The sequence below is a fragment of the Schistocerca gregaria genome, chromosome 1 (genome assembly GCF_023897955.1).
Source record: "Schistocerca gregaria isolate iqSchGreg1 chromosome 1, iqSchGreg1.2, whole genome shotgun sequence".
NCBI classification, from domain to species: Eukaryota; Metazoa; Arthropoda; class Insecta; order Orthoptera; family Acrididae; genus Schistocerca; species Schistocerca gregaria.
Genome location: NC_064920.1, coordinates 61,335,291 through 61,407,379, shown reverse-complemented (window position 1 = coordinate 61,407,379; position 72,089 = coordinate 61,335,291). Strand labels below are relative to the sequence as shown.

Below are 72,089 nucleotides of genomic sequence, written 5' to 3'. Positions count from 1 at the left end.
ACGAAATATTTGTTTTCGTACGACATTAAGTCCGTGAGGGATTATTGGATGTATTTACAAGAACAGCACGAGCTCATACGGAGTCATACGAAATAAAGGACTTACTTTTCCAATTTTTTAGGAAGTGTTTTTCAAAATCCTCCCGATAGCTGGGGTGTCCGCCCGTGACTAGGATTGTCATTTACTTTATTGCTGTTACAAGGAGAACAAAAAAAGAAAAGGGGGCGGCCTTTGTGTTGATTTTTTGGTTTCCAAATTGTTTTTGCTGTCTTGATACTTTTCTTATCCCTAGGACAGCACAATTGTACGAATAAAGATTGTTTGTTTACCCTGCTTTCCTGTAAAAAAAATAAAAATAAAAAAATAAGTTGATTTTTTGGTTTCCAAATTGTTTTTGCTGTCTCTGCTGTCTCGATACTTTTCTTATCCCTAGGACAGCACAATTGTACGAATAAAAATTGTTTGTCTACCCTGCCTTCCTGTTAAAAAAAAAGGTAGCGCCTAAAAAAAAAAGTGGTAGAGCACTGGTCTAGTCAACCAGAGGACGTGAGTTCCATCCTCAGAGGACGAAGACGAATTTTGGAAATCAGTTGCGCGTCGTGGCCGTAGAGCAAACAGTATCTGTGATGACGAACAACTAGCGACAGGCGTTTTATTAAGAATTACTCTCAGATGTGATTAAGGCGAATGGCGCAGATAAGGCATTTGCCAAAGCGGTACAGCATAAGGCGGGACGAGGCAGTCTGAAATACATAATATAGATGAATTTCTCACATATCTGAGAGCCTGTCGTCGTCGTCGTCGTCGTCGTCGTCGTCGCCGCCGCCGCCGCCGCCGCCGCTTCTGCAGAAGTAGCAAATGGCCATCGTAGCAAATGCACAAAGTGTGTGGTCTTGTTTCCCAGTCTATATTTGGTCGGTCTCGTAAGAGGTTGAATGTAACGAATGGGTGGGAAAGAGCAAGGGGCAGCGGCTGTGTAGAACGAAAACACAATTCCTCAGGGGTGTGAGCGTTTCGAGGTGAGTCGTATACAAGTTACACTTGCTCGTCAGTGACCGTGTGTCCTAATGGATAGGGCGTCGGACTTCGGATCTGAAGATTACAGGTTCGAATGCTGTCGCGCTCGGTTTCTTTCCAGTTCTGAAGAAGAAACATACCGTTTTAATGTAGCAATTAAGTAGCACGAAACCGTCTGAATGTTGCTGTTGGCCATTTTCTGCTTGGAGATGCTCTTGAGCTTGAAACACACACAACAAGACCGGTGTTAACTAGCGAAATGGTCGGCAGAGTGCCGTCACCGCGAGTTTTGACTGGCACTTGCACATCTAAAACAACGTCGGAAAGTAACTCGTTCGGATTTTGAGTCACATCAAGTATGTGTGTTAATTTTGACGCCACTAGCTCTGCAGGTTGTCATGCAATTCCTTTACCTCTCAGAAATGATTATGAAATAAAAGTGAAGTACGTGACGAGTGTGAAATTAGGAAACATTAGGCAGCATGGAGAGATTCTGTATGGGACCACCCAACCCAAACGACTACTGTGTGACCTGCTACCCGGCAGGTATTCCCCGAGGCAGCCGGCTAGCTCAGTCGGCAGTCGGCTCTCAGCCGTGGCAGCGTGCGGACGGCCCCGCGCGCCGGCCCCGTGCTCCGAAGCAGGTTTGTTTTCTTCCGCGTCGTAGCTTTAAGGCTTGTGTCCGTCCACCGCGAGCAACATGTCGAGTGCTTACCGCCGTGCGACCCTTAAAGTTTCCTTCCCAGCTGAACATGCGCGACCTCGTGCACATGAAGTTGAAACGTTCCTACGTGAAGAAGTTTGTTTAGATCCTAACCACGTTATCGGAATCCATTTTTCGATCACGAGTAGTGTCGTTCATATTAAAATGACAAACACCGAGGTGTGTGAAGATGTTATTCGTCGCCATACCAATGGACTTAAGTTCAAATACTCTGATGGTCACGTCGGAGCAGTAACACTTGAACTCGCAGAGTACGGTCAACGCACGATTAGGGTGTTTGAACTACCATTTGAAGTGCCGAAGGACGCAGTTGTCTCTGCGTTACAACCATACGGTAACGTCATCGGTTACGTAGAGGAAAAATGGCAAACCTTCACGACCTACCATGTCCTTAATGGTGTGCGTCAGGTAAAAATTGAACTGAAAAAACATATACCATCATACCTGACAATTGGCGGTGTGCGAGCCATTGTCATGTACGACGGCCAACCCCGAACATGTGCGGGTTGTGGACAAGAAGGACACGTCAGATCCGCCTGCATGCTACGCCGCCTGATCCAAACGCCGGTCGGCGAGGAAGCGTCCCCAGCGGTGATCACTCAGATCCCGGTCACATATGCCAAGGCTGCCCAGGAAGGTAGCACCACTACACAGGGTCTTCCTGCTCTGTTGACGTCGTCTGATCAGGCAGATGCAACCGCTACTGAGATTCCTTCTGAGGTGCCACAGACGCCAGATCCTGACCTTCCACATCATCGCAGCACTGTGACTGAAAATGCTGCTGAGATGGACGTTGATCCGGGAGTGGTACCTACTTCTGCTTTCCTTCAGACTGGTCCGGAGTTAGACGAAGGCCACCCGCAATCAGACTCGGAACGACCTGTTCTAAAACAAGGGTCGACACGAAAGATAAAGAAACGTAGCCATACACCCCCTGATGAATCCATTCTACGGATGGATGCTAGAGATGCAGAACCGAAGATGGACGATAAACTCGCTCTATGATGTCCAAACGTCTGATGCGAATGACCCGCCACAGGCGACCACTGGCAACGACCACCCCTCCTTACTGGCGCCGTCGCCCCCACAAGTCGACGTTGAAGAAAGTCTATATGCTCAGCCGAAAAATACGTCTCCTCTCCATATGGATGATGTACACAGTCGGTACCCTACCGCAGTATCAGTCTCCTGGGAAGATGACGTGGAGATCGAAGGGACTGGGGTGGACGGTGCTAATGATGGGACGCCCCCATCGGTTGCGCCCGCGCCCGCAAACTCTCCACAATAGCAACCTCTTCAGCGGACCGGCAAGATCGACGACCTCTCGCTCTTGAAGAAGCAGCCCCACCTGTGCCTGTGGTACTCCAACACCAGCATTATCGTGTCGCAACGATTAACCTCGCGACCATTCGTGCGCCCCAAAAACTAGCGCTGCTCCGCGATATGATTTATGATGCGGACATTGATATTGCGCTTTTTCAGGAAGTGCATGTCGCCGATTTCTCGCCACCACATGGCTTCACGGCGCATCTTTCTCCCGCTTCGGACACCGGTAGTGGTGTTGCCATCATCTTACGAGAAGGTCTTCCTGCCAAAGATGTCCTATACCTCCCCAACGGCAGAGGTATGGCCCTTACTCTCTTCGCTGTACGCATCGTCAACATTTATGCGCCGTCGGGCTCCAGCTACCGTCATGAACGCAATGCCTTCTTTGCAGATGATGTTACACCCCTTTTTATGGGACCACACGATGACTGGGTCATGGGTGGAGACTTCAACTGCACCCAGCGACCTCAGGATCAATTGCCGCGTCATTCACCATGCGCAGCTCTGGAAACAGTCGTGACGCGGCTACAATTTGTCGATACGTGGAGACATGTTCACGGTGATCATTTGGGCTTTACGTACTACACTGCGCACTCCTCTAGCCGACTGGATCGCATCTACATCTCACGATCCCTAATGCAACACACACGACAGGCTGAAATCTGGCCTGTTGCTTTCTCAGATCATGAGGCTTACTTCTGTGACGTTGTTCTCACAAGACAGGCAGTATGGCACGGACGTGGTTTATGGAAACTGAACACGGCACTTCTTAATTCACCTGACTGTCGACTTCTAATAGAAGACACTTGGATCACATGTAATAGACGCCGTCTCACGTATCCGTCTACCATATCCTGGTGGATCCAGTGTGCAAAACCTGCTCTTCGAAAAACTTTGATCCGATATGGCAAAGATGTTGTCACCTGGAGGAAGAGCACTATGGACTTTTACTACAGGATCCTACGAGAATGCTCCACGATGCCAGCCTCCCCTGAGCGCCATACAAGGATAAACCATGCTAAGGCCCAAATCTCCAATCTCATGCAAAGGCATTTGGAAGGAGCGATAGTACGATCTCGTACTGCTGATCGCATGCCTCATGAACATCCATCTATGTATCATATCATCCAAGAACGCCAACATCGTCGCCGAAAATTTATTCCCATCCTAACAGACCAAGATGGGCGTCGCTACGTAACCCAATCTTTAATAGGGAATGTGCTTCACGCCCACTACCAGCAGCTCTATGCCGCAATTCCACACTCCCCAGAGTTGATCGAGGAAGTCTCACAGCTCAACTTCGGTGGTCTCCTAGGAGATGCGGCGATTGACTTGGTGTCAGAGGTGACTGATGATGAAGTCCGCGATGCGATCCGAGCAGGAACCATCAATCGCTCCCCAGGACCCGACGGTCTTCCCCTCGAATTTTATCGCACCTTCCGTGATTTGTTAGAGTCCACCTTCACCTCCATATGTCGGGAACTGATGTCTCCAGAAGTACCTGTGCCGGACTCTTTCATGGAAGGAATTATTATTCCTGTACATAAACCACATGGTGGCAACAATATCAGTGATTATCGTCCCCTCACCCTCCTTAACAGTGATATGAAAATCTGCACTCGCCTTTTGGCGGCACGACTTAAAACCGTTGCCTGATATGTTGTGTCGCCAGACCAAGCATCTTTGGGAGGGGATAATAATATCCGCACGGCTTTATGCCGCTACAGGGATATGATCGCCGTTACCCAGGCACAACGCCTCTCTGGGGCACTTGCGTCTTTGGACTTTAGTCAAGCTTTTGATAGGGTTGACCATTCGTTCCTTATGGCCGTTCTCCACCATATGGGTTTCCCAGTCGCCGTTATCACGGTAGTGATGCGCCTTCTGCGGGGTGCCTCTTCCAGGATTATGTACAATGGCAGACTCACTCCCCCGATAAAAATAGGTCGATCCGTACGTCAAGCGTGCCCTCTATCAGCGATTTTGTACGCCTTTTCCTTGGAATCCTTGCTATGTGGGCTCAGACAACGTTTGGTAGGGTTGTCCATAGATCGATACCGATTCTGTTGCACGGATTATGCTGACGATGTAGTCATCTGTTTACGTAATGCCGACGAAGTTCGAGCTGTTTTGACGTGGGTAGCGACTTATGGTGAGGCGTCGGGTAGCTCTTTAAACGTACGTAAGTCACAAGTTATGTTCATTGGCACGGGACTCCCTGTCGAGTGTATTACACCTCTCACCACCGTTGATACCATTCGCTGTTTAGGAATAGACTTTTCATCTGATCTCCGGCGTTCAGCCGCCATCAACTGCAGACGCCTCCTTTTAATGATCAGAGCTGGTCTTATGGACCATCGCCTTCGATCCCTAGATATTCTCCAACGAGCTCGATATGTCAATATATATATCGCATCCCGAGTTCCCCATGTAGCACAAGTTCTACCTTTCCCGCTTACTGTGGCACGTCGCATGTTGGCAGCGATGGCATCTTTCGTCAGCTCTGGGCTGTTATTCAAAGTTAACTATGCAACCCTTACTCTTCCCCGTGAACGAGGTGGGATAGGTCTTTTTCACGTGCCGGATAGAGCTCGCGCCCTATTTGTCAGCTCCGAGATGACGGTATGGACACGATGCCCAACGAGCCTCACTGGTCTCCTCCTGACGGCATATACGCCAGTCTCACTGTCAGCCCCAGTGATGATCTCGGACGTTCCGGTCCAGTTACATTATATACGATACTTCTTTCTTGAACTCAGTTATCTACGCCTCACCTTACCAAGACAGCTTTTACTCAAGACAAAGGCAGTAAACAATGTCCTCCAATTAGGTCGTCCACCTAACCCGATTGAACAAAAGTTCCCCCAGGTAGACTGGCGTCATGTATGGCGCGCGGTTTTCGCCCGTTACCTTGACACGAATGTTCAATCTGTCCGGTACCTAACTGTCAATGGTAAGCAAATCAACCAATCTCGCCTTCATCGTATCCACCTCGCCCAATCACCTCTCTGTTCCACGTGTGGAGTCCCAGACAATGATGAACATCGTTTTGTTTGTGGACCGGCGGAGGAGGTTTGGCACTTGATTCGTCTTATTGTCGCTTTTCTAACGCGGGACATTCCGGATCGGATTACTCCCCTTTCATTATTATTTCCGGATCGTGAATATTTTCCTCGGACAAAGACCAATGCTGTGAATTGGATTCGCGGACATGCCATTCACTACCTATTTGGACAAACTGTAGACTCTGTACTCGATTTTTGGACATACCTCAATGACCGTCATTATATCGTTGTCCGTCACCAAAAATACAGACAATTTTTCTCGAACTTCCTTGGGAGTGCTTTCCACGACCCGCCTCGCAGCTGCAATGTGTTAAGCCAAGAGAGAAGAACGTTTCCTGCTTGAACCAATGAACATTTCTGAACAATTGAACAGAACGCATCAATTTCGAGAAGACGTGACTCAACATATTACCAGCGGGGCGCAGAAGGCCTCTGATCAATGACACAACAAAACTAAGCAAAAACAAAAAAAAATAATAACATAACAACAATAAAAATAAAAATAAAATTCAGAAAAAAGAAGATTTTGTTTTGTTTGTAAGGATAGCCCTAACCTTGATTTCCTATATTTACCCTGGTAGATAGGCAGCTCTCTGGGATAGGTTTAGTCAGGAGCCAACGCCTGAAGAGGAACAGATTTTTTTTTTTTTTTTTGGATGAAAATTGGCGGTGGCACTTCGTTCTTTTTCTTAGTTCCATCCTATAATAGGGTTATCTAAAGTAAAAAAAGAAATAAAAATAAAAAAGATAAAAAAGAAATAAAAAAATAAAAAAAGTGGTAGAGCGCTGGTCTAGAAAACCAGGCGTCGTGAGTTCCATCCTCAGAGGAGGAAGACGAATTTAGGAAATCAGTTGCGCGTAGTGGCCGTATAGCAAACAGTTTCTGTGATGACGAACAACTAGCGACAGGCGTTTTATTAAGAATTACTCTCAGATGTGATTAAGGCGAATTGCGCAGATAAGGCATTTGCCAAAGCGGTACAGCTCAAGGTGGGACGAGGCAGTCGGAATTACATTTTATAGATGAATTTCTCACATATCTCAGAGCCTCTCGCGGTCGCCGTCGTCGTCGTCGTCGTCGCCGCCGCTTCTGCAGAAGTAGCAAATGGCCGTCGTAGCAAATGCGGCGAGGGACGCCCTGCCTTTCCGAATGCACATAGTGTGTAGTCTTGTTTCCCAGTCTATATTTGGTCGGTCTCGTAGGAGGTTTAATGTAACGGTTGGGTGGGAAAGAGCAAGGGGCAGCGGCTGTGTAGAACGAAAACACAATTCCTCAGGGGTGTGAGCGTTTCGAGATGAGTCGTATACAAGTTACACTTGCTCGTCAGTGACCGTGTGGCCTAATGGATAAGGCGTCAGACTTCGGATCTGAAGATTACAGGTTCGAATGCTGTCACGCTCAGTTTCTTTCTAGTTCTGAAGAAGAAACATACCGTTTTAATGTAGCAATTGAGCAGTACGAAACCGTCTGAATGTTGCTGTTGACCATTTTCAGCTTGGAGTTGCTCTTGAGCTTCAAACACACACTGCAAGACCGGTGTTAAGTAGCGAAATGGTCGGCAGAGTGCCGTGACCGCGAGTTCTGACTGGCACTTGCACACCTAAAACAACGTCGGAAAGTAACTCGTTCGGCTTTTGAGTCACATCAAGTATGTGTGTTAACTTTGACGCCTCTAGCTCTGCAGGTTGTCATGCAATTCCTTTACCTCTCAGAAATGATTATGAAATAAAAGTGAAGTACGTGACGACTGTGACGTTAGGAACACATTAGGCAGCATGGAGAGATTCTTCATGGGACCACCCAACCCGAACGAGTACTGTGTGACGTGCTACTCGGCAGGTATTCACCGAAGCAGCCGGCTACCTCAGTCGGTAGAGCATGAGACTCTTAAATCCAGGGTCGTGGGTTCGAGCCCCACGCTGGGCGGAACGGAACTTTGTTCTGCTGCAGATATAAATTACCGTTTTTCTGATTAACGTGATGTAATGGAAATAGCAACTTTAAACTTTTCCTACGTCTCTGTCAGTCGCAAGAAAACTGTATTTGAAGGTGAAGGTAATTTTGTTGACATGTGTGAAAGACATGTTCTGAAATGCAAGTGTTGTTGTTTGGAGAGCACATCGGTTACGTGTCAGATGTGTAGCCAAGCAGTAATGGGTCGCCATAGCTGCAAATATTAGTCGGTAATATGAAGTGTTGTTAGCTCAAGTCGGATGATCCAGACGACCGTAAGGACGAAGTACGCAAGAGTACCGCTAGGCCGCGCCTCTTTAGCTCAGTGGTAGAGCACTGGTCTAGTAAACCAGTGGTCGTGAGTTCAGTCGGCTTTCGGCCGTGGTCGCGTGCGGACCGGCTCCGCGCGCCGGACAGCGCACCGTAGTTTGTTTACTTCCGCGTCGCGGTATTTCGTGTTGTGTAGCGTCCATTTCTATTGCACCTCATGGCGCACTGCTACCGCCGAGCGACAGTTAAAGTAACATTCCAAGCCGAACATGCTAGACCACGCGCTTTTGAAATTGAGCAATTCATTCGCGAAGAGCTACGTCTGGACCCTCAGGAAGTGATAGGTATTCATTTCTCTATCACTAGCAGCATCGTCTATATTAAGATGACGACGGAGGAAGCGTGTGCTAACGTAGTTCGACAACACGCACGCGGACTCAAGTTCAAACATTCTGACGGGCATATTGGAGAGGTGACGGTCGATCACGCTGGTTTCGGACTTCGAACAATCCGGGTTTTTGAGCTCCCTTTCGAAGTGCCGCAAGATGTGGTCGTCGAAGCTTTCCGACCCTATGGCAATGTTGTGGGGCACATCGCGGAGAAATGGCAGACATTCACGACATACAACGTGTTGAATGGTGTCCGCCAAATCAAAATCGAACTCTCCAAACATGTACCATCCTATCTGCTGATAGGTGGCGTGCGAGCCATCATTATGTATGATGGCCAGCCGCGGACGTGTGCCGGTTGCGGACAGGAGGGCCATGTTCGGTCAGAATGTCTCCGCCGACGTTTGCTCCAGGTCCCGACCAGTGACTCAGCTCCCAAAGTGACGGCCGCTTCTTTACCAGATAGCTACGCCACAGCCGTACGCAGCCCCGATGCGTCACTTCAGGAAGCACCTCTTCTCCACCCGGCACTCCCCACTGGAAATGACGGTGCTGCCATGGCCTCACCGGCACCATATCCTCTGACGGCTACGACACCACCAACTCTCCAGAGCTCGATGGACATCGACGCGAATGCGGTACCTACCTCTGCCTTTCTTCAGACTGGCGCGACCTCGGACATCGAACATCCACATTCTGATTCAGAACAGCACCTCCGAAAGCAACGGTCGCCCAGAAAACGGAAGAAGAGGAGTCAAACGCCATCTGACGACACACTTCTTCATGTGGCATCACAGGCAGTGGAGCTGATACACGACAGTGATCTCCCTTCGAGCGTTCTGACGACAGGAGAGGCTGCTCCTGATGTCCCATCTGAAGAACGATCTCACACGAATATGACGGATTCCAAGGAGGGTGCCTCCCTGGACCCCACTACAGCAGCGTCGCTACAACTCGCCCCCGAGGAGTGTGACAGTCGCTCACCGTCTGTTCCAGCCTCCTGGGCTGATGATATCGACGAAGGAGCAGTTCGAGATGGTGGTCCTCCCATCAGGCAGTGCCCCATGGAGGTGCCTGACCCACCTTCCAGCCAGTGATTACGACAACGGTGACTACGTCAGATGTTACACGCCAGCCAGACATCTCTGCCAGAACATCTGTGCCAATGGTGGGAGCACGCCCCCAACATTACCGCATAGCGACGATGAATCTGGCCACCATTCGGGCCCCCCATAAACTGGCAATGTTCCGTGAGACCATTTATGTTGCTGATGTCGACATTGCCCTCCTCCAAGAAGTGTTTGTCGCCGATTTCCATGCCCCAACTGGCTACGTGGCACACATCTCCCATGCTTCTGACAACGGTAGTGGAGTTGCCATCCTCCTCCGTTCTGGGCTCCCTGCTGAAGATGTAGTGTACCTTGCTAATGCTAGGGGTATGGCTCTCACGCTGTTCGGCGTCCGTATCCTCAATGTATATGCGCCGTCCGGCTCCAGTCGGCGTCGTGATCGACACACTTTCTTTGCTGACGAGGTAACGCCGCTGTTTGAGGGTCCCCTAGATGATATGGTCCTCGGTGGCGATTTCAACTCCACGCAAAGGCCTGAAGATCAATTACCTCATCATTCCCCTTGTGCGGCCCTCTCCGTCATCATCGACAGACTCCAGCTTGTTGACACATGGACAAAGGTGCATGGCACCCGTGCAGGTTTCACATATTATACGGCGCATTCATCTAGTCGTCTCGATCATATATACCTCACACGTTCCCTTGCTGCCGACACTCGACATGCCGAAGTATGGCCTCTGGCTTTCTCTGACCATGACGCCTACATCTGCGATGTCGTCCTCGCCCGCCAACAAGTGTGGCACAGCCGCGGCTTGTGGAAATTCAACGTTTCCCACCTGACTGTCCCTGACTGCCGACGAATCGTTGAGGATGCGTGGGCCCTCTGTCATCGTCGTCGCCCCGCCTACGCATCCACCTTATCGTGGTGGGTATCATGCGCGAAACCAGCTCTGCGCAGGGCGCTGATAGGATATGGCAAAGACTTCAAAGCCTGGCAAGCGAGCACCATGGACTTTTATTATGCAGTCCTTCGTGACTGCACTTCGATGGCCTTCTCTCCTGATCGTCAGATGATGGTGCAGCGTGCTAAAGCGCAGATCACTTCCCTCACGCGACGGCGCTTAGAAGGGACTCTTGTCAGATCCTGCACCCGTGACCATATGCCTCATGAAACGCCATCGATGTACCACCTTCTCAGGGAACGCCGACGTCGTCGTCGAACCCTCATCCACGATCTCACAGATGCGGAAGGACGACGACACACTACGCAATGCGACATTGGTCACGCTTTCTATTCTCATTTCCGTCAACTGTTCGCTGCTGTCCCTCATCCCCCGACCTTAATTGAGGAGGTGGCAGCAATGACTGTCAACACCATGCCAGAGGATGTGGCTCAAGAACTTCAGGAACAAGTGACCTCTGATGAAGTCCTAAATGCAATCAAGGTGGGGGCTGCCAACAAGTCCCCTGGACCTGACGGCCTCCCCCTCGGCTTTTACAAGTATTTTAGCTACCTTTTGTTACCTGCTTGGACGTCCATCTGTCGTGAATTGATGTCACCCACAACGATGATCCCAGCCACCTTCCTTGATGGGGTCATCATCCTGGTCCCTAAGCCACATGGGCGATCACGGGTCTGTGATTACCGGCCCATCACTCTACTCAACAGTGACATGAAAATTTTCACCCGTTTGTTGGGCTGACGCCTCAAGAAGGCAGCAAGATCCGTCACCTCCCTTGATCAGACTTCGTTGGGCGGTGACAACAACATCCATACGGCCCTTTGCCGTTATAGGGACATGATTGCGCTCGCGCGCTCGCGACATTTACCTGGCGCATTGGCATTGCTTGACTTCCGTCAAGCTTTCGACCGTGTCGACCATACTTTTCTGAAATCGGTCCTCCAACACATGGGTTTTCCGGTTCGTACAATCACCGTGGTAATGCGGCTCTTGAGCGGCGCAACTTCAAGAATACTCTGTAATGGTCGCCTCACCGCGCCTCTAGCGATCGAGCGCTCTGTCCGACAGGGATGCCCACTTTCCACGATACTGTATGCTTTGGCATTAGAGCCCCTCCTACAGGGGCTTCGCCAACGCCTGGTGGGCCTGACATTGCATGGGCACCGCTTCTGTTGTACAGCCTATGCTGACGATCTAGTCCTCTACCTCCGCAATGAAGACGATGTTCGCGCTGCTCTGACTTGGGTGACGACTTATGGGGAGGCATCGGGCAGTTCTCTTAACATTTCCAAATCGAAGGTTCTGCTCATTGGTGAGGGTCTACCAGAAAGATCTGTCGCTCCTCTAAGTGTGGCCACCAGTGTCCACTGTTTGGGCAGTGATTTTATGAATGACCTCCGTCGCTCAGCGGCAACCAACGGTCGACGTCTCCTACAAACGATCAGGGCTGGCCTTGTGGACCACCGGCTTCGATCCCTCGACATTATACAGCGCGCGCAATACGTGAATGTTTATCACGCCTCACGCATCCCCCATGTGGCACAAGTGTTCCCGGTTCCGATTACCCTCGCACGTCGTATGTTGATGGCGATGGGATCCTTTGTCTGTGCCGGGATGTTATTTAAAGTTCAATATTCCTCCCTTGCCCTCCCGCGGGAGCGTGGTGGAGTGGGCTTATTCCATGTGCCAGACAGAGTTACCGCACTTTTTGTTAGCTCCCAACTGAAAGTCTGGCGTCGCTGCCCGACGAGCCTGACCGGACTGCTTTTGCGTGAATACGCACCAGTCTCCATGTCAGCCCCGGTCATGTTATCCGAAATTCCACCCCCCTTTTATCACTTTCGGTACTTCTTCTTTGAAATCAGTTACATTCTGCACTCCTTACCTCTTCTCCGTATACTCCAGACAAAGACTGTATACGACACCTTACAAATGTGTCAAACCCCCAACCCCATTGAACACAAGTTTCCCCAGATCATATGGCGCCGTGTGTGGAAAGCAGTGCATGCTGGTTACCTCGACACCAGCGTTCAGTCCACCTGGTATATCACCGTCAATGGCAAACAGGTCAACCAGTCTCGTTTGCACCGCATCCGCCTTGCTGACACACCACTCTGTGTTCACTGTGGTGTAGAGGACACGGACGCTCATCGGTTCTCATGTGGTCCGTCTGCTGACGTCTGGAGGCTCGCGCAGCGTATCCTGGCTTTCCTCACCCGACAGCCGCCTGCTCAGATTATTTTCCTGACGCTTTTATTCCCGGATGTGATTCATTACCCCACAACAAAAACTAATGCCGTGAATTGGATACGCGGTCATACAGTCCGCTACCTTTTTGGGCCCGATGAGAAATCAGAACTAGGTTATTGGACGTACCTTAACGATCGACATTGTGCACTTGTTCGCAACCCCAGATACAAGCAGTTCTTTTCCAATTTTCTACGGAGCGCCTTTCATGACCCGCCTTCCAGCTGGAACGTCCAAGCCATGAGATGCTGATGCTTTTTTGCCGATATGATGTTCTGAACGTACTACACACGGAATCCCCACTAAAATTTCGAGAAGACACGTTTGGATGTTCCGCCAATCAGACGGCGCAAGCGACTCCTAGAATTCTGGTGCAACGACTGCCATAATACAAAAAAATGAATAAATAAAAACATACATACAAAAAAACAAAGAAAAATAAAGAAAACAAAAATGCAATACAATAAACTAAAAAAAAAGTTCCTGTTCACAACAAATTTCATTTTTTTATCGCTACTCTCTATGTTTCTTCCGCCCTACTTTCTTCCTTTCCTACACCTTTGCAGTAATAGGTTAGTTGTTTTGGAATAGGTGTAGATAGGTGCCAACGCCTGAAGAGGTGCATTTAAAAAAAAAAAAAAAAGTGGTAGAGCGCTGGTCTAGTAAACCAGACGTCGTGAGTTCAATCCTCAGAGGAGGAAGACGAATTTTGGAAATCAGTTGCGCGTCGTGGCCGCATAGCAAACAGTATCTGTGATGACGAACAACTAGCGACAGGCGTTTTATTAAGAATTACTCTCAGATGTGATTAAGGCGAATTGCGCAGATAAGGCATTTGCCAAAGCGGTACAGCATAAGGTGGGACGAGGCAGTGTGAATTACATTTTATAGATGAATTTCTCACATATCTCAGAGCCTCTCGCGGTCATCGTCCTCGTCGTCGTCGTCGTCGTCGTCGCCGCCACCGCCGCCGCTTGTGCAGAAGTAGCAAATGGCCGTCGTAGCAAATGCGGCGAGGGACGCCCTGCCTTCTATTCCGAATGCACAAAGTGTGTGGTCTTGTTTCCCAGTCTATATTTGGTCGGTCTCGTCAGAGGTTGAATGTAACGAATGGGTGGGAAAGAGCAAGGGGCAGCGGCTGTGTAGAACGAAAACACAATTCCTCAGGGGTGTGAGCGTTTCGAGGTGAGTCGTATACAAGTTACACTTGCTCCTCAGTGACCGTGTGGCCTAATGGATAAGGCGTCGGACTTCGGATCTGCAGATTACAGGTTCGAATGCTGTCACGCTCGGGTTTTTTCCAGTTCTGAAGAAGAAACATACCGCTTTAATGTAGCAATTGAGCAGTACGAAACCGTCTGAATGTTTCTGTTGACCATTTTGTGCTTGGAGATGCTCTTGAGCTTGAAACACACACAACAAGACCGGTGTTAACTAGCGAAATGGTCGGCAGAGTGCCGTCACCGCGAGTTTTGACCGGCACTTGCATATCTAAAACAATGTTGGAAATTAACTCGTTCGTCTTTTGTGTCACATCAAGTATGTGTGTTAATTTTGACGCCACTAGCTCTGCAGGTTGTCATGCAAATTCCTTTACCTCTCAGAAATGATTATGAAATAAAAGTGAAGTACGTGACGAGTGTGAATTTAGGAAAACATTAGGCAACATGGAGAGATTCTGTATGGGACCACCCAACCCGAACGAGTACTGTGTGACGTGCTACCCGGCAGGCATTCACCGAGGCAACCGGCTAGTTCATTCGGTAGAGCATTAGATTCTTAATCCCAGGGTCATGGGTTCGAGCCCCACAGTGCGCGGAACGGAATTTTGTTCCGCTGCAGATGTAAATTACCGTTTTTCTGATTAACGTGATGTAATGGAAATAGCAACTTTAAACCTTGCCTACGTCTCTGTCAGTCGCAAGAAAACTGTATTTGAAGGTGAAGGTGATTTTGTTGACATGTTTGAAAGACGTGTTCTGAAATGCAAGTGTTGTTGTTTGGAGAGCACATCGGTTACGTGTCAGATGTGTAGCCAAGCAGTAATGGGTTGCCATAGCTGCAAACATTAGTCGGTAATATGAAGTGCTGTCAGCTCAAGTCTGATGATCCAGACGACCGTAAGGACGAAGTACGCAAGAGTACCGCTAGGGCGCGCCTCTTTAGCTCAGTGGTTTTACAGTTCCGCTTCAGACGCCGTGCAGTGTGGACGTACCTAGTCTTCCGCTCCGCCGTAGCGTTACGTGTAGTGGGATATCTTTTTTTTTTACGTGTAGTGTTGTACCTTCTGTAAGTTTTTCTCCGTCGTTTCGTTCCTTGTGTTACTTTCTGTGTGTATTTCAGTGTTTTTTGTGTAGCGGTTTAGACCGCGTAGTTTTTGAAAATGTTGTCTCTGGTTATTCCTCGTCAGGCTACAGTTAGTTTTGCTTTCGACAAGTCCACCCGCCATGTGCAACCTAGTTCCCTTGAGATTCATGATTGGTTAGTGAGTACCTTTGGCATTAATTCGGATCAGGTGCACACTGCATATTTTGATACAGAGCTCTATGTTTTCTTTGTTAAATTTATGGACCCCCTTCAGGTTGATAAAATTATTTCCAAATTTGGTCATCAGGTTCTCTTTTGGCATCGGGATGATTATGACAGTACCGTACTGCTTTCAAATGCCTCCATTACGTACACCAGTGTTCGTGTTTACAACCTTCCGCCGGAGGTGGATAATGTGTATCTTAAGGAGGGTTTACTCAAGTATGGTGATGTTAAGAGTATTCGCCTTGAACGCTGGTCCAGCCATCATCGTCTGCAGTGTTACAGAGGTATTCGTTCCGTCGAAATGCACGTGAAGCAGAATATTCCCTCGCATCTGCAGATCGGTGGATATCGTGTCCATGTAACATATAGTGGTCAGGTTGGCACCTTTTTTTTGTGTAATGAGAGTGGCCACGTGCGTACCAACTGTCCGCGGAGGGTTTTTGTGTTAAAAAATTCTCCCGAACAGCGTCGCAGGTTAACGGTCGCTGACCTCGTTGCAGGTGGTTCTGCTCTTGGTGTCGAACAGTCCAGTGGTAGTAGCACCCAGCCGTAGGTTGTGCACGCCCCTGACACAGAATTTCCTCCTTTACGTGCCAAAGATGATGTTGTTTCGTCTGTTCCTCAGGTGGGTGTGCCGCTTTTGAATTATAAACGGCGTCGCGCACAAGATGGAAATAGTACGGATGAGGATCTCCCCGAGATGCCCCAATCCGAGAGACCGACATCCTCCGAGCCACAGAGTAGAGTAGATGCTCCCTGTACCCCTGAAGTAGCTGTTCCGGTAGCGGCTGCTGACGCCCCTCCGGCTTCCGACACGGCTTCTCTCGAGTCGGCTCGTCGGTCGGGCCTGTTGGCGCCGCCTTCCGAACCGACTTCGTTGTCACAACATGTTGAGTCGCAACAACTTCCTGCTCCGCTGCCCCACACCTCTGCCAGCGGAGCTGCTCCGCTTCCTTCCAACTTGGCAGCTTCGGAGCTTCCTGCTCACGTTTCGCCTCCGTGTAGTACATGTTTGCCTGAAGCTAGTATTGGTGTAGACCAGTCCGTTTCGTCGGATGTTTCCCCCGCGACCCCGGACCCTGACTGTGGACCGGCGCGGGTGGTGCCGGATACTGAACTTGACCCTCCTACGTCACCGGCGGCTGCCGCTTCCTTGCCCGTCAGCCGACGCAAGTTGCGCGTTCAGCCGAACGTCAATGCTGTTCGTAAAAAACCGAAACGTAAGGGATCCGCGGAAGGGGGTAGCAGTCCCCCTCCCTCGGATGCCTCCGTCTCCCCTGCTATGGACTGTGATGTTGATGCGTCGGTGTAGGTGATTTCTTCCCTCGCTTTTCTCTCCATGGTTCAAGCATACACCTTTCTTACCTTAAATGTTAACCTATTGAGTCCGACGTTCGCATTGCCTCTTTGCGGCAGTTTCTTTACGACTCCTGTGCGGACGTAGTATTTTTGCAGGAAGTATTGTTTTCTGATCTCTCTCTACCTGGATTTCAAACTGTTTTTAATGTCGCACCCGAAAATTCAACAGGAACTGCTCTTTTCTTTCGAGAAGGTATTCCTATTACTGACATTGAATTCCTTGACTCTGGCCGTGGTAATGGTTGTCGTCTTTTTGATCTATACCTAGTTGTTTTGTATGCCCCCTCTGGTTCGGGTCGCACTGTGGCTCGATCGCGCTTTTATAAGGAAGAGCTTATTTATCTTTTGAGCAAGAGTCCTCGGAGTCTCCTGCTCGGAGGCGACTTTAATTGTGTTTTACGCCCTGAAGACCAGTCCCCCAATTTTAATTATTGCCGAGATTTACATGACTTGGTTCGTACGATGCACCTGCGTGATGTTTGGGAACACAAATATCCCACACTGGTGAAATTTACGTTTTTTACCGCGTCCTCATGCAGTAGACTCGACAGATTCTACTTCTCTGAATTTTTATGTGATAACATTCGTTCTGTCGATGTTATTCCTTCTAGTTTTTCTGACCATTGTGCTTTTACTGCAACTGTAAATCTTAGTCACCAACAAGCAAAACTTTATCGTTCCCAGTGGATGTTAAATGTTTCCCACCTTGCCGACAGTGCCATTGATGAAGTTGTAAGTGCCGTGTGGGAGCGATGTCTTCGCTCTGTCCCGCGTTACCCCTCCTTGCTCGTTTGGTGGACTGCGTTTGCCAAGCCCAAGATTCGTCAGACTTTGATTTTTTACTGTGCCGCAAGGGCGCGTGATTTTAAGAACACGTATGAATTTTACTACTCTGTCCTGCGTGAACTGTATGACGCGGCGGGTCCTTCTCCTCTGCGGATCCATGATGTTCGTCGTATTAAAGCCAAGCTCTTGACCCTCAAACGACGACAGTTGGATGGTCTGCGAGTAAAGTCGAAACGCCACTCTCTTGTTGAAGGTGAACTGACTTCTTTGTACCACCTGCTGCGGCATCAGACTCGACGTCGTCGCTCCTTCATCTCTTCTCTTATGGTGGATGATGGACGACAGCTTATTGTACAGGAGGAAATGACTCGTGCTCTTCATCAGTATTACAAAAGAAAAAAAAGTGGTAGAGCACTGGTCTAGTAAACCAGGGATCTTGAGCTCTATCCTCAGAGGAGGGAGACGAATTTTGGAAATCAGTTGCGCGTCGTGGCCGTATAGCAAACAGTATCTGTGATGACAAACAACTAGCGACAAGCGTTTTATTAAGAATTACTCTCAGATGTGATTAAGGCGAATGGCGCAGATTAGGCATTTTCCAAAACGGTACAGCATAAGGTGGGACGAGGCAGTCTGAATAACATTTTATAGATAAATATCTCACATATCTCAGAGCCTCTCGCGGTCATCGTCGTCGTCGTCGTCGCCGCCGCCGTTTCTGCAGAAGTAGCAAATGGACATCGTAGCAAATGCGGTGAGGGACGCCCTGCCTTCTATTCCGAATGCACAAAGTGTGTGGTCTTGTTTCCCAGTCTATATTTGGTCGGTCTCGTAAGAGGTTGAATGTAACAAATGGGTGGGAAAGAGCAAGGGGTAGCGGCTGTGTAGAACGAAAACACAATTCCTCAGGAGTGTGAGCGTTTCGATATGAGTCGTATACAAGTTACACTTGCTCATCAGTGACCGTGTGGCCTATTGGATAAGGCGTCGGACTTCGGATCTGAAGATTACAGGTTCGAATGCTGTCACGCTCAGTTTCTTTCCAGTTCTGAAAAAGAAACATACCGTTTTAATGTAGCAATTGAGCAGTACGAAACCGTTTGAAGGTTGCGGTTGACCATTTTCTGCTTGGAGATGCTCTTGAGCTTGAAACACACACAACAAGACCGGTGTTAACTAGCGAAATGGTCGGCAGAGTGCCGTCACCGCGAGTTTTGACTGGCGCTTGCACATCTAAAACAACGTCGGAAAGTAACTCGTTCGACTTTTGAGTCACATCAAGTACGTGTGTTAATTTTGACGCCACTAGCTCTGCAGGTTGTCATGCAATTCCTTTACCTCTCAGAAATGATTATGAAATAAAAGTGAAGTACGTGACGAGTGTGACGTTAGGAAAACTTTAGGCATCATGGAAAGATTCTGTATGGGACCACCCAACCCATACGAGTACTGTGTGACGTGCTAACCGGCAGGTATTCGCTGAGGCAGCCGACTAGCTTAGTCGGTGGAGCATGATACCCTTAATCCCAGGGTCGTGGGTTCGAGCCCCACGCTGGGCGGAACGGAATTTTGTTCCGCTGCAGATGTAAATTACCGTTTTTCTGATTAACGTGATGTAATGGAAATAGCAACTTTTAACTTTGCCTACGTCTCTGTCAGTCGCAAGAAAACTGTATTTGAAGGTAAATGTGATTTTGTAGACATGTGTGAAAGACATGTTCTGAAATGCAAGTGTTGTTGTCTGGAGAGCACATCGTTTACGTGTCAGATGTGTAGCCAAGCAGTAATGGGTTGCCATAGCTGCAAATATTAGTCGGTAATATGAAGTGTTGTCAGCTCAAGTCTGATGATCCAGACGACCGTAAGGACGAAGTACGCAAGAGTACCATTAGGGAGCGCCTCTTTAGCTCAGTGGACAGTCTGCCTGCAGCGGCCGTGGCGTGCGGTTGTCTGTGCTCAGCGCTGTGGCTGGCTTGTCTACTTCTGCGGGGTAAGTCGCTCGCTAGCAGCGGTTATTCTTGCGTGTGAGGAATGATGTTGATGAATCAGTGATGACACAAGCTATGAGGTTAGATACTTTGAAGTTAACTTTCGATAATTCATTTGCTCGACTAACCTCTTTCTAAATCGAGGATTTCATCGAAGACGTTATGAAAATTGGAATCGATCAGATTATTGGTATACATTTGTCGATTTTGTGTAGCATAGTTTATATCAAGGTGAGAGATGCCGATTTTTGTGACAAAATAGTTGACTCCTTCAGTTCCGGTTTGAAGTTTAAGCATAGTGATGGCAATGTGTGTGTAGTTACTGTTTCCCACGCAGGGCTTGGACTTCGAACAATTCGCATTTTTGAACTACCCTTTGAGGTACCAGCCGATCAGATAAATGTTGCGATATCGCCATATGGCAAAGTTTTGAGTAACTTTGCTGAACGTTGGTCTCCGGCTCATAAATATCCGGTGTTGAATGGCGTCAGGCAGCTTAAAGTAGACTTGCAACGACGCATTCCGTCGTACGTCACGGTTTGTGGGTACCGTGCAGTCGTAATGTATGATGGCCAACCTAGGACATGTGCTAGATGTAACTCGACGGGACATGTGCGTGCGGAATGTTTACAGCGTCGTGTAGTTCAACTTCCAACCGGAGAGAGTGTTCGCCCTCCCGCAATGTCAACATTACCGGCATCGTACGTGTCGGTTGCTCGCGGTGAGCCGGCAATACAACCGATTCGTGATCCACCTGCCGGACCCAGTCTCGCAGTTAATGTAGCATCACCGGACACTCCAGTCACGTCCGGGATGGCTGTTTCTGAAACCCATGACACTAACAGGACCAGTGATATGGTGGTAGAACAACCCATACAGGGTGCTGAGTTAACGGAGGTGTCCCTGGCTCCTGCTACCATGTCCGAACAGGTGACTGAAACGATGCCGAACTCTGACGCAGTAATACGCGGTAATAGATCTCCGAAGAAAACTAAAAACGGAGGATGGCTCATCAAAGTGCGGAAGATACAGCACCGAGCTTGCGGGGAAAGGCAAAATTAATCGGCCAGAATTTAAAAGAAGGACCAGCTGACGCTGTCGCCTCGACTTCGCGCTCACGTAACACACCACGATCTGACAACACCGTGTCGGAGTCGCCAGCGACGTCCGACAGCAGACAAGATGAGTTGCCGATTTAGCACACTGAGCCACCGGATACGAATCCACCAGTTCCTGAACCAGTAGCCACCCTTTCCTCTCCTAATTGGGCAGACGAGTGTGAAACGAATGAAGATGATGTAGAGATGCAGGAGGATTCAACACCCGCGACTGGCTCCTTGCCCCCTCTCTCAGCAGTTGATGGAAGCAAAGTCCACGTGGCCATGGCTACTCAAACGACCGAAACTGTCAGCGCCTCCAATTGACAGCTAGCTGACGTATCCTAACGTCTACTCCTTTCGTACGGAACATCAATGACCACCTTGCAGGCCTACAAGATCCTGACTCTCAATATCAATAAGATACGTAGCGATTTGAATCTGAAAAACTTACAAGACTTGTTATACGCAGCTGACATAGATATAGCAAGGCTTCAGGAAGTGAGTGATATCGAGTTAGACCACATAGCCGGGTATAACGCGTTCATAAACCCTGGCAACGGTTTCGAACTTGGAACAACATTACTCTTAAAAGAAGGGATCATTGCCAATTGTGAGGCAAAACTTGTGACCGGCAGAGGGATAGCAGTAACTGTCAATAACATCAGACTGATTAATATTTACGCACCTTCTGGGTCCAGTAATAGGCAACGCCGTGCAGAATTTTTCCGCCACGAGATCCTTCCCCTCTTCGGGACCAACTACACTGATGTCATTTTTGGCGGAGATTTCAATTGTGTGCTTAGTCAAATAGATCAAACTCCGCACTTCAATCGGTGTGTTGAATTAGAACAGATCATTCAAGAACTCCGCTTAACTGACACCTGGACGTCCACGCACGGAATGGCAGTGGGTTTTACACATTTTACCAGTCATTCGGCAAGTAGGTTAGATAGAATTTAAATATCGTGTAATTTAAAGCAACACCTGCTACAGACCGAAATATGGCCTACTGTATTTTCCGACCATGCTGCCTATATCTGTACCGTCAACATGAAACAACAGGAAACCTACCGGAGTCGAGGGTTATGGAAGTTCAACATTGCACATTTGCAAGATACAGCATGTCGAGAAGCCTTCCTGTCCACTTGGACGGTCTGTGAACGTAAATTCAATTCCTACAACTCCGCGATCGAGTGGTGGCTCCAATGCGCCAAACCTCAAATTAGGAAAACTTTAATGATTTACTCCCGTCAGAAAAATCAGTGGCACAAACGGACGATGGAATTTTACTTTCAGTGTCTTCGGGAGTTATATAAATTTGACGCGACCGATATCGGCAATTTTGCACAGATCAAAAGAATTCAGGCAAAAATTTTAACGCTGCAACGGAAACAGTTGGAAGGTTTTCAAGTTCGGGCGCGAGTTCCTACGACGGTGCAAGAAGAAGAGGCTGCCATGTATCACATGTTACGTGAAAGTCGACGAGGCCGTCGGAAAATCCTTACACAGATCCGAACCAGCATCGGTGCCATAGTTACTAAACAAAGTGCAATCTTGAGTGCGATTGAAGAGTACTATCGAGACCTGATGTCCAATAAACTAACAGATGATACCGTGTTTGCGGATTTTACGACAAATTTATCACGGAGACTCGGCCCCACAGAGGCAAATCAGCTTATTACAGAGGTGACAGAAGATGAATTAACAGACATTGTCCTACGAGTCCCAAAAATAAATCTCCAGGTTCGGACGGCCTACCTGCAGAAGTATATCAAACCTTCTGGCCGCAGATGAAATCGAAGCTCCTTGCAATATGTAACGAACTCATGAACCCATGTAACGTTATTCCGCAGGAATTTCGACAGGGAATTGTTGTTTTACTGCCCAAGACCCCGTGCAGTGACAACCCAACAAACTTGAGACCTCTCACGTTGTTAAATAGTGATTATAAACTATTCGCCCGTGTCCTCAGCCAACGGCTCAAAAATGTCATGTCCACAATCACAGGACAATATCAAACAAGTGTTGGTAGAAATAGATCTATTTACCACACGCTCACGGATTACAGAGATGTGATAGCCGTAGCGGAGGCCTGCAAATTAAAATGCGCCCTCTTAATGATAGACTTTGAAAAAGCATTCGACAGAGTGAGCCACCGATTTCTTTTCCACGTCATGCGAGAATTGGGATTTCCGCACCAGTTCACCCAAGTAATCGACAATATGATCCGTAATAGTACTTCGCGAATCCAAATTAATGGTCGCCTCAGTGGTGCGATTGATATCGCGTGTTCGGTGAGGCAAGGCTGTCCGATGTCGATGGCTCTCTTTGCCATCGCCATAGAACCTCTGCTTGCTACGCTAACTGAACGTTTGCAGGGATTAGAAATCAATAGACAGAAGATTGTGTGCCGTGCGTACGCAGATGATGTCGGCTTTCTTGTCGTGAACGCGCAAGAAGTGAGGTCCTCACTTGAAATACTTCAACGATATGCGGCGGCATCAGGGGCGAAGGTGAACTGGCAAAAATCTGGAATCATGAATGTCGGACGGGGAATACGTTTCCCCAACCATGCCCGATTACGGGAACTTACCAGTATAAGGTGCTTAGAACTTGAGTTTCGCCGGAAGATACAGAATACCATTGCTGTAAATTATAGAGATTTACTTCACAAGGTTAGGGCATGTGTACAACAGCATTGCATGAGGCAACTGAATGCTCTCCGAAAAGTTGAACTGGTCAACACCTATATCGTCTCGAAGATCAACTATGTAGCCAAAGTGTTGCCTCTTCCCAGTGGCATTGCGCATAGAATGCTGTCCGCTCTTGGCCATTTCGTGACCAGAGGCAATATCTTCAAAGTTAAATTTGTTACGTTGACGCTCCCTACTCGGAAGGGCGGATTAAACCTCACTGATGTTTATAAGAAGGCACAGGCGCTCTATCTAAGCAGTATGTATAAGTTGTGGACAAAATCTCCACATTGTCTCACTGCTCACCTGCTCAACGAAATCTCACCGGCGGACCTCAACCCCCCGATTGATGTACATCATATTCCACGCGACCTTTACCATTTAAAATACTTGCTTTTGGACATTGTTATGCTCGACAAAGAATTCCGGAGAAGGAAATAACGGTGGTGAAGCAATTGTATAAGACTTTGATCGAGTCCACATCCCGGAATAACATCGAAGAGAAATATCCAGCTCACAATTGGCGGGTCATTTGGGATAATATTCATTCAGGACATTTACCGTCTCACGTGCGAGCGTCTTGGTATCTAACGGTGAACCGTAAAATAGCAACCAATGCCAGGCTCCATTCCATTCATCTGGCCGATTCACCCTTATGCAACATATGCCGGGTACAAGATAGCGAGGAACACAGATTTGTCTGCGAAACAGTGCGAGATGTTTGGACGGTCATAAGACAGTTGTTGGCAAGCATCACTAGAACATGCCCTGCCACCATAACGCCAGCCGACTTCCTCACTCCGGAGGTGGTGCCTTACCCGCAGACCAAACGAAATTCAGTAAACTGGCTTAAAGGCCACAAGGTTTACTATCTTTTCAATGTGAACGAAACGAGTAAAGAAGACTTTCTTCTGTATTTAATGATACAGCACCACCGACTGCAGACGACTAACAGCTATAAAGCTAATTTTGCAAACTTTTTAAGCCACACAATCATTTCACAGCCAATATAGGATGGAGTGCTTACAGCCCCTTTTCGACATGGTGGATTCCACTCTCCTATCGGCCGCCCAAAGTGAAGACAAAAGACGTTAGTGCGGGGACGACTTTACGAGTGTGTCATCTTGATAATTCGTGGGATTCAGAAAATAACAGCTCGTTTGATGTAGCGCGTTACGTCTCATTGGCGGATGCCTTCCACGAAACTGCATTTCCTAGTTTTTTTTTATTATAACAGAAGATACGATAGAGAGAACAACGGTAGAAGAATTTTAATTTATTTTGTTCATCAATTATTAACATTGATTGAGGAGCGAGATGCAATCATGCGGTGCAAAATGCATGGATTTCCCTATTCTCCTGCATAAATATGAAATGGACGTAATTAATTTACACTGCGTTTGGAAGGACCATTTCGTCTTCGGATTATTTTCTGTTTTTCTGTTACCGGCGGCGGAGTCATGCCGCAGTTTTTTCTTTATTTCGCAGAAGAGGTAGGGTGACATGGTGACAGTTACGGTGGGAGACATTGTGGCCAGGCCTCGGACTGCACGACCCCTGCCCACTTTGCCTCTCCCTGATTGTTTACCGCATTTTACAAAACAGAAGAAAAAAATGGATCAGAAAAAAATAAAAAAAATAAAAAAAGTGGCTAGGATACCTGGCTCTCACCCAGGAGGCCCGGGTTCGATTCCCGGTACCGGAAGTGCGCGTTTAAAAAAAAATAAAAAATAAAACTTATACTTTGCCTACGTCTCTGTCAGTCACAAGAAAACTTTATTTGAAGGTGAAGGTAATTTTGTAGACATGTGTGAAAGACATGTTCTGAAATGCAAGTTTTGTTGTTTGGAGAGCACATCGGTTACGTGTCAGATGTGTAGCCAAGCAGTAATGGGTCGCCATAGGTGCAAATATTAGTCGGTAATATGAAGTGACAGTCTGCCGCGTGCAGTGCTGCGAGGCGGTCACGCGCCAGAGCGCTGCTGGCGAGGCGCGCACGATGTGTTTGTGTTTACTTCGGCCGCTGTAAGTGCCGTTTTCCCTTCTAGACCACCATGGTGCACAACTATCGGAAGAAGACATTACGTTTAAACTTTTGTTCCGACTTCGCCCGACCCAAGGCCCTGGAGGTAGAACGATTTATTCGCGATGAAGTTAAGATACCACCAACGGATCTAATTGGTATCCACTTGTCGATAGTTAGCAGTACCGTCTACGTCAAAATGATCAACGATGCGGCGTGCGACAAGGTGCTTCAAGAGGCAAAACGTGGACTGCGCTTCTGCCATTCCGACAGCAACGTCGGACCCGTTACCGTCGATCACGCAGGTCTCGGCACACGGACGATAAGGATATTCGAACTGCCGTTCGAACTACCTGCAGACGTCGTCATCGAGGCGTTCCGTCCCTATGGCAACGTTCTGGAACATGTTGCCGAACGATGGGTACAATTTCAGACCTATCCCGTTTTAAACGGTGTTAGACAGGTCCGCATTGAGTTACAGAATCACGTGCCTTCCTATCTACGTATCGGAGGCTGCCGTGCCATTATAATGTACGACGGCCAACCTCGAACCTGTTCCGGTTGCGGGAAAGGAGGTCACCTACGGTCTGAATGCATTCAACGACGTGTCGCGCAGCTCCCGTTGTCGGAAGCGTCCGTCACACCCACTATGACCGCCCTACCGGTCACTTACGCAGCGGCTCTTGCCACGTCTATAGTTTCGTCCAGTCCGTCGCCCGTTCCTTCCGATCGGCACGTCCCATCGTCCCAGCCACCTATGAACGGTGCGGACGTCCCACCTGACAACCTTGCCGCCGAACAGGCTCCCGCACCGGACGCTGAGGAGAACAGTACTTCTTCACAACACCTGTTTGACAATTTCATTGTACCCACCGACGCATTCGAACCAGGTCGACGCTCTTCCTTGCCGTCGTCCGACACTGAGGAACACGTGCGCAAACAACGCTCGCCACGTAGGCGCAAACGCCGTCGCCGTTCACCCACGGGCTCTCAAAGCGTCGCCACCCGCGACGACGAAGACGACACCCAACCAACCGACATTTCCATGCAGAGGTCGGCGGACAACTTTCACGATGATCAAGACATTTCGCAGAACGGGACCTCTATGGAGGTCGCCCCGCACAATGTAACGATCGGTGCGCCGGTTGAGACGCCTGTCTCCCCGCCGACAACTCCAGATCTCTCTCACCACGACGCAATTGCCATGGACATTGGACGGACCCATGGCATAGGAGCATGGGCCGACGAGATTGAGGACGATACGCCCCCTCCTCCGGATGAGTTGCCTCCGCCGGACAAGGCTGCCTGTTAACATCAAAAGCGAGGCCCTGCACCTGATGGGACGGGACTTCCTGTCGGTGCCCTCCTCTTACTTGCCTTGGTGATGGTAGATGCGCGTCCTTCACCACTGAAACAAACGTATCGGTTTGCCAAGCTGAACATCAACATGATCGGAACTGTACCCAAGCTGCAACTCCTATGTGACATGCTTCGGGCCTCTGACGTCGACGTCGCCCTTCTTCAGGAAGTACGCGTTGCCATACTACCACCAGTCTACGGCTACGACTCATACACGTCCACATGTGATCAATCAGGGCGTGGAGTGGCTTTCTACATACGCGAAGGAATCCCACTCAAGGACACGACAATCCTTCCCTGTGGAAGAGGCATGGCTGTTACCATCTTCGACACGCGCGTCATCAATACCTACGCTCCGTCTGGCTCCACGAACCGTCGGCAGCGGTCCACTTTCTTCGGACAGGACGTGGCGCCCCTGTTTTCTGGAAGCTATGATCGCCTTATCATGGGAGGCCATTTCAACTGTGTCCTCCATCCGCAGGACCAAATGCCTGGTTATTCGCCATGCCCGGCGCTTCTCACCTTAATCGAAGATTTTCACCTAGTGGACGTTTGGGAGAAAATTCATGGCAATACCCCCGGTTTCACCCATTATACAGCACATTCTGCGAGCAGACTGGACCGGTTATATGTCTCTGCCCACCTTGGCAATGACGTCGCCCAAGCTGAACGGTGGCCCCTTGCATTCTCGGACCACTGCGCCGTCATTTGCTCCCTGGCTCTGCCACCTCAGTCAGTGTGGCGCAGCAGAGGTTACTGGAAGCTTAATACCTCCCTCAATAATGATCCACACTGCCGACAATGTATTGCCACTACGTGGGCGTCTTGCGAAAGACGCCTTCCGCTGTACACATCCACGTTCCATTGGTGGCTCAAATGTGCCAAACCTGCGATCAGAAAGGCCTTCATACAATGTGGCAAGCAAGCAGCAGCATGGCATAGAGACACCACAAATTCTTACTACGCCGTCCTCCGTGAGCTCGATGCACTCCCTCCATCACCTGACACACATAGGGAACGACAACGTACCAAAGCTCGTCTCCTCTCTCTTCAACGTGCACGACTGCATGGTGTCGTGGTGCGTTCCCGACGACAAGACCTCCTCCACGACGAAACCCCATCCACAATCCATGCCGCATCCTACCACAGTCGTCGACTTCGACTCTTCGTCTCCCACATCACGACCTCCGATGGTGTTCACCACACAACACAGGCGGCGGTGGTGTCTGCCTTTGCTGAACATTATCGCCAATTTTATGATGATGAACAGATGGCGACGCCCATTCCTGATGATCTCCGTCCTTCCCCTGACCGGACACTCGCCGTAGCGGAGTCAACGTCCATGATGTCTGCAATCACCGCAGAAGAGGTAGTAGATGCGATCAACAGAGGGGCCAAGAACAAATCACCAGGACCAGATGGTCTCCCAGTGGAGTTTTACCGGGCGTTCACCACGCTGACGCTTCCTCGCTGGACGGAAATGATTCAGGAACTCTTTACTCCATCCTTCCCAATTCCACCTGAATTCGTCACTGGCATTCTTCTACCTGTGCCTAAACCGAAGGGAGGGTCTCATGTCTCTGCATATCGCCCCCTTACACTCCTGAATGCAGTCTATAAAATCTATGAACGCCTCTTAGCAGCGCGCATGCGCACCGTCTTACCTACGGTCCTTTCACCTGAGCAAACTGCACGTGGTTGTGGGGCCACCTTACAAACAGCCCTAGGAGAATGCCGTGACCTCATTGCACTGGCGTCGGTTTGTCGCCTTCGTGCAGCACTGGTATCCGTCGATTTCACAAGTGCCTTTGATCGTGTTCGACATCCATTCCTCCTCATGGTGGCGACACGTATGTGGTTCCCATTACTTTTTGTCGATGCCATTCGCCGGTTACTACTTCCCGCCGTCTCGATGGTACAAGTCAATGGGAGGCTTGTAGGACCGATTCCTATACGCCGCTCTGTACGTCTAGGATGCCCTATGTCTACTTTACTATATGCCATTGCACTTGAGCCCCTCATCACTGGACTTACCTCTAGACTGCAGGGCCTCACTTTGCGTGACTACACATTTCACTGTAGGGCTTATGCGGACGATCTTCTCTTTCTCACCTGCTCCTCCACGGAACTCAATGACGCCATCCAATGGATCCACCAGTATGGACATCTTTCTGGTAGCATTCTTAATGTCCGTAAATCGACTATGATGCACATTGGGCGCGGCCTCCCGGCTATGGTGCCAAACCCACTCCCAGTCAGTACCACCCTTCGTTACTTGGGTATCGAATTTACGAGCTCCACACACCGCAGAGTGGCCCTGGCATACCGGCGGCTTTTGCAGTCGATTCTGCACCATGTCCGCGGCCAAGTGCACCGTAACTTAAACCTACTCCAACGTGTGTCCTATTTCAACATGTATGTAGCCCCTAAACTGGTACACGTCGCCCAGATCCTCCCAATGCCGTTACTCCTCGGCCGCCGCATCCAATCAGCCTTTGGATATTTCGTGTCAGCAGGGGCACTTTTCAAAGTCCGCTACAGCACTTTAACATTGCCTCCTGCAAAAGGTGGCCTCGGACTCGTCAACGTGCGGGCACGATCTTGTGCACTCTTTGTCCACACTCTGTTGCGGCACTGGCAGGGGACGGTTCCGTCCTTAACATGTAGTCTCTTAGATATCCTCCGACCAGCTTCTCTCGATCCACCGATCAATGTGGCACCTATTTCTCCATTATTGTACCACGTCGCCAATTGTTTCATAGACCTCAGCTACGTTCGGACCGATGTTCCAGTCGCCCGTCCTCCCTGTACAAAAGATTATTATCGTTTGTTTATGCTGTCCAACCCTTGCGACCCCATGGTGGTACGGCATCCTGACATTAACTGGCGCACAGTTTGGGGGTGTGTGCATGCACCCTTTTTACCGTCGTCTGTGTCTGCACTCTGGTATGTTTTAGTTTATGGAAAGTTCCCGACTAACAGTCGAATTTATCGCATAGGACTGGCCACCTCCCCACTCTGCCCTGACTGTCAGCTCGAAGACACCGACGAGCACCGTCTTACGTGCGCCCTGAACAAAACGTATGGCTCCTCATCCAACGAATCGTGGGCTTTTACCTCCGTGCCCCGCCACCGACGGTAACCCCGGATCTCCAGTTGTTGCCCCAGACATTTCACTACCCTCTTGCTAAGCACCATACTCTCATCTGGTTTCGAGGACTGACTTTAGAATACCTCTTTCAAAATGGTCCGCATACAGTCCTTGACTTCTGGTACAAAGTTGTGACCTCGCATAGCACCCTCACCCGCAAACCATCTTACCGACAAACTTTTGCCGGTTATCTCCGCAGCGTCTTCCTTGACCCCCCTCAAAGCTGGGGTGTACCATGCATACCTGTCACATGATGCAACACCCTTATCCACGTTCCCATGCATCGACAAAAAAAAATTAAAAATAAAAAATAAATTAATAATAATAATAAAAAATAATTAAAAAAAGCAAAAAGACAGAATATGTTATACTTTGTTGTATTTAATCCTTTTACTTTTTAATGTATTTATTTATTTATTTTGCTTAACTAACAGTTATTTGTATATGTTTAAATGGAATGGTCCCTTGAAGAACTCTTGCATAGTGAATATATATGTACTTTAAGTTTCTTCAATACAAATTATTACACAAAAAAGAAAAAAAAAGATGTTATATTTTGTTGTATTTAATGTTATTCTAATAATTTGTTTACCTAACACTCATTTGTATAAGTTTAACTGGTACCTTGAAGAACTGTTGCTTTCTGTATATATACTTATATACTATCTCAGGAAAAAAAAAAAAGAAAAGAAAAAAAAAGTTGGTAGAGCACTTGCCCACGAAAGGCAAAGGTCCGGAGTTCGAGTCTCGGTCCGGCAAAGAGTTTAAAAAAAAAAAAAAAAGTTGGTAGAGCACGAGACTCTTAATCCCAGGGTCGTGGGTTAGAGCCCCACGCTGGGCGGAACGGAATTTTGTTCCGCTGCAGATGTAAATTACCGTTTTTCTGATTAACGTGATGTAATGGAAATAGCAACTTTAAACTTTGCCTACGTCTCTGTCAGTCGCAAGTAAACTGTATTTGAAGGTGAAGGTGATTTTGTAGACATGTGTGAAAGACATGTTCTGAAATGCAAGTGTTGTTGTTTGGAGAGCACATCGGTTACGTGTCAGATGTGTAGCCAAGCAGTAATGGGTCGCCATAGCTGCAAATATTAGTCGGTAATATGAAGTGTTGTCAGCTCAAGTCTGATGATCCAGACGACCGTAAGGACGAAGTACGCAAGAGTAAAGCTAGGCCGCGGCTCTTTAGCTCAGTGGTAGAGCACTGGTGTAGTAAACCAGGGGTCGTGAGTTTTCATCCTCAGAGGAGGAAGACGAATTTTGGAAATCAGTTGCGCGTCGTGGCCGTATAGCAAACAGTATCTGTGATGACGAACAATTAGCGACAAGCGTTTTATTAAGAATTACTCTCAGATGTGATTAAGGCGAATGGCGCAGATAAAGCATTTGCCAAAGCGGTACAGCATAAGGTGGGACGAGGCAGTCGGAATTACATTTTATAGATGAATTTCTCACATATCTCAGAGCCTCTCACGGTCGTCGTCGTCGTCGTCGTCGTCGCCGCCGCTTCTGCAGAAGTAGCAAATGGCCATCGTAGCAAATGCGGCGAGGGATACCCTGCCTTCGATTCCGAATGCTCAAAGTGTGTGGTCTTGTTTCCCAGTCTATATTTGGTCGGTCTCGTAAGAGGTTGAATGTAACGAATGGGTGGGAAAGAGCAAGGGGCAGCGGCTGTGTATCACGAAAACACAATTCCTCAGGGGTGTGAGCGTTGCGAGATGAGTCGTATACAAGTTATACTTGGTCGTAAGTGACCGTGTGGCCGTTGCATAAGGCGTCGGACTTAGGATCTGAAGTGTACAGGTTCGAATGCTGTCATGCGCGGTTTTTTCCCAGTTCTGAAAAAGAAGCGTACCTTTTTAATGTAGCAATTGAGCAGTTCGAAACCGTCTGAATGTTGCTGTTGACCATTTGCTGCTTGGAGATGCTCTTGAGCTTGAAACACACACAACAACACCGGTGTTAACTAGCGAAATGGTCGGCAGAGTGCCGTCACTGCGAGTTTTGACTGGCACTTGCACATCTAAAACAACGTCGGAAAGAAACTTGTTCGGCTTTTGAGTCACATCAAGTATGTGTGTTAATTTTGACGCCACTAGCTCTGCAGGTTGTCATGCAATTCCTTTACCTCTCAGAAATGATTATGAAATAAAAGTGAAGTACGTGACGAGTGTGACGTTAGGAAAACATCTGCAGCGTCACATATGTGCCAGCAGAGAGTATAAACCTACTGATAACTGCCTTGCTCTTCGAGCTAAACCCGAGGAGCATGCCCCTGGCACTGGGCAGGCCAAGATGTTATTTCGCTGCAGTTTGCTAAACGTAAATATCCTAGTCTAATTCCTACAAACTAAGCTTATCCTAAGTCAAATCTGGTGCTTTCCATTTTGGTAGAGTTGACCCCTACTCCCCCTATTCCTGCACGCGGCGGATCCCAACTATGATGGAAAGTCGGCCAGTCCGCGCACAGGCGGTATGGGAACAGGGATCCAGACGAAATCGGTGTATATTTCTGAGTTTATGTTAATCGGTGTATATTTCGGAGTTTATGTTAATTCAGACGAAATCGTTGTATATTTCTGAGTTTATGTTAATCTGTGTATATTTTTGAGTTTATGTTAATTCATGTCCCTCAGATATTCCATCAACACCTTACGTGATACCTCGTTTGCCAGAGTGTTAAGCAGTTGAAAGGTATCTTCGCGTCTTAGAAGTTGGTATGTGTCTTGGTTTGGTAGTCTGTCTCGGAGTGTGGTTGCAACATCATTGAAGAGAGGACACTCGTAGATCACATGTTCAGAAGTACCTTTCGGAACGCCACAGTCACACGCGGGCGTTGCCTTCTTCCCAAACCGACATAGGTATGTCGGGTAGGGTCCATGTCCAGTGAGAAAGTGGATCAATCCCCTTGTTGGCTTAAAATACTTCATTTTCAAGCGTTCCCTCACGTCCGGAATGAACTGAAAAGTTCTACGTCCGGTTTCCTCCGTTTCCCAAGTCCCCTGCCATAATTCTTCTCCCCTTCTCATAATTTCCCTCTTATTTGCCACCCTCACCCCCATAATGTCTTCAATTTTGCCTTGATTCTCCTTTTTTGCCCAATACCTGGCTGCTTGCTCCCTTATCTTTATATCTAGTGGGCATAGCCCCATTATGACTAACAGCCCCCCCCCCCCCTGCAGACGTTCTACATGCCCCCACAGATCGTAATATCATACTTCTTTGAACCCTTCTCACTGCCATGGCGGGCACAACCCTTGTGAGTTTGTGCGCCCAGACTCCCGAGCCGTAACCCACCACTGAGGTTAAGATACTATTATGATATAGTTTAATGAGGTGTGGAGGGAGGTGAAATCTTTTATGTCCTATGGAAATGAGATTATTTAGAATTTGTAGGGCTTTTTGGGTTACGGTTTCAATGTGCCTCCCGAAGTTCCATTTCTCATCAATGATGACTCCTAAGTATCGTGTGTCACGTCTTCGTAATACTGGTGAACCGTCGATTCTAACTGTCGGGTTCCTGGTTAGTTGTCCTTTCAGCAGTAAGTAAGTTGACTTACTTGGTGAGACTGTCATTTTGGTGGTGTGGCACCACTGTTGAAGTTTGTCTATGGCCCTTTCTATCTTAGGTTCAATGTCTTCTCGGCTCCGGCCACCGACCAACAGGAGGAGGTCATCTGCGTAGGCTATCACCTCTAGCACATCCTCGCATTGTTGTAGGTTGTCCAATAAAGGCTCCATATGGATGTCCCAAAAAAGCGGTCCAAGGACCGATCCTGGGGACATCCTTTCGTGATCACTTTACTAACTCTCTCGCTAGAGGATGATAGCCAGGCCTCTCGTTCCTCGCAATAGCTCCTCAGGCAACCATATAGCGGCCCTGGACACTCTTTCTCCCGCAAGCAGGAGAAGAGCGAAGGCCACCACAGGTTGTCAAAGGCGCCACTGATGTCCACCATGATGCCCACCACGTATTTATGCGGGGTTGAGCCGCAGACCTCGGCTGCTAGGGCGATTGCATCAGATGCCGATCGCCCCGGCCTGAAACCGAATTGCCTGCTGCTCATCCCGCACAAAACTCTGTGTGCCGCCAGTCTGTCAGCCAGCAACTTCTCTAATATTTTACCAAGCAAGTCCAACAGGCATATTGGCCTGTATGACTTCACTTCCGCTGGTTCTTTACCTTGTCCTTTCTTTATAATGACAACATTTGCCTTTTTCCATCTCCTTGGGAACTGTTGTTGCCTTAGGCATTCATTATATAAATGCGTTAATGGTGCAACCAGCTGGGGGGCCAGGAATTGCACCACCTCCGCCACAATGCCGTCTGGCCCAGGAGCTTTCCCTCTTTTCAGAGATTTTATGTGAGCCGCCACCTCCTCTTCCGAGAAGGGGTACACCGCTGCATCGTTGTTATATTGCACTTGATCCTCCTCTCGCAGTTGCCACTGTGCTTCAGTTTCCCCGTCCGCATAGTCATCAGGCAACAGGGACTGGAGGAGGACCCCAGCAGTTTCCTGCCAGGACTCCGTCATCCCGCCCCCGTGCCTGACAGTTGATAGCTCCATAGGAGAGCGGATCTTTTCCCTCACTAACTTGTAGGGAAGTCCCCATGGATCCAGCACAATTTGACTGAGCACGTAGCGTTCCCAGCTCCGCATCCTGACCTCGTGTAGTTGCTTTTGGAACTGTTGCTTGGCCACCCTATACCGCAACTGCCATCTTTGTTTCTCCTGCCAGACGACACTGCGCTGGTAGTACCTCCTTGCCTTCTGACAGACTGACGCAATTCCTCTAGTTCAGGCGTCCATGGTGACGGAGAGGCCGCCATGGCGCTCCTCCTGGTTGGTACAGCAGCCCTCACCGCTCTAGTTATGGCGGTCACTATGTCGTCAGTTCTGTCGTTTACGTCTATATCTTGTTGTGCGTCCCCTTCCGGTAAAGGAGGAATGTCGCACTCCCTCGCTAGCCGCTCCCAATCTGCTCTATTAAAGTTATATTGCAACTCCCACCCCATGGCCCAGCGGCACTCTCTATCCCCTATGGTGAAAGTTATTAAATTATGGTCGCTTGTGGTGGCATTCCCTATTACCTTCCAATTTTGGAGTATGTTTGTAACATTTGGTGTTATTAGAGTTACGTCAATATTTGTCCCTTGTCTTCCTCCCACCATGTAGGTAGGAGGATTGCCCGGCCTATTAGCCACCACAAGTTGTGTTGCCATAATATATTCTTCTACCTTCTCACCATTTGCATCTCGTGTGCCACTGTACCACAGGGGGGATTTGGCATTTATGTCAGCTGTAATTATCAACTTTCTCCCCCGCAACGCCGTGGTCACTCTCGTTATGTGATCTAAGTGTGTTTCAATACTATCACTGTACTGAAAGTACATGTTTATTATGAAGACGATTCCAGTTGGGGATTGCAACTCCACGACGTTGCAGTGGGTAGTTGTGAATTGAGAGAGAGTGGTGACTCTCAGGAGCTTATTTGTTATTATTATCGCCGCTTTCGGGACTTCTCCTTTACTAATTATCTGCCATGTTGCGGCAGCAAAAGCGACCTTTCCAGCTTGGGAGTACGGCTCCTGTAGACAGAGCACATCCAATCTCCTCTCCTCCACCTCCCTTCGGAGTTCCTGCATTACGAGTCGGCTGTTATGTGTATTTAATTGTCCTATGGTAAACTTTGTCATCAAGGGAAGTATGTATGTATACGGTCATTTGGCCAGGTTTTAGTCCAGTCAAATGCAATTCTTCCATTGGCTAGAACTGCCTGCTCGTAAATGTCGTCTAAGTCGAATTTCTCACCTCTCCTTTCGAAGACTTTTCGTAGCAGATCCCGCAGGGCTCCGAAGTCGGTGGGGAGATTCACTGATTTTAGTTGGATTCTGTCAACAGCCTCCATCACCGAGAAGGTTACCCTTCTTCCTTCTTCATGTCCTACACGAACCACATGTCTCAGGGCTGTGGTCAGGGTAGCTGGCTGTTCAAGTCTTGCTAGCTGCATAGTATATTCTAAATTTAGGTAGACCCTCACAGGATCCACAGGTGGCAATCTGACCACTGGAGTACTCTGTTGGATAGTATTTATGCTGGAGCTAGTTACTTCATTTTCTTGAATCGGTTTCTCATGCTTGCTCTGTTTCTCTCCAGAGACTGTTATGGCCGCAGGATGCCCTTGCCGTTTCTGATGTTTTATCGGCTCTGCTCCCCGGCTTTCAGAGGAGGGAGCTGGTGCTATAGGGAGATCTGTTTGTATAGCTATGTTCACCCTTTGGGGCTCAGTTTGAATGGCTATATCTGTTGTTTCCGTTTTTCCGGCGCCCGTAAGCGACCTCAGAAATAACTTGAATTTACTTGCCCTCATAGCGTCCCTCCTCCTCTTGCTCGGGGACTTATGCTTCGGCATCCTGTTCGGTATGACGAGTTCAGCCATAATTAGTTCTGGAGATTAATCTTTGTTCTAACATTCTGTATGATGGGCAATTCCGACCTACGGCTCCACAAGACTTCTTCCCTCTACTTTTGCATGGTATGCAGATTTGTGTACCTTTACAGTCCTTGCGATTATGACCACTTTCTCCGCACTTGGTGCACGCCGACTCCCTGGTGCACAGCCTGAGAATGTGGTCCAGGTCACCGCAGTTGTGGCAACGAGGTACCACGACATAGTCTCTGGTGTTGATGGCATGGAAGCCAACATAGATCCTGCCCATTGTTGTGATATCCTTCCACATCTGTGCTGTCACTTCAGCGACATGATGTACAACATCACGACCTCGTGGACCCGTTTTAAATCTAAGTTTAAAACAATTATTAAATTCATCAACGCTTAAGTGCTCAAAATTTTGTGCCCTGATTGTCTCCGACAGCTCGTCGTGCGTCATAATAGATGGCACGTCATAAAGTATGACGAGAGGATTTCTTTTTCTTGGTGGCTCACATTTCACCACTGAGTTCAGCTTTTGGTTCTTCAACAGCTTTATCCTCTTCCGAGGCAACTTCTACGATGACTGAATTCCTACTCGGTTTGATTCTCTTTATCTTTATTTTTTCCTTCACAGGGTCCACGGTTTTCGTGAATAACTCCTGTATTTTCTTTATGCTAGTGTCTTGTCAAGGAAGTGTTCTCAAAAAGACTGCCGTATCTGGCCTCTTAGTTACCTTGTCTATTGTCTCTCTAGTGGTGATGGGCTTGATGGGAGCTTGCGCTGCCACTGCCGCCCAAGTTTTCACTGGCTGCTTTCTTAGTCTGTTGTTTCTTTTTCCAGTTCTTCTAGCCTTCCTTCTAGTTTTGCATTGGACAATGGCCCAAGCTGCCAATTCATTTTTAATGGCTGACATTCCGGCTTGGCTGATCTTGCCATTTTTTACAGACTGCTCCATGAGCGTAGTTATTCTGGCAAGCCTTTGCATTACTGTCTCATTCTCGACCTGTCCCAGCTCGTCCTGAGGAGAGGGATCAGGCGCAGTAGACGCACGTTGAGGCGAACTCGAATCACTCGTATCTGCCGTCGCCATGATTTACGAGTGATATTAAAAAGGTGGGAGCCCGTCTCTTGCCCCGGACCGGCTCCTCTGGCATGGGGGGGGGGGGGGGGGACTTCTTACAGCTCGCCCACCGACCTCGCCCCAAGGTCAAGGGCCCTCTCGAACTGCCGGGTTCAGCGCGCCGTTGCCAGCGCACTGGTCCACATCGAGGGCTCCGTCATCGGCGATTTCACGCAACGCTCCTCGGCAACTGCACCCCGCATTCCGGAGAGGCGGATGCACCTCTCGCCCTTCGCCGCCTACTAGCCCGAGTTTCCACATTTCGGCCTAGGACCCACTCCTACTCAGGTGGCGCGCCGGTCCCCCAGACGTTCGGCGGTGTGGAACCAGTTAACATGGCCCAGGCGATGTCACCACCTCCTGGGATTGGCAGAACATGCCCCGGTTACCCAGGGGCGCGGCGAAGCGCCCTTGCCGACTCGCGCCGCGATCCCACGCCGACGAAAGAAGTCGCCGGCATGCAGAGCTCCTGCTGGTCTGGGCCCTGCGAACAGAAAGGGACAGGTGTTCGTCCCTCGACACAGCTCCCCCTGTGCCGCGCACCCTTCGCTATCGCATCGGGTTGGGTCACAGCTCTTCCTTTTGTCGAAAGGCACACCCGTGCAAGCCCGAGAAATGCCGAGCTTAACGTCTGGCACCACTTGAAGGCGGAAGGAGCCACTTGAGAAGGAGAGGCTATATATGACGCATCACTTCCCCTGTGGGCACGTCCGACTGGCAGCGATACGCCCCAGTGCGAACCTCTGTGCCTTACGGCGCGCTGGCGCGGGCTGGCCCACGACAAAAAACGCACCGCGAGACGACAGGTCCCACGCCCGACAGATAAAGCATTTGCCAAAGCGGTACAGCATAAGGTGGGACGAGGCAGTCGGAATTACATTTTATAGATGAATTTCTCACATATCTCAGAGCCTCTCGCGGTCGTCGTCGTCGTCGTCGTCGTCGTCGTCGCCGCCGCTTCTGCAGAAGTAGCAAATGGCCATCGAGCAAATGCGGCGAGGGACGCCCTGCCTTCGATTCCGAATGCACAAAGTGTGTGGTCTTGTTTCCCAGTCTATATTTGGTCGGTCTCGTAAGAGGTTGAATGTAACGAATGGGTTGGAAAGAGCAAGGGGCAGCGGCTGTGTTGAACGAAAACACAATTCCTCAGGGGTGTGAGCGTTACGAGATGAGTCGTATACAAGTTATACGTGCTCGTCAGTAACCGTGTGGCCTATTGGATAAGGCGTCGGACTTCGGATCTGAAGATTACAGGTTCGAAAGCTGTCACCCTCGGTTTTTTTCCAGTTCTGAAAAAGAAACATACCGTTTTAATGTAGCAATTGAGCAGTACGAAACCGTCTGAATGTTGCTGTTGGCTATTTTCTGCTTGGAGATGCTCTTGAGCTTGAAACACACACAACAAGACCGGTGTTAACTAGCGAAATGGTCGGCAGAGTGCCGTCAATGCGAGTTTTGACTGGCACTTCCACATCTAAAACAACGTCGGAAAGAACCTCGTTCGGCTTTTGAGTCACATCAAGTACGTGTGTTAATTTTGACGCCACTAGCACTGCAGGTTGTCATGCAATTCCTTTACCTCTCAGAAATGGTTACGAAATAAAAGTGAAGTACGGGACGATTGTGACGTTAGGAAAACATTAGGCAGCATGGAGAGATTCTGTATGGGACCACCCAACCCAAACGAGTACTGTGCGACGTGCTACCGGGCAGATATTCAGCGAGGCAGCCAGCTAGCTCAGTCGATAGAGCATGAGGCTTTTATCCCCAGGGTCGTGGGTTCTAGCCCCACGCTGGGCGGAACGGAATTTTGTTCCGCTGCAGATGTAAATTACCGTTTTTCTGATTAACGTGATGTAATGGAAATAGCAACTTTAAACTTTGCCTACATCTCTGTCAGTCGCAACAAAACTGTATTTGAAGGTGAAGGTGATTTTGTAGACATGTGTGAAAGACATGTTCTGAAATGCAAGTGTTGTTGTTTGGAGAGCACATCAGTTACGTGTCAGATGTGTAGCCAAGCAGTAATGGGTCGCCATAGCTGCAAATATGATTCGGTAATATAAACTGTTGTCAGCTCAAGTCTGATGATCCAGACGACCGTAAGGACGAAGTACGCAAGTGTACCGCTAGGCCGCGCCTCTTTAGCTCCGTGGTATAGCACTGGTCTAGTAAACCAGAGGTCGTGAGTTCTCATCCTCAGAGGAGGAAGACGAGTTTTGGAAATCAGTTGCGCGTAGTGGCCGTATAGCAAACAGTATCTGTGATGACGAACAATTAGCGACAAGCGTTTTATTAAGAATTACTCTCAGATGTGATTAAGGCGAATAGCGCAGATAAAGCATTTGCCAAAGCGGTACAGCATAAGGTGGGACGAGGCAGTCGGAATTACATTTTACAGAAGAATTTCTCACATACCTCAGAGCCTCTCGCGGTCGTCGTCGTCGTCGTCGTCGTCGTCGTCGTCGTCCGGCGTCGACGACGTCGTCGTCGTCGTCGTCGTCGTCGTCGTCGTCGTCGTCGCCGCCGCCGCTTATGCAGAAGTAGCAAATGGAAATCGAGCAAATGCGGCGAGGGACGCCCTGCCTTCGATTCCGAATGCACAAAGTGTGTGGTCTTGTTTCCCAGTCTATATTTGGTCGGTCTCGTAAGAGGTTGAATGTAACGAATGGGTGGGTAAGAGCAAGGGGCAGCGGCTGTGTAGAACGAAAACACAATTCCTCAGGGGTGTGAGCGTTGTGAGATGAGTCGTATACAAGTTATACTTGGTCGTCAGTGACCGTGTGGCCTATTGGATAAGGCGTCGGACTTCGGATCTGAAAATTACAAGTTCGAATGCTGTCACGCTCGGTTTTTCTCCAGTTCTGAAAAAGAAGCGTACCGTTTTAATGTAGCAATTGAGCAGTACTAAACCGTCTGAATGTTGCTGTTGACCATTTTCTGCTTGGAGATGCTCTTGAGCTTGAAACACACACAACAAGACCGGTGTTAACTAGCGAAATGGTCGGCAGAGTGAAGTCACTGCGAGTTTTGACTGGCACTTTCACATCTAAAACAACGTCGGAAAGAAACTCGTTCGGCTTTTGAGTCACATCAAGTATGTGTGTTAATTTTGACGCCACTAGCTCTGCAGGTTGTCATGCAATTCCTTTACCTCTCAGAAATGATTATGAAATAAAAGTGAAGTACGTGACGAGTGTGACGTTAGGAAAACATTAGGCAGCATGGAGAGATTCTGTATGGGACCACCCAACCCAAACGAGTACTGTGTGACGTGCTACCCGGCAGCTACTCACCGAGGCAGCCGGCTAGCTCAGTCGGTAGAGCATGAGACTCTTAATGCCAGTGTCGTGGGTTCTAGCCCCAGGCTGGGCGGAACGGAGTTTTGTTCCGCTGCAGATGTAAATTAGCGTTTTTCTGATTAACGTGATGTAATGGAAATAGCAACTTTAAACTTTGCCTACGTCTCTGTCACTCGCAAGAAACCTGTATTTGAAGGTGAAGGTGATTTTGTAGACACTTGTGGAAGACATGTTCTGAAATGCAAGTGTTGTTGTTTGGAGAGCACATCGGTTACGTGTCAGATGTGTAGCCAGGCAGTAATGGGTCGCCATAGCTGCAAATATTAGTCGATAATATAAAGTGTTGTCAGCTCAAGTCTGATGATCCAGACGACCGTAAGTATGAAGTACGCAAGAGTACCGCTTGGCCACGCCTCTTTAGCTCAGTGGTAGAGCATTGGTCTAGTAAACCAGAGGTCGTGAGTTCTCATCCTCAGAGGAGGAAGACGAATTTTGGAAATCAGTTGCGCGTCGGGGCCGTATACCAAACAGTATCTGTGATGACGAACAATTAGCGACAAGCGTTTTATTAAGAATTACTCTCAGATGTGATTAAGGCGAATGGCGCAGATAAAGCATTTTTTTTAAAATATTATACAATATTATACAATATTATACAATATTAACTCACTTCCTTAATAGCATTAGTGGGTCGTAATATTAATACATTAATTATTGTTTCATGCAGCATGCTACAAAATATGATGTGCTACAGGTTACTACAACAATGGGCACTATACTAACTATCCCTACTACTTAAGAAACTATTACTGTCACTAATTGCTAATTTCTACACCTGCAGCGTCACATATGTGCCAGTAGAATATATAAACCTACTTTGCAAGCCTTGCTCTTCGAGCTAACCCCAAAGAGCTTGCCCCCGGCACTGGGCTGGCCAAGATGTTAACTCGCTGCAGTTCCATAACCTAACATAATATCCTATTCTAAGTCCTACGAAACTAACTTATCCTAAGTCAAATCCGGTGCATCTCTAATTCGGTGAGATTAACCCCTCCTCCCCCTAATCCTGCGCGCGGCGGATCCCAACTGTGATGTGAAGTCGGCCAGTCCGCGCGCTGGCGGTATGGGAAAAGGGATCTAGACAATATCGGTGTTCATTTTCGCATTCTTAGTTTCTCTCCCTCAGATATTCATTTAACACTTTCCGTGATACCTCGTTGGCCAGAGTATTAATCATCTGAAAAGTGTCTTCACGTCTGAGTTGTTGATACGTGTCATGGTTCGGTAGTCCGTCTCGAAGTGTAGTCGCTACATCATTGGAGAGAGGGCACTCGTAAATCACATGATCCGGAGTGCCTTCCGGCGCGCCACAGTCGTACGCGGGCGTAGCCCTCTTCCCAAACCGACATAAGTATGTCGGGTAGGGTCCATGTCCAGTGAGAAAATGGATCAGTCCCCGTGTTGGCTGAAAGTGCTTCATTTCTAAACGCTCCCTCACGTTCGGCAAGAACTGAAAGGTTCTGCGACCGGTTTCTTCTGTCTCCCAGGACCCCTGCCAAAGTTCTTCCCCCCTTCTTCTAATCCCCCTTTTGTCCTCTACCCTCACACCCATGATTTCTTCTATTTTCCCCTGGTTCCCTTTTTTTGCCCAATACCAGGCTGCTTGCTCCCTAATCTTGATGTCAAGTGGGCAGAGCCCCATTATGACGAATAGGGCCCCTCCTGGAGATGTTCTATAAGCGCCCACAGATCTTAGAACCATGCTTCTCTGAACCCTTCTCACTGCCATGGCGGGCACAACCCTCGTGAGTCTGTGCGCCCAGACCCCGGAGCCGTAACCCACTACTGAAGTTAGGATACTATTGTGATAAAGTTTAATGAGATGTGGAGGTAGGTGAAATCTTTTGTGTCCTATGGAAATGAGGTTGTTTAATATTTGCAGAGCTTTTTGGGTTACAGTTTCAATGTGTTTTCCGAAGTTCCATTTCTCATCAATGATGACTCCTAGGTAACGTGAGTCTCGTCTTCGCAGTACTGGTGTGCCGTCAATTCTGACCGTAGGGTTCCTGATTAGTTGTCCTTTAAGTAGTAAGTATGTCGATTTGCTTGGTGATATGGTCATTTTCGTGGTGTGGCACCACTGTAGGAGTCTGTCTAACGCTCTCTCTATTTTAGGTTCTATGTCCTCTCGGCTACGGCCACCGACCATCAGGAGGAGGTCATCAGCGTAGGCTATCACCTCTAGCACATCCTCACTTCGTTGCAGGCTGTCTAGTAATGGCTCCATGTGGATGTCCCAAAAGAGCGGCCCTAGGACCGATCCTTGGGGACATCCTTTCGTGACAGCTTTCCCTACCCTTTCGCTAGGGGATGATAGCCAGACCTCCCGATCCTCACAGTAGCTCCTCAGGCAGCCATATAGCGGCCCTGGACACTCCTTCTCCCGCAAGCAGGAGAAGAGCGAGGGCCACCACAGGTTGTCGAAGGCGCCACTGATGTCCACCATGACGCCCACCACGTATTTGTGCGGGGTCGAGCCACAGACCTCGGCCGCCAGGGCGATTGCATCAGATGCCGACCGCCCCGGCCTGAAACCGAATTGCCTGCTGCTCATCCCGCACAATACTCTATGTGCTGCCAATCTGTCAGCCAACAGTTTTTCCAAGATTTTTCCAAACAAATCTAACAGGCAGATCGGCCTGTACGACTTTACTTCTGCAGGATCCTTGTCCGGTCCCTTCTTAATGATGACGACGTTCCCAGTTTTCCACCTTCTTGGGAACTGTTGTTGCCTCAGGCACTCATTATAGAGGTGGGTAAGCGGGGCAACCAGCTGGGGTGCCAGGTATTGCACCACCTCCGCCACAATGCCGTCTGGCCCAGGAGCTTTGCCTCTTTTAAGTTGCTTTATGTGTTTCGCCACCTCCTCTTCTGAGAAGGGGTAGACCGCCGTGTCATTATTATACATTTCACGGTCTTGTTCTCGCAATTGCCGTTGTCCCTCTGTCTCCCCATCCGCATTGTCATCAGGCAGCAGGGACCGGAGGAGGACCCCAGCAGTCTCCTGCCAGGACTCCGTCATCCTGTCCCCGTGCCTGACTGTAGATAGCTCCATAGGAGAGCGGATTTTCTCCCTGACTAATTTATAGGGGAGTCCCCATGGATCCAGTGCTAGCTGGCTGAACACATAGTGTTCCCAGCTTCGCCTTCTGACTTCGCGTAGTTCACTCTGGAACCTCTGTTTTGCCTCCCTGTACTGCAATTGCCACCTTTGTCTCTCCTGCCAGACGACACTGCGCTGGTAGTGCCTCCTTAGCCTCCTGACAGATTGGCGTAGATCTTCCAGTTCAGGCGACCACGGTGACGGAGAAGCCGCCATGGCCTTCCTCCTGATCGGTACAGCAGCCCTCACCGCCCTGGTTACTGCAGTTACTAGTTCATCTGCTCTGTTGTCTACGTTTATGTCTTGTTGTATGTCATCTTCCGGTAATGGAGGAATGTCGCACTCCCTCGCCAGGCGTTCCCAGTCAGCTTTCCTGTAGTTAAATTGTATTTCCCACCCCATGGCCCAGCGGCACTCTCTCTCCCCTACTGTGAAAGTTATTAAGTTATGGTCGCTAGTGGTGTCGTTTCCTAGTACTTTCCAATTTTGTATGATGTTTGTTACATTTGGTGTCACGAGAGTGACATCAATATTTGTACCCTGCCCTCCTCCTGCCGTGTAGGTAGGAGGATTACCAGGCCTTTTGGCCACCACGAGTTGCGACGCCATAATGTATTCTTCCACCTTTTTTCCATTTGCGTCTCTTGTGCCACTGAACCATAGGGGGGACTTGGCATTAATATCAGCTGTTATTACAATTTTCCTTCCCCGCAACGCCGTGGTCACCCTCATCAGGTGGTCTAGGTGTATTTCGATGTCATCTCCATACTGGAAGTACATATTAATGATGGTGATGATTCCTGCTGGAGATTGGAGCTCCACGACGTTGCAATGGGGAGTTGTAAACTGAGAGAGTGTGGTAACTCTCACGAGTTTGTTTGTAATTATAATTGCCGCCCTTGGGTCTTCTCCTCTGCTGATTACTTGCCATGTGGCGGCAGCAAATGCGACTTTCCCAGCTTGGGAGTACGGCTCCTGCAGACAGAGCACATCCAATCTCCTCTCCTCCACCTCCCTTCGGAGTTCCTGCATCACAAGTCGACTATTATGAGTGTTTAGTTGTCCTATGTTTATTTTGGTCATTATGGAAAGTAGGTGTGTACTCCGTCATGTGGCCAGGTCTTAGTCCAGTCGAACGCAATTCGTCCGTTCGCCAAAACTGCCTGTTCATAGATGTCGTTTAGGTCGAATTTCTCGCCCCTTCTTTCAAACACCTTTCTTAACAAGTCTCGCAGGGCTCCAAAGTCAGTGGCGAGATTCACTGATTTTAGTTGAATTCTGTCCACAGCCTCCATCACCGAGAAGGTTATCTTTCGTCCCTCTTCGTGTCCTACACGAACCACATGTCTCAGGGCAGTGGTCAGGGTAGCCGGCTGCTCAAGTCTTGCTAGTTGCATGGTGTACTCCAAGTTGGGGTACACTCTTACAGGGTCCACAGGTGGTAGTCTAACTACTGGAGTACCCTGTGTGGGAGAACTTGTACTAGAGCTACTGGTTACCAAGTTTTCCTGTATTGGTTGGATGACTTTTTTCTGCTCCTTTCTGGAAACTGCCACAGCCACAGGATGCCCTTGCCGTTTCTGGTGTTCTGTCGGCTCTGCTCCCCGGCTTTCGGAGGAGGGAGCTGCAGCTATGGGGGGGTCTGTCTGTATTGCCATATTTATCATATAGATCTCAGTCTGTGTGGCTCTGTTTTCAGTTTTCTCGGTGCTCGTAAGCGACCTTAAGAACAACTTAAACTTGTTAGCCCTCATAGCATCCCTCCTCCTTTTGCTCGGGGACTTATGTTTCGGCATCCTGTTCAGTATGCCGGGCTCACCCATAATCAATCCTGGAAATCAGTCTTTGTTCAAGCATCCTGTATGTTGGGCAGTTTCGACCTGTGGCTCCGCATGATTTCTTGCCTCTGTTCCTGCATGGTATGCAGATTGCCACTGCCTTGCAGTCTTTACGGTTGTGACCGTTCTCTCCACATTTTGTGCAGGCCGACTCCCTGGTGCACAGCCTGAGAATGTGGTCCAAGTCGCCACAGTTGTGGCAACGAGGTACCACGACATAGTCCCTAGTGTTGATGGCATGAAAGCCGACATATATTTTGCCCATTGTCGTAATGCTTTTCCACATCCGCGCTGTAACCTCAGCGACGTGATGTACCACATCTCGACCCCGTGGACCTGTCTTGAATCTGAGTTTAAAACAGTCTTTGAACTCTTCTTCACTCAGATGCTCAAAGTTTTGTTTTCTGATTGTGTCGCATAACTCTTCATTGGTCATTACTGTTGGAACATCGTACAGAATCACGAGAGGGTTCCTTTTCCTTGGAGGCTCACACTTGATTACTGAATTTAGTTTGTGGTTGTTCAATATTTTTTCTTTATCCTCTTCGGATGCGACTTCCACTATTACTGAATTCTTGCTAGGTTTGATTCTTTTGATCTTTATTTTCTCTTTTACAGGGTCCACAGTAGTCGTGAATAGCTCCTGGATTCTTTTAACACTTGTGTCTTGGCCCGGCAGGGTCCTCAAGAAGACTGCCGTATCTGGCCTCTTAGTCACCTTATCTATGGTATCTCTGGTCGTGTTGGGCTTCGTGGGAGATTGCGCTGCCACGGCAGCCCAGGTTTTAACTGGTTGTTTCCTCAATCGATTGTTTTCCTTTTCTAATTCTTCCACCCTTCCTTCCAACTTTGCGTGGGCAATGGCCCATGCAGCCAATTCATTTTTAATTGTTGAGAGTCCTGCTTGACTTATCTTTCCGTTTTTAATGTTTTGCTCCATGAGCAACGTGATTCGTGCTAGTCTCTGCGTCACAGTTTCATTTTCGGCCTGTCCCGACTCATCCTGAGGAGAGGGATCAGGCGGCGCAAAAGAAGCCCGTTGAGGCGCACTCGAGTCACTCGTATCGGTTGTCGCCATGATTATACGAGTGATAAAAGAAAGATGGGAGCCCGTCTCTTGCCCCGGACCGGCTCCTCTGGCATGGGGGGGGGGGACTTCTTGCAGCTCGCCCACCGACCTCGCCCCAAGGTCAAGGGCACTCCCGAGCTGCCGGGTTCAGCGCGCCGTCGCCAGCGCACTGGTCCCCATCGATGGCTCCGTCATCGGCGATTTCACGCGACGCTCCCCGGCAACTGCACCCCGCACTCCGGAGAGGCGGATGCACCTCTCGCCCTTCGCCGCCTACTAGCCCGAGTTTCCACCTTACGGCCAAGGACCCACTCCTACTCAGGTGGCGGGCCGGTCCCCCAGACGTTCGGCGGTCTGGACCCAGTTAACCTGGCCCAGGCGATGTCACCACCTCCTGGGTTTGGCAGAACACGCCCCGGTTACCCAGGGGCGCGGCGAGGCACCCTTGCCGACTCGCGCCGCGATCCCACGCCGACAAACGAAGTCGCCGGCATGCAGAGCTCCTGTTGGTCTGGGCCCTGCGAACAGAAAGGGACAGATGTTCGTCCCTTGACACAGCTCCCCCTGTGCCACACACTCTTCGCTTTCGCATCAGGTTGGGTCGCAGCTCTTCCTTTTGTCGCAAGGCACCCCCGGGCAAGCCCGAGAAATGCCGAGCTTAACGTCTGGCACCACTTGAAGGCGGAAAGAGCCACTTGAGAAGGAGAGGCTATATATGACGCATCACTTCCCCTGTGGGCACGTCCGACTGGAAGCGATACGCCCCAGTGCGAGCCTCTGTGCCTTACGGCGCGCTGGCGCGGGCTGGCCAACGCCAAAACGCACCGCAAGACGACAGTTCCCACGCCAGACAGATAAAGACAGACAGATAAAGCATTTGCCAAAGCGGTACAGCATAAGGTGGGACGAGGCAGTCGGAATTACATTTTATAGATGAATTTCTCACATATCTCAGAGCCTCTCGCGGTCGTCGTCGTCGTCGTCGTCGTCGTCGTCGTCGTCGCCGCCGCCGCCGCTTCTGCAGAAGTAGCAAATGGCCATCGTAGCAAATGCGGCGAGGGACGCCCTGCCTTCGATTCCGAATGCACAAAGTGTGTGGTCTTGTTTCCCAGTCTATATTTGGTCGGTCTCGTAAGAGGTTGAATGTAACGAATGGGTGGGTAAGAGCAAGGGGCAGCGGCTGTGTAGAATGAAAACACAATTCCTCAGGGGTGTGAGCGTTGTGAGATGAGTCGTATACAAGTTATACTTGTTCGTCAGTGACCGTGTGGCCTATTGGATAAGGCGTCGGACTTCGGATCTGAAAATTACAAGTTCGAATGCTGTCACGCTCGGTTTTTCTCCAGTTCTGAAAAAGAAGCGTACCGTTTTAATGTAGCAATTGAGCAGTACTAAACCGTCTGAATGTTGCTGTTGACCATTTGCTGCTTGGAGATGCTCTTGAGCTTGAAACACACACAACAACACCGGTGTTAACTAGCGAAATGGTCGGCAGAGTGCCGTCACTGCGAGTTTTGACTGGCACTTTCACATCTAAAACAACGTCGGAGAGAAACTCGTTCGGCTTTACAGTCACATCAAGTATGTGTGTTAATTTTGACGCCACTAGCTCTGCAGGTTGTCATGCAATTCCTTTACCTCTCAGAAATGATTATGAAATAAAACTGAAGTACGTGACGAGTGTGACGTTAGGAAAACATTAAGTAGCATGGAGAGATTCTGTATGGGACCACCCAACACAAGCGAGTACTGTGTGACGTGCTACCCGGCAGGTATACACCGAGGCAGCCGGCTAGCTCAGTCGGTAGAGCATGAGACTCTTAATCCCAGGGTCGTGGGTTCTAGCCCCACGCTGGGCGGAACGGAATTTTGTTCCGCTGCAGATGTAGATTACCGTTTTTCTGATTAACGTGATGTAATGGAAATAGCAACTTTAAACTTTGCCTACGTCTCTGTCAGTCGCAACAAAACTGTATTTCAAGGTGAAGGTGATTTTGTAGACATGTGTGAAAGACATGTTCTGAAATGCAAGTGTTGTTGTTTGGAGAGCACATCGGTTACGTGTCAGATGGGTAGCCAAGCAGTAATGGGTCGCCATAGCTGCAAATATTTGTCGGTTATATAAAGTGTTGTCAGCTCAAGTCTGATGATCCAGACGACCGTAAGGACGAAGAACGCAAGAGTACCGCTAGGCCGCGCCTCTTTAGCTCAGTGGTAGAGCACTGGTCTAGTAAACCAGAGGTCGTGAGTTCTCATCCTCAGAGGAGGAAGACGAATTTTGGAAATCAGTTGCGCGTCGGGGCCGAATACCAAACAGTATCTGTGATGACGAACAATTAGCGACAAGCGTTTTATTAAGAATTACTCTCAGATGTGATTAAGGCGAATGGCGCAGATAAAGCATTTGCCAAAGCGGTACAGCATAAGGTGGGACGAGGCAGTCTGAATTACATTTTATTGATGAATTTCTCACATATCTCAGAGCCTCTCGCGGTCGTCGTCGTCGTCGTCGTCGTCGTCATCGCCGCCGCCGCCGCTTCTGCAGAAGTAGCAAATGGCCATCGTAGCAAATGCGGCGAGGGACGCCCTGCCTTCGATTCCGAATGCTCAAAGTGTGTGGTCTTGTTTCCCAGTCTATATTTGGTCGGTCTCGTAAGAGGTTGAATGTAACGAATGGGTGGGAAAGAGCAAGGGGCAGCGGCTGTGTAGAACGAAAACACAATTCCTCAAGGGTGTGAGCGTTGCGAGATGAGTCGTATACAAGTTGTACTTGGTCGTAAGTGACCGTGTGGCCTGTTGCATAAGGCGTCGGACTTAGGATCTGAAGTGTACAGGTTCGAGTGCTGTCATGCGCGGTTTTTTTCCAGTTCTGGAAAAGAAGCGTACCATTTTAATGTAGCAATTGAGCAGTTCGAAACCGTCTGAATGTTGCTGTTGACCATTTCCTGCTTGGAGATGCTCTTGAGCTTGAAACACACACAACAACACCGGTGTTAACTAGCGAAATGGTCGGCAGAGTGCCGTCACTGCGAGTTTTGACTGGCACTTGCACATCTAAAACAACGTCGGAAAGAAACTCGTTCGGCTTTTGAGTCACATCAAGTATGTGTGTTAATTTTGACGCCACTAGCTCTGCAGGTTGTCATGCAATTCCTTTACCTCTCAGAAATGATTATGAAATAAAAGTGAAGTACGTGACGAGTGTGACGTTAGGAAAACATTAGGCAGCATGGAGAGATTCTGTATGGGACCACCCAACCCAAACGAGTACTGTGTGACATGCTACCCGGCAAGTATTCACCGAGGCAGCCGGCCAGCTCAGTCGGTAGAGCATGAGACTCTTAATCTCAGGGTCGTGGGTTCTAGCCCCATGCTGGGCGGAACGAATTTTGTTCCGCTGCAGATGTAAATTACCGTTTTTCTGATTAACGTGATGTAATGGAAATAGCAACTTTTAACTTTGCCTACGTCTCTGTCAGTCGCAAGAAAACTGTATTTGAAGGTGAAGGTGATTTTGTAGACATGTGTGAAAGACATGTTCTGAAATGCAAGTGTTGTTGTTTGGAGAGCACATCGGTTACGTGTCAGATGTGTAGCCAAGCAGTAATGGGTCGCCATAGCTGCAAATATTGGTCGGTAATATAAAGTGTTGTCAGCTCAAGTCTGATGATCCAGACGACCGTAAGGACGAAGTACGCAAGAGTACCGCTAGGCCGCGCCTCTTTAGCTCAGTGGTAGAGCACTGGTCTAGTAAACCAGAGGTCGTGAGTTCTCATCCTCAGAGGAGGAAGACGAATTTTGGAAATCAGTTGCGCGTCGGGGACGAATACCAAACAGTATCTGTGATGACGAACAATTAGCGACAAGCGTTTTATTAAGAATTACTCTCAGATGTGATTAAGGCGAATGGCGCAGATAAAGCATTTGCCAAAGCGGTACAGCATAAGGTGGGACGAGGCAGTCTGAATTACATTTTATTGATGAATTTCTCACATATCTCAGAGCCTCTCACGGTCGTCGTCGTCGTCGTCGTCGACGTCGCCGCCGCCGCTTCTGCAGAAGTAGCAAATGGCCATCGTAGCAAATGCGGCGAGGGACGCCCTGCCTTCGATTCCGAATGCTCAAAGTGTGTGGTCTTGTTTCCCAGTCTATATTTGGTCGGTCTCGTAAGAGGTTGAATGTAACGAATGGGTGGGAAAGAGCAAGGGGCAGCGGCTGTGTAGAACGAAAACACAATTCCTCAGGGGTGTGAGCGTTGCGAGATGAGTCGTATACAAGTTATACTTGGTCGTCAGTGACCGTGTGGCCTATTGGATAAGGCGTCGTTCTTCAGATCTGAAGGTTACAGGTTCGAATGCTGTGACGCTCGGTTTTTTTTCCAGTTCTGAAAAAGAAACATAGCGTTTTAATGTAGCAATTGAGCAGTACGAAACCGTCTGAATGTTGCTGTTGACCATTTTCTGCTTGGAGATGCTCTTGAGCTTGAAACACACACAACAACGCTTGTGTTAACTAGCGAAATGGTCGGCAGAGTGCCGTCACTGCGAGTTTTGACTGGCACTTTCACATCGAAATCAACGTAGGAAAGAAACTCGTTCGGCTTTTGAGTCACATCAAGTATGTGTGTTAATTTCGACGCCACTAGCTCTACAGGTTGTCATGCAATTCCTTTACCTCTCAGAAATGATTATGAAATAAAAGTGAAGTACGTGACGAGTGTGACGTTAGGAAAACATTAAGTAGCATGGAGAGATTCTGTATGGGACCACCCAACCCAAGCGAGTACTGTGTGACGTGCTACCCGGCAGGTATACACCGAGGCAGCCGGCTAGCTCAGTCGGTAGAGCATGAGACTCTTAATCCCAGGGTCGTGGGTTCTAGCCCCACGCTGGGCGGAACGGAATTTTGTTCCGCTGCAGATGTAAATTACCGTTTTTCTGATTAACGTGATGTAATGGAAATAGCAACTTTAAACTTTGCCTACGTCTCTGTCAGTCGCAACAAAACTGTATTTGAAGGTGAAGGTGATTTTGTAGACATGTGTGAAAGACATGTTCTGAAATGCAAGTGTTGTTGTTAGGAGAGCACATCGGTTACGTGTCAGATGGGTAGCCAAGCAGTAATGGGTCGCCATAGCTGCAAATATTTGTCGGTAATATAAAGTGTTGTCAGCTCAAGTCTGATGATCCAGACGACCGTAAGGACGAAGTACGCAAGAGTACTGCTAGGCAGCGCCTCTTTAGCTCAGTGGTAGAGCACTGATCTAGAAAACCAGATGTCGTGAGTTCTCATCCTCAGAGGAGGAAGACGTATTTTGGAAATCAGTTGAGCGTCGGGGCCGTATACCAAACAGTATCTGTGATGACGAACAATTAGCGACAAGCGTTTTATTAAGAATTACTCTCAGATGTGATTAAGGCGAATGGCGCAGATAAAGCATTTGCCAAAGCGGTACATCATAAGGTGGGACGAGGCAGTCGGAATTACATTTTATAGATGAATTTCTCACATATCTCAGAGCCTCTCACGGTCGTCGTCGTCGTCGTCGTCGTTGTCGTCGCCGCCGCCGCTTCTGCAGAAGTAGCAAATGGCCATCGTAGCAAATGCGGCGAGGGACGCCCTGCCTTCGATTCCGAATGCTGAAAATGTGTAGTCTTGTTTCCCAGTCTATATCTGGTCGGTCTCGTAAGAGGTTGAATGTAACGAATGGGTGGGAAAGAGCAAGGGGCAGCGGCTGTGTAGAACGAAAACACAATTCCTCAGGGGTGTGAGCGTTGCGAGATGAGTCGTATACAAGTTATACTTGGTCGTCAGTGACCGTGTGGCCTATTGGATAAGGCGTCGTTCTTCAGATCTGAAGATTACAGGTTCGAATGCTGTGACGCTCGGTTTTTTTTCCAGTTCTGAAAAAGAAACATAGCGTTTTAATGTAGCAATTGAGCAGTACGAAACCGTCTGAATGTTGCTGTTGACCATTTGCTGCTTGGAGATGCTCTTGAGCTTGAAACACACACAACAACACCGGTGTTAACTAGCGAAATGGTCGGCAGAGTGCCGTCACTGCGAGTTTTGACTGGCACTTGCACATCTAAAACAACGTCGGAAAGAAACTCGTTCGGCTTTTGAGTCACATCAAGTATGTGTGTTAATTTTGACGCCACTAGCTCTGCAGGTTGACATGCAATTCCTTTACCTCTCAGAAATGATTATGAAATAAAAAAGTAGTACGTGACGAGTGTGACGTTAGGAAAACATTAGGCAGCATGGAGAGATTCTGTATGGGACCACCCAACCCAAGCGAGTACTGTGTGACGTGCTACCCGGCAGGTATTCACGGAAGCAGCCGGCTAGCTCCGTCGGTAGAGCATGAGACTCTTAATCCCAGGGTCTTGGGTTCTAGCCCCACGCTGGGCGGAACAGAATTTTGTTCCGCTGCAGATGTAAATTACCGTTTTTCTGATTAACGTGATGTAATGGAAATAGCAACTTTAAACTTTGCCTACGTCTCTGTCAGTCGCAACAAAACTGTATTTGAAGGTGAAGGTGATTTTGTAGACATGTGTGAAAGACATGTTCTGAAATGCAAGTGTTGTTGTTTGGAGAGCACATCGGTTACGTGTCAGATGGGTAGCCAAGCAGTAATGGGTCGCCATAGCTGCAAATATTAGTCGGTAATATAAAGTGTTGTCAGCTCAAGTCTGATGATCCAGACGACCGTAAGGACGAAGTACGCAAGAGTAACACTGGGCAGCGCCTCTTTAGCTCAGTGGTAGAGCACTGGTCTAGTAAACCAGAGGCCGTGAGTTCTCACCCTCAGAGGAGGAAGACGAATTTTGGAAATCAGTTGCGCGTCGGGGCCGTATAGCAAACAGTATCTGTGATGACGAACAATTAGCGACAAGCGTTTTATTAAGAATTACTCCCAGATGTGATTAAGGCGAATGGCGCAGATAAAGCATTTGCCAAAGCGGTACAGCATAAGGTGGGACGAGGCAGTCGGAATTACATTTTATAGATGAATTTCTACATATCTCAGAGCCTCTCACGGTCATCACGGTCGTCGTCGTCGTCGTCGTCGTCGTCGTCGTCGCCGCCGCCGCTTCTGCAGAAGTAGCAAATGGCCATGGTAGCAAATGCGGCGAGTGACGCCCTGCCTTCGATTCCGAATGCTCAAAGTGTGTGGTCTTGTTTCCCAGTCTATATTTGGTCGGTCTCGTAAGAGGTTGAATGTAACGAATGGGTGGGGAAGAGCAAGGGGCAGCGGCTGTGTAGCACGAAAACACAATTCCTCAGGGGTGTGAGCGTTGCGAGATGAGTCGTATACAAGTTATACTTGGTCGTAAGTGACCGTGTGGCCTGTTGCATAAGGCGTCGGACTTAGGATCTGAAGTGTACAGGTTCGAATGCTGTCATGCGCGGTTTTTTTCCAGTTCTGAAAAAGAAGCGTACCTTTTTAATGTAGCAATTGAGCAGTTCGAAACCGTCTGAATGTTGCTGTTGACCATTTGCTGCTTGGAGATGCTCTTGAGCTTGAAACACACACAACAACACCGGTGTTAACTAGCGAAATGGTCGGCAGAGTGCCGTCACTGCGAGTTTTGACTGGCACTTGCACATCTAAAACAACGTCGGAAAGAAACTCGTTCGGCTTTTGAGTCACATCAAGTATGTGTGTTAATTTTGACGCCACTAGCTCTGCAGGTTGTCATGCAATTCCTTTACCTCTCAGAAATGATTATGAAATAAAAGTGAAGTACGTGACGAGTGTGACGTTAGGAAAACATAAGGCAGCATGGAGAGATTCTGTATGGGACACCCAACCCAAACGAGTACTGTGTGACATGCTACCCGGCAAGTATTCACCGAGGCAGCCGGCCAGCTCAGTCGGTAGAGCATGAGACTCTTAATCCCAGGGTCGTGGGTTCTAGCCCCACGCTGGGCGGAACGAATTTTGTTCCGCTGCAGATGTAAATTACCGTTTTTCTGATTAACGTGATGTAATTGAAATAGCAACTTTAAACTTTGCCTACGTCTCTGTCAGTCGCAAGAAAACTGTATTTGAAGGTGAAGGTGATTTTGTAGACATGTGTGAAAGACATGTTCTGAAATGCAAGTGTTGTTGATTGGAGAGCACATCGGTTACGTGTCAGATGTGTAGCCAAGCAGTAATGGGTCGCCATAGCTGCAAATATTGGTCGGTAGTATAAAGTGTTGTCAGCTCAAGTCTGATGATCCAGACGACCGTAAGGACGAAGTACGCAAGAGTACCGCTAGGCCGCGCCTCTTTAGCTCAGTGGTAGAGCGCTGGCCTAGTAAACCAGAGGTCGTGAGTTCTCATCCTCAGAGGAGGAAGACGGATTTTGGAAATCAGTTGCGCGTCGGGGCCGTATACCAAACAGTATCTGTGATGACGAACAATTAGCGACAAGCGTTTTATTAAGAATTACTCTCAGATGTGATTAAGGCGAATGGCGCAGATAAAGCATTTGCCAAAGCGGTACAGCATAAGGTGGGACGAGGCAGTCGGAATTACATTTTATAGATGAATTTCTCACATATCTCAGAGCCTCTCGCGGTCGTCGTCGTCGTCGTCGTCGTCGTCGTTGTCGTCGCCGCCGCCGCTTCTGCAGAAGTAGCAAATGGCCATCGTAGCAAATGCGGCGAGGGACGCCCTGCCTTCGATTCCGAATGCTGAAAATGTGTGGTCTTGTTTCCCAGTCTATATCTGGTCGGTCTCGTAAGAGGTTGAATGTAACGAATGGGTGGGAAAGAGCAAGGGGCAGCGGCTGTGTAGAACGAAAACACAATTCCTCAGGGGTGTGAGCGTTGCGAGATGAGTCGTATACAAGTTATACTTGGTCGTCAGTGATCGTGTGGCCTATTGGATAAGGCGTCGGACTTCAGATCTGAAGATTACAGGTTCGAATGCTGTCACGCTCGGTCTTTTTTCCAGTTCTGAAAAAGAAACATAGCGTTTTAATGTAGCAATTGAGCAGTACGAAACCGTCTGAATGTTGCTGTTGACCATTTGCTGCTTGGAGATGCTCTTGAGCTTGAAACACACACAACAACACCGGTGTTAACTAGCGAAATGGTCGGCAGAGTGCCGTCACTGCGAGTTTTGACTGGCACTTGCGCATCTAAAACAACGTCGGAAAGAAACTCGTTCGGCTTTTGAGTCACATCAAGTATGTGTGTTAATTTTGACGCCACTAGCTCTGCAGGTTGTCATGCAATTCCTTTACCTCTCAGAAATGATTATGAAATAAAACTGAAGTACGTGACGAGTGTGACGTTAGGAAAACATAAGGCAGCATGGAGAGATTCTGTATGGGACCACCCAACCCAAACGAGTACTGTGTGACATGCTACCCGGCAAGTATTCACCGAGGCAGCCGGCCGGCTCAGTCGGTAGAGCATGAGACTCTTAATCCCAGGGTCGTGGGTTCTAGCCCCACGCTGGGCGGAACGAATTTTGTTCCGCTGCAGATGTAAATTACCGTTTTTCTGATTAACGTGATGTAATGGAAATAGCAACTTTAAACTTTGCCTACGTTTCTGTCAGTCGCAACAAAACTGTATTTCAAGGTGAAGGTGATTTTGTAGACATGTGTGAAAGACATGTTCTGAAATGCAAGTGTTGTTGTATGGAGAGCACATCGGTTACGTGTCAGATGGGTAGCCAAGCAGTAATGGGTCGCCAAGCTCCAAATATTGGTCGGTAATATAAAGTGTTGTCAGCTCAAGTCTGATGATCCAGACGACCGTAAGGACGAAGTACGGAAGAGTACCGCTAGGCCGCGCCTCTTTAGCTCAGTGGTAGAGCACTGGTCTAGTAAACCAGAGGTCGTGAGTTCTCATCCTCAGAGGAGGAAGACGAATTTTGGAAATCAGTTGCGCGTCGGGGCCGTATACCAAACAGTATCTGTGATGACGAACAATTAGCGACAAGCGTTTTATTAAGAATTACTCTCAGATGTGATTAAGGCGAATGGCGCAGATAAAGCATTTGCCAAAGCGGTACAGCATAAGGTGGGACGAGGCAGTCGGAATTACATTTTATAGATGAATTTCTCACATATCTCAGAGCCTCTCGCGGTCGTCGTCGTCGTCGTCGTCGTTGTCGTCGTCGTTGTCGTCGCCGCCGCCGCTTCTGCAGAAGTAGCAAATGGCCATCGTAGCAAATGCGGCGAGGGACGCCCTGCCTTCGATTCCGAATGCTGAAAATGTGTGGTCTTGTTTCTCAGTCTATATCTGGTCGGTCTCGTAAGAGGTTGAATGTAACGAATGGGTGGGAAAGAGCAAGGGGCAGCGGCTGTGTAGAACGAAAACACAATTCCTCAGGGGTGTGAGCGTTGCGAGATGAGTCGTATACAAGTTATACTTGGTCGTCAGTGACCGTGTGGCCTATTGGATAAGGCGTCGGACTTCAGATCTGAAGATTACAGGTTCGAATGCTGTCACGCTCGGTTTTTTTTCCAGTTCTGAAAAAGAAACATAGCGTTTTAATGTAGCAATTGAGCAGTACGAAACCGTCTGAATGTTGCTGTTGACCATTTGCTGCTTGGAGATGCTCTTGAGCTTGAAACACACACAACAACACCGGTGTTAACTAGCGAAATGGTCGGCAGAGTGCCGTCACTGCGAGTTTTGACTGGCACTTGCACATCTAAAACAACGTCGGAAAGAAACTCGTTCGGCTTTTGAGTCACATCAAGTATGTGTGTTAATTTTGACGCCACTAGCTCTGCAGGTTGTCATGCAATTCCTTTACCTCTCAGAAATGATTATGAAATAAAAGTGAAGTACGTGACGAGTGTGACGTTAGGAAAACATTAGGCAGCATGGAGAGATTCTGTATGGGACCACCCAACCCAAGCGAGTACTGTGTGACGTGCTACCCGGCAGGTATTCACGGAAGCAGCCGGTTAGCTCCGTCGGTAGAGCATGAGACTCTTAATCCCAGGGTCGTGGGTTCTAGCCCCACGCTGGGCGGAACGGAATTTTGTTCCGCTGCAGATGTAAATTACCGTTTTTCTGATTAACGTGATGTAATGGAAATAGCAACTTTAAACTTTGCCTACGTCTCTGTCAGTCGCAACAAAACTGTATTTGAAGGTGAAGGTGATTTTGTAGACATGTGTGAAAGACATGTTCTGAAATGCAAGTGTTGTTGTTTGGAGAGCACATCGGGTACGTGTCAGATGGGTAGCCAAGCAGTAATGGGTCGCCATAGCTGCAAATATTAGTCGGTAATATAAAGTGTTGTCAGCTCAAGTCTGATGATCCAGACGACCGTAAGGACGAAGTACGCAAGAGTACCACTGGGCAGCGCCTCTTTAGCTCAGTGGTAGAGCACTGGTCTAGTAAACCAGAGGCCGTGAGTTCTCATCCTCAGAGGAGGAAGACGAATTTTGGAAATCAGTTGCGCGTCGGGGCCGTATAGCAAACAGTATCTGTGATGACGAACAATTAGCGACAAGCGTTTTATTAAGAATTACTCCCAGATGTGATTAAGGCGAATGGCGCAGATAAAGCATTTGCCAAAGCGGTACAGCATAAGGTGGGACGAGGCAGTCGGAATTACATTTTATAGATGAATTTCTCACATATCTCAGAGCCTCTCGCGGTCGTCGTCGTCGTCGTCGTCGTCGTCGTCGTCGTCGTCGTCGTCGCCGCTTCTGCAGAAGTAGCAAATGGCCATCGTAGCAAATGCGGCGAGGGACGCCCTGCCTTCGATTCCGAATGCTCAAAGTGTGTGGTCTTGTTTCCCAGTCTATATTTGGTCGGTCTCGTAAGAGGTTGAATGTAACGAATGGGTGGGAAAGAGCAAGGGGCAGCGGCTGTGTAGCACGAAAACACAATTCCTCAGGGGTCTGAGCGTTGCGAGATGAGTCGTATACAAGTTATACTTGGTCGTAAGTGACCGTGTGGCCTGTTGGATAAGGCGTCGGACTTAGGATCTGAAGTGTACAGGTTCGAATGCTGTCATGCGCGGTTTTTTCCCAGTTCTGAAAAAGAAGCGTACCTTTTTAATGTAGCAATTGAGCAGTTCGAAACCGTCTGAATGTTGCTGTTGACCATTTGCTGCTTGGAGATGCTCTTGAGCTTGAAACACACACAACAACACCGGTGTTAACTAGCGAAATGGTCGGCAGAGTGCCGTCACTGCGAGTTTTGACTGGCACTTGCACATCTAAAACAACGTCGGAAAGAAACTCGTTCGGCTTTTGAGTCACATCAAGTATGTGTGTTAATTTTGACGCCACTAGCTCTGCAGGTTGTCATGCAATTCCTTTACCTCTGAGAAATGATTATGAAATAAAAGTGAAGTACGTGACGAGTGTGACGTTAGGAAAACATTAGGCAGCATGGAGAGATTCTGTATGGGACCACCCAACCCAAACGAGTACTGTGTGACATGCTACCCGGCAAGTATTCACCGAGGCAGCCGGCCAGCTCAGTCGGTAGAGCATGAGACTCTTAATCCCAGAGTCGTGGGTTCTAGCCCCACGCTGGGCGGAACGAATTTTGTTCCGCTGCAGATGTAAATTACCGTTTTTCTGATTAACGTGATGTAATGGAAATAGCAACTTTAAACTTTGCCTACGTCTCTGTCAGTCGCAAGAAAACTGTATTTGAAGGTGAAGGTGACTTTGTAGACATGTGTGAAAGACATGTTCTGAAATGCAAGTGTTGTTGTATGGAGAGCACATCGGTTACGTGTCAGATGGGTAGCCAAGCAGTAATGGGTCGCCATAGCTCCAAATATTGGTCGGTAATATAAAGTGTTGTCAGCTCAAGTCTGATGATCCAGACGACCGTAAGGACGAAGTACGCAAGAGTACCGCTAGGCCGCGCCTCTTTAGCTCAGTGGTAGAGCACTGGTCTAGTAAACCAGAGGTCGTGAGTTCTCATCCTCAGAGGAGGAAGACGAATTTTGGAAATCAGTTGCGCGTCGGGGCCGTATACCAAACAGTATCTGTGATGACGAACAATTAGCGACAAGCGTTTTATTAAGAATTACTCTCAGATGTGATTAAGGCGAATGGCGCAGATAAAGTACGCAAGAGTACCGCTGGGCAGCGCCTCTTTAGCTCAGTGGCAGTTGCGAGTCAGCCGCCGAGCGGGACGGACGTGTGGCGGAGCTGGACGTCTGGCTGTAGTAAACACAGGCTGAGTCGCTGCGTTTGAGGTTAGTGGTGCTGCTAAGCCGCTATTCGTGTTGCACTTGTATTCATGAAGTTCTAGAATGAATAGGTCGAATTATTTGAGGAAAGACACAATCAAGTTTACTTTCGATCGAAATTTCGTTCGACCTAAAGCATTTGAAATTAAAGCATGGTTTATCGAAAAAGTATTGATTAACGGTGATGATGTTGTCGGAGTTTATCTCTCGTTTGTGACAAATGCTGTGTATCTGAAGATGAAAAGTCCAGAATTATGTAGTTCCATTGTGGATCGTTGCGGAGGTAGCGTGAAGTTTAATCATTCTGATGGGAATGTGAGTGACGTTGCTGTTAGTCATGCTGGGTACGGGATTCGTACGATCAGAGTGTTTGAGCTCCCTTTTGAAATTCCGCCCGAAGAACTTAATGTTGCCCTTCGGCCTTATGGCAGAATTATTTCCAATGTGGCAGAAAGGTGGTCTGAAGCTCATATGTTTCCTGTCTTGAACGGCGTAAGGCAAATTAAGATTGAATTACAGAAGCATGTCCCCTCTTATCTTAATATTTGTGGGTATCGTGCTTTGATTATCTATGATGGGCAACCGCGGACTTGCGCTTTATGCAATTCCACGGAACACATTCGTGCAGAATGTTCACGGAGGCGTGTCCCGCAGTTACCGCGTGACGAGATGCCGAGTTCCGGCCCTGTTGTTGATATGAAGTTGTTATACGCTGCCGCTGCTGACTTCCGCAGCCGAGGCGAGTCGGTGCGGCCTGTGCGCGGGGAGCCTGCTGCCTCGCGGGCGGTTGTCGATGATACTCCGGCTTCAAGCTCTAGATTTGCGGATGGTCTGCCGATCAGCTCCGCGCCCCTCGAATCTATGCCGACGCCAACTTTTTCCAACTCTCCCACTGTGGTTGCTCGTTCTTCCGCGGACTCGGCCGAAGATCCCCAAATACCCGCAACGGAGGTTTCCTTGCGTCGTCAGGATTCCCACCAACGTGAGGATATTGCCACTAGCTTCCGAGGAGTGGACGCTCCAGGCATCCACTCTGCGGGAACTATGAACGAAGATAGCAATCTGGACATTGGTTTCACGTTGGCGCCCACAGAAGACACTTGCGTCAAGGAAACCACAACGAGCGATAGTGTAGAATTGGAGACTGGGTTGCTACCAGTGGGAGCCATTGAAAAAGATGTGCCTCCTTCTGCCGTTGTGGAATGCGATACGCAGACTTTTGTCCGAAAAAAGGAACAGGCGACGTCAGACGTATCATCCGGTACTTCTCCTGACAGGTCGCAAACTTCATCTCCTGCTAGATCGCCGAAGAGATCTTCGAAGAAAGGCAAGAAGAGGAGATTGGCACACAAAGCAGCAGAGAGTTTAGCTCCTGCATTGCGGGAAAAGTTAAAACATTTAAGGGATAATGAACGACTACGAGAACAATGACCAGTAGCACGAGTTAACGAGTGTACTGAAGCGGAGATGAGTGGTGCCGATGCAGATGATCTTCAACAACAACCTCGCGCACCGCTTGGCGTCGCAGGTTTGCAGACCGGCACTACTATGGATTTAGACCGAACTGTCTCAGGAAAAGGACTTGATTGGGCCGATGCCCAAGAAGATCGCACCGACCACGGAATGGAGATGGACCTGACACATGCTAGTGGCATTTAATTTTTTTTTTTAATGTCTATTTTTCTTTCTGACAGACAGAATGGAATGGTACAGACGTGACTCTGCATGGGGTATACTTCATTAGCCAATTTCTTTTACCTGCACCTATGCCAACGGAACTGACATATAATGTGACCACGATCAATATAAATCGGATTCGCAGTGAAACGAAAGTCGCTTCTTTAAAAGATTTCCTTTACCAGTCGGATACTGATATAGCCCTCCTACAGGAATTTAATGTCCACAACTTTTATGTCCCAGGTTTTCAAGAGATTTTAAATATTGCACCGGAAGCCACATGTGGGACTGCGATCCTTGTCAAAGATGGTATTGATGTGAAGGATATCTGTCTGTTAGAAAATGGGAGGGGCATCAGTTGTAAAATTTTTACTACTACTGTTTTAAATGTATATGTCCCCTCTGGTAACAACGCTAGAGATGATAGGGCTAATTTTTTTTTAAGAACGATATGGTCTATTTACTTAAGGGGAATCCGGCGGAAGCTTTAATCGGTGGTGACTTTAATTGTGTACTTCACAAAAAGGATCAGCGACCAAATTTTAACTTCTCCAGGGAACTGGCGGCTTTGGTGACAAACATGAAGTGGACAGACGTGTGGGAAAGCAAATACCCCACGTTAGTCAAATTTACGTACATCAGTAGTCGCTCGCAAAGCAGAATAGACAGAATATACGTCACAGCAAACCTGGAAAATAAAATCAGTGGTATCGAAGTAATTCCCACTACCTTTTCGGACCATCTCGCAGTGAAATGTAGCATTCGGTTTCAGAAGCAAGGAACGTATTGGGGTCGCCCCTTATGGAAGCTGAATACCCATATGTTGTTCGAGGGTGCCCTATCAAGAACAGTAGCGGAGGTATGGCAGGCTGCTCTACGTATGCGCCATAAATACAGCTCTCGCCTTGCGTGGTGGACCTCATGTGCTAAAAAGAAATTGAGATCATCCCTAATAGCTTACGGGAGGGAGCGAGCGATGTGGTCTCGCAATACCGTTGAATTTTACTATACATGCTTAAGGGAACTATCAGCTCAGCAGATGACTGATGAGGTTTTCATTGAAATAAAGAAGATCAAGGCTCACCTCATAAGTCTCAAGCGACAACAGCTGGAGGGTTTAAAAATTAAATCTCGTGTCCCGACAACGGTGGAGGACGAAAACGCATCGCTGTACCACTTACTCGAACATGAAAGAAATAGAAGACGAGCGTTTATTGCTTGTCTTAGAGTGGGCGATAACCGGGTGCTGACGGAACACTCTGACATTTTAAATGCAGTTTATGGATTTTATCGTACGTTATATACTGATACCCGGTATAATCTAGACTGTGCGAACGATTTGCTACGAACTACAGGTATCGACAACGTTATCAATGACGAGGACAATGTGTTCCTTACCACTGCGATCACATGTGAGGAGGTGTTTGATATACTTAAATATTCGCCTACCCGTAAGTCCCCAGGGCCTGATGGCTTGCCTGTAGAGTTTTATTGTAAATTTTGGCCTCTCATCGGTAATCAATTCACAGAAGTGATAAATGAAGTGTTGCAAGGTGTTACTGTTCCACGCGAGTTCAAAGAAAGCGTAACTGTGCTAATACCAAAGGGAAGGAACGCGGCAGTTAAAGATCTCAATCAATTGAGACCAATATGTTTGATGAACTCGGATTATAAAATAATTGCACGTGTACTGAAGGAAAGACTGAGACCTCTAATGGAGAAGATCATAGGTGACCACCAAACCTGTCTCTCGGGGCGGAATATTTTTAAAACTGTTTGTGAATATAGGGATGTCTCTGCAATTTTTGCAACGTCATCCTCACCAGGAGGCCTTGCCTTTATCGACTTCTCAAAGGCTTTTGACAGGGTCAACCACTTATTTTTGTTCAGAACGTTGACCTATGTGGGTTTTAGTCAACATTTTGTGCAAGTTTTAATTAACATTGTTGAAGGCATCCAAACACAAGTGTCTGTAAATGGGCATTTCACTCCACCCATTGAAATTCGCAACGGCGTCCCGCAGGGAAGTCCTTTGTCAATGCTCCTGTATGTTGTTGCACTGGAGCCTTTACTAAGGAGACTCGATGTCGATCTTGAGGGCATCACGATATCTGGCGTTAACAACGTCACCAATGCATATGCTGATGACGTTGGAGTGGTTATTCGTAGTAACGAAGATTTAGAGAAATTAACTACGAATATTCAGATCTTTTGTGAAGCTACAGGCGCTAGGGTTAACGAGGTGAAGAGTTCGTTTTTAAATCTTAAAGGTCTTCAAGATGTCCGTTTGGAATGGGCACGCTCCGTCGATCGTCACACCGCTCTGGGTGTCACCTTTTACCGTTGTCCGCTTCAGACCATGACCTACAATTGGAAGAAAGTACTGGATACAATCAGAGGAGCCACAATACTCAATCAGACCAGACATCTGAACATTAAACAACGAATCAGAATAATTAATTGGTCCATTTTATCAAAAGCTATATATATAGGTCAAATATTGCCAGTTTCGAAACCCATTGCCAAACGTATAATGAGTATCATTTGCCGATTTATATGGACAGGGAATATTTTTAGAGTAGCAGTCGGTACAGTTACGTTACCTTCCGCTGAAGGTGGCCTAGGTTTAACAGATATATGGCGGAAGACTACGGCGTTATATATAAAGAGGACCCTACAAATTATAGAAAAACATCCACATAGTATTACAGCCAGGCTGTATCGACTCCTACAGCCAGAAAACTTACGTCCACCCATAAATATAGGCGGAATTAATTATAAATTGAAATATATTCGCCAGTTCTTTTTAGAGATTAGCTACATGGACAGTATTGTCACGAATCCACAATCAAGGAATTGCAGGAAATTAATGGAACTCTTAACAACGCAAGAACATGTCAACAAAATGGAGTGCAGATATCCCGACAAAGACTGGAAAAGAATTTGGAAAAATATTAGTAATCGTGAACTGTCTTCCGACATTCAGGCAACCTGGTACCGAGTTGTTAATAACGTAGTTTCCACTAACGAAAAGTTGCACTCCATTGGTCTTAGTGACACGATTGTGTGCACCCGATGTGACGCAGTTGACACATTGATCCACCGCTTTCTCTGTGGCGGATACGCCGAAATATGGAGGGGACTCCAACGGCGGGTAGCCTTTATAACCAGAACTGTTAGTACTGAGATCAATGTTGAAAAATTACTCTTCCCCGATGGTGTTTCCTTCCCTGTCCAGAAAACCAATGCTGTGTTGTGGTTGTTTGGCAATTATGTACATTACGTTATATCTGAACACGGCAATGACCGTGTTTTAGAATACGAATTATACGAACGAGCAAAATATTATCAGATATGTACGCGCAGGGACCACAAAAAACTTTTGGTAACATGTTACACATTCTGTTTCAGAGACAAGGGATTGGATAAACATCTTAATAGCCCTCGTCTACGAAAAATATAGTCACAGGCCAAAGTAGGGGATCGCTGTTGAGGGTGAAGTACGGTGGGGACTTCGTGTGCCCCAGGGCCGCTACGGTAGCCGTGAAGGCCTCGGACAGAACCCCGAAACGGCACTGCGGCTTCACACTTACTGCTGGATGAACCCCATATCTCCAGCAACTACTTTCATCTATGATGATTTTCCAGGATCTCGGTAATATCGGAAGGTGGTTTCGATGCACACAATGCAGTGGAAGCTTCTTGCACGTGTTCCTCAGTTACAATCTTTCTATTTTTGTTTAATTTTATTCAGTATGAAGCAAGTGACAATTTATTAATTCCCAAGAAGCCTTAATTTTTCAATTTTCAGTTCTACGGAGGAGAAGCCTCACATGGCGAAGAAGCCAAACATCATTTCATTTCCCTAACTGTCACAGTAAATTTGAAAGAAAAAAAAATAAAAAAATAAAAAAATAAAAAAAAAACAAAAAAAAAGAAAAAAGAAAAAAAAAGTTGGTAGAGCGGTGGACTGTAGTGGAGGATTCACAGTTATCCATAGGTCGCTGGTTCAAATACGGCCCAGAGGACTGTTTTTCTAATCTCAGGAGCAAAGAGGCTCCAGAGCATGCCCACTGAGTCAGATCCTCCCTATGTTTTAAACAAATTTTAAAGGAAATTCATTTGCTCAGCTTGTAATAGCTAGTTGATAATCATGGGAATTTTAACCTTCGTGGGATAATGATATTTCTTCAAAAAAAAAAAAAAAAAAAAAAAAAAGAAGTGGTAGAGCACTGGTCTAGTAAACCAGAGGTCGTGAGTTCTCATCCTCAGAGGAGGAAGACGAATTTTGGAAATCAGTTGCGCGTCGGGGCCGTATACCAAACGGTATCTGTGATGACGAACAATTAGCGACAAGCGTTTTATTAAGAATTACTCTCAGATGTGATTAAGGCGAATGGCGCAGATAAAGCATTTGCCAAAGCGGTACAGCATAAGGTGGGACGAGGCAGTCGGAATTACATTTTATAGATGAATTTCTCACATATCTCAGAGCCTCTCACGGTCGTCGTCGTCGTCGTCGTCGTCGTCGTCGCCGCCGCTTCTGCATAAGTAGCAAATGGCCATCGTAGCAAATGCGGCGATGGACGCCCTGCCTTCGATTCCGAATGCTCAAAGTGTGTGGTCTTGTTTCCCAGTCTATATTTGGTCGGTCTCGTAAGAGGTTGAATGTAACGAATGGGTGGGAAAGAGCAAGGGGCAGCGGCTGTGTAGAACGAAAACACAATTCCTCAGGGGTGTGAGCGTTGCGAGATGAGTCGTATACAAGTTATACTTGTTCGTAAGTGACCGTCTGGCCTATTGCATAAGGCGTCGGACTTAGGATCTGAAGTGTACAGGTTCGAATGCTGTCATGCGCGGTTTTTTTCCAGTTCTGAAAAAGAAGCGTACCTTTTTAATGTAGCAATTGACCAGTTCGAAACCGTCTGAATGTTGCTGTTGACCATTTGCTGCTTGGAGATGCTCTTGAGCTTGAAACACACACAACAACACCGGTGTTAACTAGCGAAATGGTCGGCAGAGTGCCGTCACTGCGAGTTTTGACTGGCACTTGCACATCTAAAACAACGTCGGAAAGAAACTCGTTCGGCTTTTGAGTCACATCAAGTATGTGTGTTAATTTTGACGCCACTAGCTCTGCAGGTTGTCATGCAATTCCTTTACCTCTCAGAAATGATTATGAAATAAAACTGAAGTACATGACGAGTGTGACGTTAGGAAAACATTAGGCAGCATGGAGAGATTCTGTATGGGACCACCCAACCCAAGCGAGTACTGTGTGACGTGCTACCCGGCAGGTATTCACCGAGGCAGACGGCAAGCTCCGTCGGTAGAGCATGAGACTCTTAATCCCATGGCCGTGGGTTCTAGCCCCACGCTGGGCGGAACGAATTTTGTTCCGCTGCAGTTGTAAACTACCGTTTTTCTGATTAACGTGATGTAATGGAAATAGCAACTTTAAACTTTGCCTACGTCTCTGTCAGTTGCAAGAAAACTGAATTTCAAGGTGAAGGTGATTTTGTAGACATGTGTGAAAGACATGTTCTGAAATGCAAGTGTTGTTGTTGGGAGAGCACATCGGTTACGTGTCAGATGCTTAGCCAAGCAGTAATGGGTCGCCATAGCTGCAAATATTAGTCGGTAATATAAAGTGTTGTCAGCTCAAGTCTGATGATCCAGACGACCGTAAGGACGAAGTACGCAAGTGTACCGCTGGGCAGCGCCTCTTTAGCTCAGTGGTAGAACACTGGTCTAGTAAACCAGAGGTCGTGAGTTCTCATCCTCAGAGGAGGAAGACGAATTTTGGAAATCAGTTGCGCGTCGGGGCCGTATAGCAAACAGTATCTGTGATGACGAACAATTAGCGACAAGCGTTTTATTAAGAATTAACCTCAGATGTTATTAAGGCGAATGGCGCAGATAAAGCATTTGCCAAAGCGGTACAGCATAAGGTGGGACGAGGCAGTCGGAATTACATTTTATAGATGATTTTCTCACATATCTCAGAGCCTCTCGCGGTCGTCGTCGTCGTCGTCGCTGTCGCCGCCGCCGCCGCCGCCGCCGCCGCTTCTGCATAAGTAGCAAATGGCCATCGTAGCAAATGCGGCGATGGACGCCCTGCCTTCGATTCCGAATGCTCAAAGTGTGTGGTCTTGTTTCCCAGTCTATATTTGGTCGGTCTCGTAAGAGGTTGAATGTAACGAATGGATGGGAAAGAGCAAGGGGCAGCGGGTTTGTAGAACGAAAACACAATTCCTCAGGGGTGTGAGCGTTGCGAGATGAGTCGTATACAAGTTATACTTGTTCGTAAGTGACCGTGTGGCCTATTGCATAAGGCGTCGGACCTCGGATCTGAAGTGTACAGGTTCGAATGCTGTCATGCGCGTTTTTTTTTCCAGTTCTGAAAAAGAAGCGTACCTTTTTAATGTAGCAATTGAGCAGTTCGAAACCGTCTGAATGTTGCTGTTGACCATTTGCTGCTTGGAGATGCTCTTGAGCTTGAAACACACACAACAACACCGGTGTTAACTAGCGAAATGGTCGGCAGAGTGCCGTCACTGCGAGTTTTGACTGGCACTTGCACATCTAAAACAACGTCGGAAAGAAACTCGTTCGGCTTTTGAGTCACATCAAGTATGTGTGTTAATTTTGACGCCACTAGCTCTGCAGGTTGTCATGCAATTCCTTTACCTCTCAGAAATGATTATGAAATAAAACTGAAGTACGTGACGAGTGTGACGTTAGGAAAACATTAGGCAGCATGGAGAGATTCTGTATGGGACCACCCAACCCAAGCGAGTACTGTGTGACGTGCTACCTGGCAGGTATTCACCGAGGCAGTGGGCTAGCTCCGTCGGTAGAGCATGAGACTCTTAATCCCAGGGTCATGGGTTCTAGCCCCACGCTAGGCGGAACGGAATTTTGTTCCGCTGCAGATGTAAATTACCGTTTTTCTGATTAACGTGATGTAATGGAAATAGCAACTTTAAACTTTGCCTACGTCTCTGTCAGTCGCAAGAAAACTGTATTTGAAGGTAAAGGTGATTTTGTAGATATGTGTGAAAGACATGTTCTGAAAAGCAAGTGTTCTTGTTTCGAGAGGACATCGGTTACGTGTCAGATGTGTAGCCAAGCAGTAATGGGTCGCCATAGCTGCAAATATTGGTCGGTAATATAAAGTGATGTCAGCTCAAGTCTGATGATCCAGACGACCGTCAGGACGAAGTACGCAAGAGTACCGCTAGGCCGCGCCTCTTTAGCTCAGTGGTAGAGCACTGGTCTAGTAAACCAGAGGTCGTGAGTTCTCATCCTCAGAGGAGGAAGACGAATTTTGGAAATCAGTTGCGCGTCGGGGCCGTATAGCAAACAGTATCTGTGATGACGAACAATTAGCGACAAGCGTTTTATTAAGAATTACTCTCAGATGTGATTAAGGCGAATGGCGCAGATAAAGCATTTGAAAAAGCGGTACAGCATAAGGTGGGACGAGGCAGTCCGAATAACATTTTATAGATGAATTTCTCACATATCTCAGAGCCTCTCGCGGTCGTCGTCGTCGTCGTCGTCGTCGTCGTCGTCGTCGTCGTCGTCGTCGTCGCCGCCGCTTCTGCAGAAGTAGCAAATGGCCATCGTAGCAAATGCGGCGAGGGACGCCCTGCCTTCGATTCCGAATGCTCAAAGTGTGTGGTCTTGTTTCCCAGTCTATATTTCGTCGGTCTCGTAAGAGGTTGAATGTAACGAATGGGTGGGAAAGAGCAAGGGGCAGCGGCTGTGTAGAACGAAAACACAATTCCTCAGGGGTGTGAGTGTTGCGAGATGAGTCGTATACAAGTTTAACTTGGTCGTCAGTGACCGTGTGGCCTATTGGAAAAGGTGTCGGACTTCGGATCGGAAGATTACAGGTTCGAATGCTGTCACGCTCGGTTTTTTTCTAGTTCTGAAAAAGAAAAATACCGTTTTAATGTAGCAATTGAGCAGTACGAAACCGTCTGAATGTTGCTGTTGACCATTTTCTGCTTGGAGATGCTCTTGAGCTTCAAACACACACAACAAGACCGGTGTTAACTAGCGAAATGGTCGGCAGAGTGCCGTCACTGCATGTTTTGACTAGCACTTGAACATATAAAACAACGTCGGAAAGAAACTCGTTCGGCTTTTGTGTCACATCAAGTATGTGTGTTAATTTTGACGCCACTAGCTCTGCAGGTTGTCATGCAATTCCTTTACCTCTCAGAAATGATTATGAAATAAAAGTGAAGTACGTGACGAATGTGACGTTAGGAAAACATTAGGCAGCATGGCGAGATTCTGTATGGGACCACCCAACCCAAACGAGTACTGTGTGACGTGCTACCCGGCAGGTATTCACCGAGGCAGCCGGCTAGCTCAGTCGGTAGAGCATGAGACTCTTAATCCCAGGGTCGTGGGTTCTAGCCCCACGCTGGGCAGAACGAATTTCGTTCCACTGCAGATATAAATTACCGTTTTTCTGATTAACGTGATGTAATGGAAATAGCAACTTTAAACTTTGCCTACTTCTCTGTCAGTCGCAAGAAAACTGTATTTGAAGGTGAAGGTGATTTTGTAGACATGTGTGAAAGACATGTTCTGAAATGCAAGTGTTGTTGTTTGGAGAGCACATCGGTTACGTGTCAGATGTGTAGCCAAGCAGGAATGGGTCACCATAGCTGCAAATATTAGTCGGTAATATAAAGTGTTGTCAGCTCAAGTCTGATGATCCAGACGACCGTAAGGACGAAGTAGGCAAGAGTACTGCTAGGACGCGCCTCTTTAGCTCAGTGGTAGAGCACTGGTCTAGTAAACCAGAAGGCGTGAGTTCTCATCCCCAGAGGAGGAAGACGAATTTTGGAAATCAGTTGCGCGTCGGGGCCGTATAGCAAACAGTATCTGTGATGACGAACAATTAGCGACAAGCGTTTTATTAAGAATTGCTCTCAGATGTGATTAAGGCAATTGGCGCAGATAAAGCATTTGCCAAAGCGGTACAGCATAAGGTGGGACGAGGCAGTCGTAATTACATTTTATAGATGAATTTCTCACATATCTCAGAGCCTCTCGCGGTCGTCGTCGTCGTCGTCGTCGTCGTCGTCGTCGTCGTCGCCGCCGCCGCTTCTGCAGAAGTAGCAAATGGCCATGGTAGCAAATGCGGCGATGGACGCCCTGCCTTCGATTACGAATGCTCAAAGTGTGTGGTCTTGTTTCCTAGTCTATATTTGGTCGGTCTCGTAAGAGGTTGAATGTAACGAATGGGTGGGAAAGAGCAAGGGGCAGCGGCTGTGTAGAACGAAAACACAATTCCTCAGGGGTGTGAGCAATGCGAGATGAGTCGTATACAAGTTATACTTGGTCGTAAGTGACCGTGTGGCCTATTGGATAAGGCGTCGGACTTCGGATCTGAAGTTTACAGGTTCGAATGCTGTCACGCTCGGTTTTTTTCCAGTTCTGAAAAAGAAGCGTACCGTTTTAATGTAGCAATTGAGCAGTACAAAACCGTCTGAATGTTGCTGTTGACCATTTTCTGCTTGGAGATCATCTTGAGCTTGAAACACAACAACAACACCGGTGTTAACTAGCGAAATGGTCGGCAGAGTGCCGTCACTGCGAGTTTTGACTGGCACGTGCACATCTGGAATGGATAAGGCGTCGGACTTCGGATGTGAAGATTACAGGTTAGAATGCTGTCACGCTCGGTTTTTTTCCAGTTCTGAAAAAGAAACATACCGTTTTAATGTAGCAATTGAGCAGTACGAAACCGTCTGAATGTTGCTGTTGACCATATTCTGCTTGTAGATGCTCTTGAGCTTGAAACACACACAACAAGACCGGTGTTAACTAGCGAAATGGTCGGCAGAGTGCCGTCACCGCGAGTTTTGACTGACACTTGCACATCTAAAACAACGTCGGCATGTAACTTGTTCGGCTTTTGAGTCACATTAAGTTGTTGTTGTTGTGGTCTTCAGTCCTGAGACTGGTTTGATGCAGCTCTCCATGCTACTCTATCCTGTGCAAGCTTCTTCATCTCCCAGTACCTACTGCAACCTGCATCCTTCTGAGTCTGCTTAGTGTACTCATCTCTCGGTCTCCCTCTACGATTTTTACCCTCCACACTGCCCTCCAATGCTAAATTTGTGATCCCTTGATGACTCAAAACATGTCCTACCAACCGATCCCTTCTTCTAGTCAAGTTGTGCCACAAACTTCTCTTCTCCCCAATCCTATTCAATACCTCCTCATTAGTTACGTGATCTATCCACCTTATC

The 72,089-nt window shown here is 48.1% G+C and overlaps 4 non-coding genes across 4 annotated transcripts; all 4 read left to right on the top strand.

Moving 5' to 3' along the window:
• Window positions 1–7,461: 7,461 nt before the first annotated feature.
• Trnar-ucg (transfer RNA arginine (anticodon UCG)) lies at window positions 7,462–7,534 on the top strand. Its single transcript has one exon. It is a non-coding gene; the product is annotated as a tRNA-Arg (tRNA).
• A 41,195-nt stretch (window positions 7,535–48,729) lies between these two features.
• On the top strand, window positions 48,730–48,802 carry Trnak-cuu (transfer RNA lysine (anticodon CUU)). The gene has a single exon. It is a non-coding gene; the product is annotated as a tRNA-Lys (tRNA).
• Window positions 48,803–51,765: 2,963 nt separating this feature from the next.
• Window positions 51,766–51,838, top strand: Trnak-cuu (transfer RNA lysine (anticodon CUU)). Its single transcript has one exon. It is a non-coding gene; the product is annotated as a tRNA-Lys (tRNA).
• An 18,345-nt stretch (window positions 51,839–70,183) lies between these two features.
• On the top strand, window positions 70,184–70,256 carry Trnak-cuu (transfer RNA lysine (anticodon CUU)). Its single transcript has one exon. It is a non-coding gene; the product is annotated as a tRNA-Lys (tRNA).
• The last annotated feature ends 1,833 nt before the right edge of the window (window positions 70,257–72,089 follow it).